Source organism: Erythrolamprus reginae, chromosome Z (genome assembly GCF_031021105.1).
Source record: "Erythrolamprus reginae isolate rEryReg1 chromosome Z, rEryReg1.hap1, whole genome shotgun sequence".
NCBI lineage: Eukaryota > Metazoa > Chordata > Lepidosauria > Squamata > Dipsadidae > Erythrolamprus > Erythrolamprus reginae.
Genome location: NC_091963.1, coordinates 122102916 through 122175004, shown reverse-complemented (window position 1 = coordinate 122175004; position 72089 = coordinate 122102916). Strand labels below are relative to the sequence as shown.

General features: G+C 38.9%; 7 protein-coding genes across 7 annotated transcripts; 1 reads left to right on the top strand and 6 right to left on the bottom strand.

Annotated features, from left to right (window-relative positions):
• Positions 1 to 14337: 14337 nt before the first annotated feature.
• Positions 14338 to 17903, bottom strand: LOC139153979 (olfactory receptor 5V1-like). The gene is given in 4 exon segments (XM_070728406.1): positions 14338 to 14869; positions 14871 to 15094; positions 15763 to 15813; positions 17703 to 17903. Coding segments are annotated over 4 exon segments (1008 nt in total).
• Positions 17904 to 18729: 826 nt separating this feature from the next.
• LOC139153978 (olfactory receptor 5V1-like) lies at positions 18730 to 19659 on the bottom strand. The gene has a single exon (XM_070728405.1). The coding sequence runs from the start codon at positions 19657 to 19659 to the stop codon at positions 18730 to 18732; it is 930 nt and encodes a 309-aa protein (XP_070584506.1).
• A 5706-nt stretch (positions 19660 to 25365) lies between these two features.
• On the bottom strand, positions 25366 to 25935 carry LOC139153977 (olfactory receptor 5B12-like). Its single transcript, XM_070728404.1, has one exon. The coding sequence runs from the start codon at positions 25933 to 25935 to the stop codon at positions 25366 to 25368; it is 570 nt and encodes a 189-aa protein (XP_070584505.1).
• Positions 25936 to 36559: 10624 nt separating this feature from the next.
• Positions 36560 to 37478, bottom strand: LOC139153595 (olfactory receptor 8H3-like). The gene is given in 2 exon segments (XM_070727733.1): positions 36560 to 37405; positions 37407 to 37478. Coding segments are annotated over 2 exon segments (918 nt in total).
• A 6995-nt stretch (positions 37479 to 44473) lies between these two features.
• Positions 44474 to 45387, bottom strand: LOC139153976 (olfactory receptor 8H3-like). The gene is given in 2 exon segments (XM_070728403.1): positions 44474 to 45057; positions 45060 to 45387. Coding segments are annotated over 2 exon segments (912 nt in total).
• A 7947-nt stretch (positions 45388 to 53334) lies between these two features.
• LOC139153975 (olfactory receptor 5A1-like) lies at positions 53335 to 54255 on the top strand. The gene has a single exon (XM_070728402.1). The coding sequence runs from the start codon at positions 53335 to 53337 to the stop codon at positions 54253 to 54255; it is 921 nt and encodes a 306-aa protein (XP_070584503.1).
• Positions 54256 to 70217: 15962 nt separating this feature from the next.
• LOC139153040 (olfactory receptor 5AR1-like) lies at positions 70218 to 71138 on the bottom strand. The gene has a single exon (XM_070726559.1). It carries the CDS (start codon positions 71136 to 71138, stop codon positions 70218 to 70220), a length of 921 nt encoding a protein of 306 aa, XP_070582660.1.
• Positions 71139 to 72089: the final 951 nt, after the last annotated feature.

The window sequence follows — 72089 nt, the reverse complement described above, 5'->3', positions numbered from 1 at the left end:
TGTTTATGTAAAGCTTTTTTAAAGAAATATGAACATATACTATCAGGTCCAATAGCTAGAGATGACTTTACATTGTATAATGCTTTTCTGACATTATCTTCTGTAAAATCTATTTGTATTAGATTGTTGCAGTTATTTGGAAATCTTGGGCCTGAGCCATTGCTGTATACAAAGATGGAGCCAAAGAATGTGTTAAAGAGATTGGATTTAATGGCATCATCAATATATTCTTTATCATTTGGTCCTTTTAGGGGTGGGATGGATCTTGTGTCTTTGAGTTGATTATTTACAAAGTTATAGGTGTGTGGATTTTGTGTGCAGAAGATTTACTTCTTGATTGATATGATAATTGGTGGCATAGATTTTTGAAGCAGTTTTTAAAGTTAGCAACATAGCCATTTTGTTTTTCTTCCAAAGAGATTTTTTTTTTAGGATTGGAGTTTCCTTATTTTTATGGGATTTTTTGTTTTGTTTTGATGATTATTAATGATATATGTAGTTTAATGTAATGTCATGATTCCTGTTATAAACAAATGCCAAAAACATACTACTAATAAACATCCCAAAAGTGCTTTTTTTCAAGGAGCTTCTTGGATGAGGAGTGAAATGTCTTCTAAAAAAACCAAGAAAGTCCAGTTGCTTCTTGCAAAAAGGATCTTTGGGACGACCATAAGCTGCATGACTGAGAATCTCCATAGTACATTGCATTTTTAATATCTGTATTAATTCCCTTATTGTAACAATGAGAATAACTTCTGATAACTTCCATTGAGGACCTGTATACTGCACTAGTCAAAAAGTGGACGGGGAAAATATTTACTGATCCCTCGAATCCTGGACACAAACTGTTTCAACTCCTACCCTCAAAACATCGCTACAGAGCACTGCACACCAAGACAACTAGACACAAAAACATTTTTTCCCAAACGCCATCACTCTACTAAACAAATAACTCCCTCAACACTGTCAGACTTTTTACTAAATCTACACTTCTATTTCTACTGGTTTTTCTCATCATTCCTATCATCCTTTTCCTCCCACTTAGGAATGTATGACTGTAACTTGTTGCTTGTATCGTAAGATTTTTTTATTAATACAGTATTGATTGTTTCTTCATTGCTTATTGGACCCCATGACAATCATTAAGTGTTGTACTCAGGGCCGCCATCAGGAATTTTGGGGCCCCACACAGCCTAAGTGTCTGCCCCCCCATCATTTTAAAACTACTTTATTTTGTGACATACCAATTATGTATTACCCCCCCCCCCCAATTTTTCAATTTGGCCGGGCCCCTGACACCAGTAGCAGTAATACTGGCCTATCGGCGGCCCTGGTTGTACTACATGATTCTTGACAAATGTATCTTTTTCTTTTATGTACGCTGAGAGCATAAGCACCAAGACAAATTCCTTGTGTGTCCAATCACACTTGGCCAATAAAATTCTATTCTATTCTATAAGCTCCTGGATTCCTGTTTTTATTTTTTATTTTAAATGGCAATATATATTGGTTTAATAGTTATTAGTTGCTTAGAGATAGAAGAAAAAAGATTAAATCAAACAAGGAAGAATGGAGGAAGGATGATAGTCTCCCTGAGGAATCTGTCTGAATAGGATGGATAAAAGGAAATATTAGCAATGTAGCCAGCCTTGAACCCCAACCCTCTTACAAGTTCACCAAATTCCAAAGACCTCTGTCAGAAAAAAGCACTTTATTATGTGGCGGTCTATTTTACTCATTGACAACAATCTATATAGACAAGAAGTTTGTCCTGATGTTCAGGGTGAATTTCCTATATTTAGATGGACACAAAAGATGTTTCAAAAATAAGTGGAAGATTTTCCTTTATTATTGTCTTTTTATCAATACTAAAAAGCTAAGAAAAAATGCTGGTGGTCAACATTGAAAGCAGGAATAGAAGAATCCATAATCAAGTTGTGGACTGTGTAAACATAAAAAAAAAGTTCAAATCCCTGACAGAAATTTAATCCAAACATTTAATAGATTTGTCTAAACACATTCATTTAGTTTGGATGGTGCTTATCATAGAGTTCACTTATTTTCTCTATAACCTATTTTTTCTTCTCACATTGTTATGTACTGTATTCCTTTCATTCTAATTGTAAAATAGGTTAGTAATCTAATATTATTCTCTGTTTTGAAAAAATGAGATAGAAATACCAAAATTAAATTGCATTTCAACTAAATTCCTACTTTGTAGAAGGGAATTTACTTCTGCTTATTTTGAAGTAGTTGTATATTTTATACAGCAAAGAATTTTCATTTATGTAATTAATGCTTGAAAAGATCTAATTTTACAGATTTTGATATTGCTTATAATAGTATTAATTTGATTTCTGCTTAAATCACTTTTTTCTTCCCTAATTCTCAGACTATGTACTGTATTTCTTTCAAATAAGTTAGAAATCTAATTAGTAATTAAATAGATTAGTTATTAATTAATTATTAATTAAAACATAAAATATAGATATAATAAATACATTTCATTTTCACTAAGCACTGACTTTGCACAAAAGCAGTTTGCGGTGACAAAGCAAAGCAAAAGATTTTCATTTATGCCAGTGGATGCTTGAGGAGATCTAATTAATAAGGGGTAATATTAACTCGGGATAATGGAGTAATACATTACTGAAGAAATATAATGAAAGAAAAAATAAATTCATACATGGCAAGCAGAATTAATTAGCAATGTCTATACATGGCAAGAGAATTAATTAGCAGGAAATGCTTTTATCATTTAGACTCAAGAGTGCTATTTATGAAAAAATCTTGAGAAGGAAAAATAATATCATGAGAAAGAATAAGAGCAAAGAAAATTGTATTTAATTTAATAGAACATAATATCAGAGAGGAATGGCATACAAATCTAATACATACATACATACATACGTATGTACATACATACTATCACCAAATATTGTAATGACTCTATCACATTTAAAATTGGGATTTCTCCCACAGATTTCAATCCCACAACCATCTCCAAGGTCTACTCCTCCGCAATGTGCTTTGTGTTTTTCTTAGTTCTCTCAGGAATACAGGTCTCCCCAAAACATGTTCTGAATACTTTGGCACTTAAAAATTGTGTGTTTGTGTTTGTTTGTTTGTTTGTTTGTTTGTTGGTGTGTGTGTGTGCACATGCACGTGTGTGTGTTCTTTTGTAAAAGCTTGTCTTGTCACTCAGCATCCAAAGACTATTCCTCACAAATCACAATTTCAATCTCTTGCATTCTTACTAAGTCTTGAACTCTTACTTAGCACCTTTTATTTGATCATGAAAACTATGAATGGGATGTATGGGGATCTTCCCATAGTTCTATTTATTCATTGGCAATACATTATGCTGGGATTATATTTTGTAAAGCAAACACACAAAACATGTAGGTTATCACCCAAAAAGCTTTTCTAAGCATGTTTTCAATATCTTGTGCATGTTTTAAACATGCTTAAAATGGCAGATGGCACATGGCACATGTGAAGACAATGGGGCAAAATTTGTATTCAAACCTTTTCTTCTACATTTGAATATAGAGTTCTTATATTTCCTACATAGGGAAATTCCTGTTCACTTGTCCTTCCTTTTTCTCCATTCTTTTTCTTTGTCAATCTTTCCTGCTGCCAAGAGCCCCTGTTCCTATTCTGTCAGACAAAATTTATTCTGCATTTGTCAAGCAGCAGAAGGAATGTTCCTAGAAAGTTTCTTGATGTTCAGAATTCCATCTTTTGTGTATGTAGTCCACAGTGCGTCATAGAAAATAATAAAAAACATCAAAATTATTAGAGAACATTTCACCAAGACTGCCCTCAGCATGACCATCTTAAGGTGAAAAAAATAAATATTATATCTGTGATTTGAAGATATAACAAATATCCCGTCCCTAAATATGGCATGGAATATATATTTACTACGTTTAATATTATATCTGTGATTTGAAGATATAACAAATATCCAGTCCCTAAATATGGTATGGAATATATATTCACTACGTTTAACTCTTTTTTAATTTGAATAATTATCTCTTAATTTCTTCCAGATTTTTAATTAGGTTCAGATTACTTTATTGTCATTGAATCTCATACAACCAACTTAAATGCCATTTTCAGTGCACATTATTACTATAAAAATAAAACACTATGTATGACTTCAGTTGTGTAAAATACATGATACAAAACTATGTTATGCAATCTGAGTCTACCAAGATGTTTGGTTACAAAAATCTAAACAATGGAATAGGATGGCATTTTTAATATATGTATTAAATATTTGGTTCTTATTTTCCCTTGTATAATATCTATGATTGTTTTTTATAGAGGATTCTAAAATGATAAAAACATTATTCTGATGTGCTAGATTTAAAAAATATTTTTAGGGCTTGCTGAAAAGATATGTTGTTCAGCATGTAGCACAACTCAAACATCTATATTACTGTCTTATTAAAATTATTAGTATATCTATCAAAATAAATTGTCTAGGAATGAACAGTGGAAAATGTATCCAGGTAAAATGACTTGAAACTCTCTAAATTATATCTTCAAATATAAACTTTTATCCCAAATCCATTGTTTTGAGCTGTAACATGTCTTCATAAATTTTCTTTGAACTAATTTTATGATGCAGTTGCAAGATTTTATTTATTTATTTATTATTCAGATTTGTATGCCGCCCCTCTCTGCAGACTCGGGGTGGCTCACAGCATGATATGAATATCACAAAAAATATTAAAATAGTTAGTATTAAATATTTCTATTTATTAGATTTTACAATTCATTTTCCCCAATGAAACGAAAATAAAATAGCTCATACCCTAAAGTTAATTAATGACAGTAATATCAAACAATATAATATGGGCATTTAAGAAGATGTATGCTATCAATTTTTTCCCTAAATTACAATTAAGGATAAACAAAGAGGACAAATATCAATAAAAATTAAAAGATTTATCATGTTTTTCAAGCAGTCAGTCTGGCATTCATATAACTTAGGAAACATTGAACAAACTTAATTAAATCTAACTTCCTTTAGGCAATTATCAGCAGTACATAATAAAGCAGAAAATTGTAGCTGAAAAACAGTTAAAGGCTTTGAATAATAAACAGAAGAAAGAAAAAAGAAAGCTAGAAAGAAGGGAGGGAAGGAAGGAAGGAAGGAAGGAAGGAAGACTTGCAGCATGACTTGTCTCATCCGCCACATTTTGGTTGATAACATATTTTATACAAGACTTTTTTTGTTCATCTTCTTCTCTATACCATATCAGTTGAATAAAGCTTATTTAAGACAATTGAATTGGATCCCAACTTCCATGGACTAGTTTCTTCAGACACATCAATTTCTTCAGGGCCACTTTCACTTCCTTGTTCCGTAAACTGTAGATTATGGGATTGAGTGTTGGGGTCAAAACATTATATAAAACCCCTACAAGCTGATATTTTTCAAATGAATGAGTAGATGTAGGTTTGAAATATGTGAAGATAGTAGAACCATAAAACAGAATCACAACTAGAATGTGAGATGCACAAGTAGAAATGGCTTTGTGATGCTGTCCTTTGTGATCATTGCTCATAATAGCATGAAGGATGAATGCATAAGAGACCAATGTAAAAAAGAAATGGCTTAGGCCTATAAATATGCCTATTGTGAAAATAGCAACTTTATTAAATAATATGTCAGAGCATGAGATACTCAATAGCGGAGGGATATCACAGAAAAAGTGACTAATCCTATTAGACTGGCAGAAAGACAAACGGAATGTGAGTGTTGTATGAAGAGAAGAATTTAGAAAACCACAAACCCAAGATATGGTAGCTAGCTGGAGACAGGTGTATTTAGTCATGAGTCTGGTATAGATCAAAGGGTGGCATATAGCAAAATAGCGGTCAAGAGCCATGAAGGCAAGTAAGAATCCTTCAGTGCCCATTAAGGCAACAAGGAAATAAAGCTGTGCTATACAATCTGCCAAAGAAATGATGGGACACTGCAACCAAAGACTTACTATCATTTTTGGTACAGTCACAGAGCTATAACAAATATCCAAGAAAGAAAGATTGCCAAGGAAAAAGTACATGGGTGTGTGGAGAGATCGATTTAACATAGTTACGGTAATTATGAATGAATTCCCTGAAATACATATAACATATATAGTGAGGAAAAGGATGGCTAAGAAGTTCCTTCCATGTGTAATATTCAAAAATCCCAATAGTATGAATTCTTTAACAGATGTTTGATTCCCTGTTTCTGATAAGAACATGATGTTTACTCTGGATATGGAAGGAGACAAAAAGTACAATTATTATCTTATCACATATGGCTCTGGTGAATATTTTATTATGTGTTCATGGTGAAAACTCTTTTTCCCAAGTATTATCATTGTATAGACCCTCAGTTTCTTAGAATAAATACTACATTGTTAGTATTTGCATTTCAACACTGTCTTCAAGTTTTATTCATTTCTCCATTCTATTTTCATGGCCAGAATTTTTCAAATGTTTTTCCCATTTTCCATTCGTAACAGGAGAGATTTGGCTACTGAAAATTAAATTAAATTAAAATTTTACTTAGGCATTATTAGATTCAGCACCACCATATTCTTTAGTATCTATTGTATCATGTGCATAATTTGGCCTAGAAGCCCACTTTTTTAGTTAAGAAATGCAGAAGAGATTATTGCTTTATTTAGAAATGCAGATGTTATAATCTAGGCAGCACTTAACTTATACAGTATAATGAAAAAGAACTCTGTTAAGGGAAATTTTGGACTATTCTTATCCGAAGATTAATTTTTTTATCATTAATGAATTTGCCTCTAGTGAAGGTCCAGTCTCCCTTATAAACATATACATTGTGATTTATGTGTTTTTCATCAGAATTTTTTTTAACCTAATTTACCATAAGACATCTTCCCATTACTAAAATGATGAGAAAGAAATACTGGAGAATTGAGCATGAAAGAGTATAGACAGCTTTAAAATACTAAATAAAAATATTAACTAAACTTAAAACAGATGTGCCCCAAGAGTCATTTAATTTTTTAAAAATAAGTTAGATATCTAATATTAATGTTTAAACATCAAATACAGATATTATAAATACATTTCACTTCCACTAACTGTTTATTTTGAACAAGAAATATTATTCTTGCTTTTTTTGGAAGCAGTGCTTTGATAAAGCAAAGCAAAAGATTTTCAACTATGCCAATGGATGTTTGAAGAGATCTAAATGATAAGGGGTAAAATCAATCAGGAATAAAACAATATAATGAAAGAAAAATACATTTTAGATGACAAGCAGAATTAATTTGTAGCAAGAACATCATTTACCATTTACACCAAGCCTACCAGAAGATGAGATGCTTGCTTGTCTCACAACATCTTAAGAAGGAAATATAACAAAATAACAGTGTAAAAAAGTTGTGTTTGATCTAATAGAAAATGACATTGGTAAAATAATATATCACCTATAGAAATGGCTCCATGGCATTTAAAACACAGATTTCTCCCAGAAGTTTCAATTCCAAAACCATCTCCAAGTCCTATTGCTCCCCAATGAGCTTTTTTGTTTTTCTCAGTTCTCTTAGGAATTCAGGTCTGTCTGATACACATTCTGAATACTTTTTGAAGATTGTGGAAGGGGGGAAAGGGAAGGAAAGAAAGGATGTGAAATGGGACCGCACTCTCTGTGCAGAAAACCAGCTAAGGCATGCTAGATGTGCTAGAACCGGGAACCAAGGAGTGACCCGAGGGATCCGAGGACACTGCCCCCCCCCAACGGACCCAGGAGGTTATCATTATCAATTTTTAATCTAACTCCTATTTTCTTAACTTTTTAATAATTAATTCTTAGATTTTTAGTACTAATTTTAGAATAATTGATATTTATTAGTAATTAATTAGTATTGATTTGTATTTTTAAGTCTATATTTTAATTCTATATTTCAATTAAATTATTGGGTTTTTTTAATTGATGGATAACTGGGGTCGGTGTAGTAATATGTATGGAATGAATTATTGGTATGGGTGGAATGGATGGGGTGGGTAGGATTTTATGGTATGGATGAGGTGAATGGGAATGGTATGAATGACATACTTGGCCCACCTGACATTAGAGACTTAGGAAGGGAGGGGGCACCTATCTCTGGGGTGGCAGAGGGTCAGAATATCCCGGTGCTGCTGCGGAGAGGCAGATATGGCAGGAGACATGGAGCTTGCCATTCCAGGGGAAGGAATGACAGCCATGGACCTGACTCAAGTAGCACAGGGTACGCTTCACAAGGGGGGGGGCATGCACCCAACATGGTATTCCTCTCTGAGCAACTGAGTAATGGTCTGAGACTAAGGGGCTTAGAAGTGTTGCCTTTGTCATGGTCAGACCATTTTCAACTGTGGCTTGACTTCCTGGCTCCAATCCTCTCCTGCAGGGAGGCAGAACTGAGTAGGTGGTTCCGCCCCAGATGCCTGATGGACCCAGAGGGCTTTCAAAGGGCACTTGGGGTTATACCAGATGCACTCATCCACAGTTCGGCAGAGTCTCTTGCTGTGGCCTAGAATAAGGCTGCAATGGAGAATCTTGACCAGATTGCGCCGTTGCAACCTCGCTGTGGCACTAGACCCCAGAGAGCTCCTTGGTTTACCGAGAAGCTCTGGGAGATGAAATGCCAGAAGGGATGTCTAGAGAAGTGATGGAGGAAGAGTAAGTCCAAATCCAACCGAACACTTGTAAGAGCTCACATTAAAACTTACAAAATGGTATCCTTCTGCACTGGCTGGGGGGGTTGGGAGTGACAGGCACTGTCATTCAGTGGTTCTCCTCCTACCTCTCCAGTCAGTCGCAGTTGTTGTTAGTGGGGGGTCAGAGGTTGACCTCTAGGTTTCTCCCTTGTGGGGTGACTCAGTGGTCGGTCCTCTCCTTCCTGCTATTTAATATCTACATGAAACTGCTGGGCAAGATCATCCAGGGGCATGGGGTGAGGTATCATCAGTACATTGATGATACCCACCTGTACATCTCCACGCCATGTCCTGTCAATGAAGCAGTGGAAGTGATTTGATGGTGCTTGGAGGCTGTTATGGTCTGGATGGGTGTCAACAGACTCAAATTCAACCCTGATAAGATGGAGTAGCTGTGGGTTTTGCCTCCCAAGGACAATTCCATCTGTCCATCCATTACTCTGGGGGGGATTACTGACCCCCTCAGAGAGGGTCCAGAACTTGGGCATCCTCCTCGATCCACAGCTTACATTAGAAAACCATCTTTCATCTGTGGTGACAGGAGTGTTTGCCCAGGTTTGCCTGGTGCACCAGTTGCAGCCCTACCTGGACCGGGACTCACTGCTCACAGTCACTCATGCCCTCATCACCTCGAGGCTCGACTACTGTAATGCTCTCTACATGGGCTACCTTTGCAGAATGTTCAGAAACTTGAGATTGTGCAGAATGCAGCTGCGAGAGCAATCATAGGCTTCCCCAGGTCTGCCCCTGGTACACCAACACTCTGCAGTCTGCATTGGTTGCCGATCTTTTTCCAGTCACAATTCAAATGTTGGTTATGACCTATAAAGCCCTACATTTCATCAGACCAGAATATCTCCGGGACCACCTTCTGCCACACGAATCCCAGTGACCAGTTAGGTCCCACAGAGCTGGCCTTTTCTGGGTCCCGTCAATGAAACAATGTCATCTGGAAAAACCCAGGGGAAGAGCCTTCTCTGTGGCAGCCCCGATCCTCTGGAATCAACTCCCCCCAGAGATTAGGACTGCCCCCATCCTCCCTGCCTTTCGCAAACTCCTCAAAACCCACCTCTGCCATCAGGCAAGGGATAATTGATTCCCCTGGGCCATTTCCGCTTTATGTATGATCTGTATGAGATGTATGATTATTTTTTATATTAATGGTTTTAAATTGTTTTAATGTATTGGATCTGTACTGTATCTTGTTGTGAGTCGCTTCGAGTCTCCAGAGAGGGACAGCATACAAACAAACAAACAAACAAACAAACAAACAAACAAACAAACAAACAAACAAACAAACAACAAATTCCACGGAAATTATCTGTCTATTTGGTTTACCAAGCGGTGGGGGAATCACATTGGCCTTATCTAAGCAAACATTATGGCTTTTAAGAAGCACTAGCTGTGGGATTTACAGGTTTGTGGATTTTTCTGCTCACTGCTGCTGCTACTTACTTACTTACTTACTTACTTACTTACTTTCTTACTTACTTACTTACTTACTTACTTACTTACTTACTTACTTACTTACTTACTTATTTGATTTGTGGGTGGCTTCCCCCTCCTACTCCTTTGTCCTTTGGCTTGATAAGTAGATGGTGCTCCACGGAATTTATATCTGATTTGATGCCTACAAATCTGTTATTTTTGGAGTGTACTTTTCTGGACAGGATGAGTTGTGGTTTTGTATTGATGTTTGAATAGACTGATGTGTGGATGTTTAAGCACTTGGATTTGAAGTGAGGGAGGCTGTTTGTATTGGGTTATAAGGAGGAATTGGAATCAGATTTTTTGTTTATTTTTAGAAGACAAAATCACAGGGGTTTAATGTTTGTTTGTTTATTTATTTATTTATTTATTAGATTTGTATGCCGCCTCTCTCCATAGATGTTGCAGAGTAGCACCCTCTAATTGTGTTAGACATTGACCCCGGAAGCCAGAGATCTAGGGATCTAGGGATCTATGGATCTATGGATCTATGGATCTATGGATCTATGGATCTATGGATCTATGGATCTATGGATCTATGGATCTATGGATCTATGGATCTATGGATCTATGGATCTATGGATCTATGGATCTATGGATCTATGGATCTATGGATCTATGGATCTATGGATCTATGGATCTATGGATCTATGGATCTATGGATCTATGGATCTATGGATCTATGGATCTATGGATCTATCTATCTATCTATCTATCTATCTATCTATCTATCTATCTATCTATCTATCTATCTATCTATCTTTCTATGCCACCCAATCCCAAAGGACTCAGGATGGCTTACAATAACATAAAAAGAAGTATAATAAGAAAGAAGTCTAATATAAAAGTCTAAAACAATAAAAAACCAATTAAAAATCCACCTCAACTATCCAATCAACACACATGCACACCATTCAACACTATTCAGCCATGATAGATGTCAATTTCATGGCCGCCAATTTCTGAATCTGGTCTTGAAACCAGACTGAAAGGGATCCAAATAATCGAATTCATCCAAGGGCCACTGGAGCTGGAGTACCACCACCTTCCCCATAATTTTACCCAAAAAGGGCAAGTTGGAGACTGGCCTAAAGTTCCTCAATTCAGATGGATCCAGGGATGGTCTCTTGAAGAGGGGTCACACAACCGCTTTCTTCAGTGGCTGCAGAAACAACCCCTCACTTAAGGAAGCATTAATCAATGCCTGGATCCAGCCAGGTGTCATCTCCTGGCTGGCCAAAACCAACCAGGAGGAGCACAGGTCCAGTAAACAGGTAAGAAACTTACAGCACCCATGGCTTGTCCATTTCCTCAGGAGTTACCAGATCAAACTCTTCCCAAAGAGCAGGACTAAGACATGACCCTGTCACTCTGGTCTGAATTGCCCAATTGGTAAAAGCACTTAAATAATAACAGAAAAAAATCCCAGCCCTCACCTGTTTTTGTTAATAGTTTTGCTGGTTGTTTTAGTTTTAATAGTAATGGATTTTGGTTTTGTTAAATTCTTAATTTCTTTTAATAAAAAAGAAGGGATTTATTTATTTATTTACTTACTTACTTACTTACTTGTTTTTTTTTAATTAATTTATTTTTTATTTACTTACTTACTTACTTACTTACTTACTTACTTACTTACTTACTTACTTACTTATTTATATGCTGCCGAGTCCCAAGTTTTTCCTTATTTCCAGATTGCATTTCCTCTTGGTGAGGTTCCACCCATTGCTTCTTGTACTACCTTCAGGTGGCATGGAGAATAAATAGATGGCATCTGCTCTGTGGCAGCCCTTTAAAGATTGGGAAACTACTATTATATTCCCCCTCAGTTTTCTATTTGTTGAGCTAAACATACTCGTTCTCTTAGCCCTTGTTCATAGGATTTAGCCTCTAGGCCAGGGGTGTCAAACTCAATTTCATCGAGGGCCACATCAGGGCTGTGTTTGATCTCAGAGGGCCGGGGGAGGGCTTGCCTACGGTGTGTGGCCATGATGGCACGGGATTTGGGGGCAGTAGTTTTAAAATGGCGGGGCGGGGGCAGACACTTAGGCTGTATGGGGTCCCAAAATTCCTGATGGCAGCCCTGTCCACACCCACCCAGTATGACCAATGCCACCATGTCATACAATGCCCATCAAGTCACTCAAAAGAACTGGTATTAAAAATTCAGAATCCCACCATTGAAATATGAATACCACCACTGAAATATGTATATGTATCATTCATTCATTCATTCATTCATTCATTCATTCATTCATTCATTCATTCATTCATTCAATTTCTATAGCTACCTACCTTAAAAAGAGATTCTGCAGGGCTTACAATTCTAAATTTCTAAAATAGTTAAAAATAACTTAAAAGTCTTTAAAACAATGAAAACACAAAAAATAACTAAGTACAAACAGTAGCCATGGTGAATCAACTAACAGTAGACCTAAGTAACAGGACCCAAGCACATTCTGAGGAAAGGTACATAGCCACATTTTTTAAAGGTTTGTCAAAATATAAATTGGGTTGAAACCATTCTAAAGCCATTCTAAATATTATATTAGGCAGGGACTGCAGCAGGAAACTACATTTTCTACTTCCCGTTGACACTCTTTGGCTAATGGGAATTGCAACAGTAGTGGACTCTGGTTCTGGTTCTCTGCCTTAATGACTGGCTGGATGTGCATGGCTGGGGGTTCATGTGACTCTATGTCACTTATGCCAGTGGTATTTGGATGGGACAGTCAGGTTCAGGGAAGGGAATCCAGGGGTCTCTGGAAAGAGGGCTGATGGGAGGAAAGAAACTTTCCAACCCCCCCTCCCCTTTCTCTCTGTCTCTCACCAAGTTACATTGGGAAAGCTGGCTGCAAGAGAAGGAGAAGATGGGTAAGATTTTTTATTTTTTTTTTGGCCATTTTTCATAACATTTTAAGACCAAATTTTGGGGAAACTTGGTCAAAAACAACCTGAAAATGATCACCCGAAAGCCTGTTTTTGGCCATTTTTTCACCTGAAAAACAACCAAAAATACCCTGTAAGTGTTCCAAAAATGGTGTGTTTTAGGGGCTTTTGCGGGCTGAATTTGGCAAGAAAAGTGACATTAAAACATCATGAAAAATGTATAATGTCTGTTTTCTGACCTAAAACAACTTGGAAATAGCCTGTTTTTTGTCATTTTCAGGCTGCCTTTTGGGCTAATTTTGGCTAGAAAAACAGCCTGAAAGCACCCCCCCCTCCCCAAGAAAAAAACCCAGCCTAAAGTGGCCGGAAAAATAGTGATCAGATCGCCAGTTGGTGATCTGATTTGCCAGGTCTCCGAACAATGCAGAATCAGGAAAACTGGTTTGGGCAAACCGGTCTGAAGCGGCAACAGCCCACCTCTGAATTGCAGCTTGCTCAATATGCTAAATCTGATCAGACAAGTAAAAGGCAATCCCTGAGCTAACTGAGTCCCAAACCAGGTGTAAGCCCCCTCTGCATGTGACCTCCTATGGACCAAGACATAAGACACAAGATGTGCTCAAACAGAGGCAGATCCTCAGAGTCAGGAAAAAGTGCAGCACCAAATTCAGTATATTGGACATTTGCTGATAAACATCCACATTTTTTCAGCTGTTGTTCAATAGGTATTACATAGGAGAAGCAAACAACTTCTGAACCCACACAAAAGTTTGGAACATCCTGCTTCCCATCTGCCTGCCACTTGAAAACATTTGATCATAGCAGGGTAAAGCAGGTGAAGCCTGACATAGTAAAAAAGCAGAATAACCCTTGTACTGTCATAAAAGGCCAGTAGGCCTCTCTAGGGGGTACTTTATGCTTTAGCAGCATAGTCCATCATCTCCACTAATTGAGGAGTTTCTGGAATACAAAAGAGAAAGAAAAAATGTTAGTGATTAAAATGAAGACTAACATAACTGTACTGTCAGATTGATGGAATGAAGAAGAGATGAACAAACAGAATATGAGTAAATAAATAATAGTTTCATTAAAATAGATATTCAATATTTATTAGGTTGCATACAAATTTCCAACACAAAAGTCTGCACACAAATGATAAAAGTTTTGTTCTCCTACCAGTTATCACGATCATCCTCATCAATATCATATTCTTGGAAATGGTCAAACAAATTCATTTATTATTTCCTTCACTTCTCTATTTTTCAGGCTGTAAATAAGGGGGTTCAGCATAGGTGTTGAAATCATGTACTGAATAGAGAAGAATTCATCCACAATAATTGAGGAGGTTGAGCTGGACCTCATGTTTCTAAAGCAGGCAGAGCCGTAAAACAAAACTACAACAATAAGGTGAGAACTACAGGTAGAGAATGTTTTCCTTTTTGCTTCTGCTGAATTCAACTTGAGGATAGTTGAGATGATATGAATATAAGAGACTAGGATGATAATAATAGAAGAACTTGCAATAAAACTACCAGATATCAGAAATATCATCCAATTAGAGGATGTTTCTGTGCAGGATAAGGCAAGTAGAGATGGAAATTCACAGCTGAAATCTTTGATAAAATTTGGTCCACAGAAATCTAGTTTCAAAGTAAGTAATATATTTACAAAAGCACATAAGAAACCAACTGCCCATGAACTACCCACAAGCCATTTACAGAATGATTTATTCATAATTTGTATATAATGCAATAAATCGGTCATAAGCCATTGCAGCAAGGACACAATCTTCAGTGCCTCCTGTAAGAAAGACAATGAATATCTGAATAAAGCAATCAGAATATGAAATAATCTTTTTTGCCCAAAATATCACCAATAGTTTGGGTACAGCCAAAAATGGCCCCCAAAACACCCTGAAACTGTGTTTTGGAGTCTTTTTAGGGTTTAATTTGGCAGGTCCAATGGTGTGAAAAAATGCCTAAAAATAGGACATTTGGGGGGCCATTTTCTGGCCTTAAATATATTTTTTTCAGGCTTATTTGGGGCTAATTTTGTCTGGGAAAACAGCCTGAAAATAACCCATAAAACCAGCCTAAAGCAGCCTGGACAATAGGTATGGGCAGCACCAGCTGGTGGTCTGATTTGCTGCTTCTCCAAACTATGCAAAATCAGAAAAACTGGTTTGGGCAAACCTGTCCGAACTGGCATCAGCCCATCTCTGAATTGCAGCTTGCTCAATCTTCTGAATCTCATCAGACATGTAAAAGACAACGTCAGCTAACTTAGTCCAAAGCAGTGAAGGGCTAATAAAATATTTGCTACGATACTGTGGGCATGGCTTATGCAGAATGCCCTGCATTTTCTTTCAATATCTTCCAGTGCAAATTGGGTGCTCTGAGGTGGAGCTCCATTTTCAGATGCCCACTGCGTGTCCCCCCGCCCCCCCCCATCCAGACAGTCACACACCCCTGGTCCCAAGCCACTTTTCACGTAATCTCCAATGGAACAAGAGATGAGACACAGGATCTCCTCAAATATAGGCAAGTGCTCAGAGTCAGGGGAAAAAATGAAGCACCAAATTCAGCATATTGGATATTTGCTGATAAACATCCTCATTTTTTTTAGCTGTTGTTCAATAGGTATTACATAGTAGAAGTAGACAGCTTCTGAACCCACACAGGGGAGAGCAGGTGAAGCCTGAAATAGTAAAAAAACAGAATAAGCCTCATAAAAGGCCATTGGGCCTCTCTAGGAGTTGCTATATGCTTTAGCATCATAATCCATCATCTCTACTAATTGAGGAGTTTCTAGAGTACAAAAGAAAAAAATATGTTAGTGATTAAAAATGAAGACTATCATAACTGTAGTTTCCAGATTGATGGAATGAAGAAGACATGAACAAACAGAATATGAGTAAATAAATAACAGTTTCATTAAAATAGATATTCACTATTTATTAGGTTGCATACAAATTTTTCATACAAAAGTCTGCACACAAAGGATAAAAGTTTTGCTCTTCTATCAGGTATCACGATGCTCCTCATCAATATCATATTCTTGGGAAGGGTCACACAAATTCATTTATTACTTTAGTACAGTGTTTTTCAACCTTTTTTCTTCAGGGGAACCCTTTGGTGCCATAAGATTTCTCGTGGAACCCTGGTTGAAAAACACTGCATTAAGCTATACATCCTGAAGCTGAAATAGAATTCTTTTATTAGCCAAGTGCGATTGGACACATAAGGAATTTGTCTTTTGTGCATATGCTCTCAGTGTACATAAAAAAGATGCATTTGTCAAGAATCATGAGTGCAACACTTAATGACTGTCATTAAGGTAGCGAGGTGGCGCACTGGGTAGAGTGCAGTACTGCAGGCCACTAAACCTGACTGCTAAATCTGCAGATCAGCTATTCAAATCTCATCACTGGCTCAAGGTTGACTCAGCCTTTCATCCTTCTGAGGTGGGTAAAATGAGGACCCAGATGGTGGGGGCAATATGCTTGGTCTGTTAAAAAGTGCTATTGCTAACATGTTGTAAGCCACCCTGAGTCTAAGGAGAAGGGCGGCATAATAAGTGTTCTGTCTGGGTCCCCCCAGACGCCAACACCAACTAACCAGAGTAGCCAGACACACTGGTAAAAAAGCAAAGGCAGTTTATATATTTGAAAGCAAACACAGGTAACAAAAACTGTTCTTACAAACTGGAATGCTATGAAGTTTCACAGAGGTTTCACGACGGCCAGGCAATACAACAGGATTCTTGCTGGCAAAAACACCACTGTAGATAATAAAACCCACGCCTCCCCCAAGTTTTCAGCCTTCTAGGCCACAAGCCAGGATCAGAGACGCCAAGACTCGAAGCAAGGTCACAGGACTCCCAATAGATAACTCTCTACAATACAGGAAGGGCGGGCCTGCCTTTTCAACCCTGCTGAGGAGAACCACACCCAAACCCAGCTGTTGCCTATTATGGATGGAAATACCTGGCTAATTGGCCCCTTCTTTGGGCTGCCCTTCTCTGCCTCATATCTATGATCGCCTGTGCATTTTCATCTAATGACTCCAGGCTACTCGCTGGGGAGAGCTCCCCCCCCCGTGGGTCTCAGGCTGCTCTCCCTCCTCCTCTTCCTGACATTCCTCTTCTCCGTCTGCCTGGTCCTCCCCCTCCTGCTCATCGTCCTCCCCCTCTGAGCATGGATCCGGCAGAGTTCCAGCCGTTCCCTGAGGAGCCTCAGGCTGAATCACAACAATAAGTAAGTAAGTAAGTAAGTAAGTAAGTAAGTAAGTAAGTAAGTAAGTAAATAAACAAACAAACAAACAAACAAACAAACAAACAAACAAACAAATAAATAAATGGGGGTCAAATAAGCAATCAAGAAACAATCAATATAAATCATAAGGATACAAGCAACAAGTTATAGTCATAGTCATAAGTGGGAGATCTGTGATATGAATGATGAGAAGACTAATAGTAATAGCAATGCAACCATAGAGGATGGAGGCAGAATCAGCAAGTGCTGCTACTGTTTGGGGGTCCGTGGCTGTGGAGTAGCAGAGAGAAGGAGAGAGAGAGAGAGGCTGCACCATGTACCCTCGCCAGGAGTGCCGGCCCTTAGTGGGGCAATAAGCAGAGGCCATTCGCTCTATTCCACTCGCTTTCCCTCCCCATTTTTTGGTGGCTGCGGGGGCTGGTGGGAGGGTCAGAGGGAAGGCAAAGCTGGGGTAGATGCCTTCCACTCCACCTTCCGGTTTGCCTTCCACTCTGCCTTCCACATCTCCTGCCATCTCAGGCCCCAAGAGTGAGGGGACTAGTAGGGCGTGCTCTCTTACAGTGCCCTGTGCAGGGAAAAGGGAGATAATGAGTTGGCCGCTTGGCCAAGCATGACAGTGTGTACGCAGGTGCAGGAAGGAACTGCATAGGTGTTGAGAGAGAACCTTGAGCCACCTGGTGCGCCTTGGCCTGGGCATCAGGGTACTGGAGAGGCAACCACTCCCACCTCCTCCTCTTCCTCCTCCTCCTCCTGCCGCTGCAGCCTATGCTTTGGCCCTGCTGCTGCAGCAAGGGGCTAGAGGGGCGCTGCTGCTGCTCTCAACACCAATGCTGCTGCCACTCCTCCTCCTGCTTGGTGGCCGGACACAAGATGGAGGAAGAGGCTGCCCCATTGCAGAAGTGGATAGGATTGAAGTGGGGACCTGCCTTGCCTTGCCTTGCCTTGCCTTCTTATTAAGTCATGGAAACCCTGGTTGGCCCTTGCGGAACTCTTGGGTTCCCCGGAACTCTGGTTGAAAAACATTGCTTTAGGATGTCACACAAACACAGATTTTGAGAATTCCTGTTGTATACAATAACCATCTGAATATGTTTCGTAAGTAGATATAGGGATAAATTTTTTAAGGGAAAATCCATCTTTAAATACATATTGTCTGACATAATATTTTTCACTAAATGTAAGCATATCAGACTTTATAAATTAAATTCACTTGTTTTGATTCCAACCAATACATTACACATATGCCAAAAATGTGTTTTAAATATATTTCCAAACAAAACCACATATGTTTCTCAATTAGATTCCCACGGAATGGTCAATTTATCCAACATTGAACCAATTTACACAGAAGGAATCAAGGGTTTGTAGCCCATTAGTTTTTTTATTATTTCCTTCACTTCTCTATTTTTCAGGCTGTAGATAAGGGGATTCAGCATAGGTGTTGAAAGCTTGTACTGAATAGAGAAGAATTCATCCACAATAATTGAGGAGGTTGAGCTGGACCTCATGTTTCTAAAGCAGGCAGAGCCATAATATAAAACTACAACAATAAGGTGAGAACTACAGGTAGAGAAAGTTTTCCTTTTTGCTTCTGCTGAATTCAACTTGAGGATAGTTGAGATGATATGGATATAGGAGACTAGGATGATAATCAATGAAAAACTTGCAACAAAACTACCAGATATCAGAAATGCCATCCAGTTGAAGGATGTTTCTGTGCAGGATAAGGCAAGTAGAGATGGAAATTCACAGCTGAAATCCTTGATAAAATTTGATCCACAGAAATCTAGTTTCAAAATAGGTAATATATTTACAAAAGCGCATAAGAAACCAACTGCCCATGAACTACCCACAAGCCATTTACAAAATGATTTATTCATAATTTGTATATAATGGAGGGGTTTACAAATGGCAACATATCTGTCATAAGCCATTGCAGCAAGGACACAATCTTCAGTGCCTCCTGTAAGAAAGACAATGAATATCTGAATAAAGCAATCAGAATATGAAATAATCTTTTTTGCCCAAAATATCACCAATACTTTGGGTACAGTAACAGAAGACAAACTTATGTCCAGAAAAGCCAGATGAGCCAGAAAAAAGTACATGGGACTGGGGAGATAACTTGTTACTATCATAATCATTGTATTTCCGAATAAAGTCAAAGCATACATCAGGAAAAATGCCAGGAAAAGGAAAGCATTGACTGGATAATTGTACGAAAATCCCAAAAGGACAAAAAAAGTCACTGTGGTGTTCTGATTTTTCATTTCCATTTCAGATACTTCAAAACTTCAAAACAAGAAGAAAAAATATTTTGTTACATAATACAATGCACTGCACAGTTAGATAGGAGGGGGTAGAATACCAGGGAAAGAGTATGAGAGAAGCTTTTATTAGGGCCAACACATTCTGTATTTTCAAACCCACAAAAATGGGAGGAAAAATACCCACTTCTTCCAGAGACTTTTTCTCTCTAAAATGGTGTTACTTTCAAAATGTGTATTGGGAGGGGGAAAAATAGAGAAGAATTCATACAAAATAATTGAGGAGGTTGATATACATAAACCAGGTAGTGTTATACACAAACCAGGTAATGAAAGACAAATTCAGAACTACTGTATAAGGTGAAAATTACAGATGGGAAATTTTTTACTCTTTGTGTCTATTGAGTTCAACTTCAGGATAGCTAATGTAGGACTCACATCAAAACTACCAGATATTAGGAATGAAATCCAATTAGGAAGGTTTCTGTGTAGGGTAAGGAAAATGGAGATGGGAATTCAAAGCCGAAAACATTAATAAAAGTTTATCAAAGCTAATGAATTATTTAAAATGATTTAAACAGTAATATGCTGCATGAAAGTTCAACATACACAGAAGTTGGATATATATATTTTCCAGGGTTGCAGTTTTAGAATATATTTATTTTGACCGCTAAAGTCCATAGCAATACAATGTTATGGTCATGTTCCTTATAATGATAATATGTATATTAAACATAATAGAGGGTTAACAAAAGAGGGGGGGAAGGAGGAGAAAGAGGAGGATGAGAAGGAGTAGTAGTAGTAGTAGTAGTAGTAGTAGTAGTAATAGAAGAAGAAGAAGAAGAAGAAGAAGAAGAAGAAGAAGAAGAAGAAGAAGAAGAAGAAGAGAGAAACTGAAATATATCAGTGATTTTAACAAATGTAGTCTTCAACCAGAATTTATTTGTGCATTTTTGCTCTCCACCATTAATGCAAAATGTAAGCCACAGTTAGGAATAAAAATGGATTGTATCATTAACTCTATTTGCATAAAATTCTGTATTTCATTCCCAAGGAATTTATGATAAGATAAACACTAAGAAAAGCTTAGCTAATTTCAATGTGTAACAAAATGAACTACAGAAGAAATCGTATTTCAATATTCCCTTCACTGTTTTCCCAACAAATGTCTTTCAGAAAAACTCCCACAATTTGATGAATAATTAAGACAATTTTCAATGAAGCCTATTTAAAAGAAGTTGTATTGGTGGTAATTTTGTGGGATATTTAACAATGTCTTATCTTTTGCTATCTGAACAATTCACTGAATATTACACAGAATGAATTAGATGGATTCTGCTTTGACCAATTGCAGAGGAGTAAAGCCAAACAGTAATCAATTTCATTTTAATATAACATTGTTGGATTTTCTTTCTTTTTAGGAAAGAACATGCTTCCTTTTGTTTAAAAACTTACCTATTCATGTCTTTCTTCCAGAAGTTCCTTTCAAGCAATCTATACTATGGTAAAATTGATTATCTGTAAAGATTTTGTAACTTTTAAAGTGCTGTTTCCTTTTTTGACTCATGAAGACCTGTGATTTCTCATTTGATATGCAGATATGTCTTTAGTGTCTGTAATATCAACAGTTTCCATTGGGACAAATGGTGCCACACAGGTCATAGGATTAATGTTTGTACAGGAATAACATTTGAATTTATTTCCTTTCCTTTTTATTTCCAATTGAATTGCATGTAGAGCATCCAGGCTGATGAATTACTAATACTCTCCAGGGCCTTTCTCCTTCCTGTGCACTGTTGATATAACAACTCTTGTTTTTTGTGGGGACATTATTGGAAAACCTTGTTTTGCCACCTCTTGTTTTTATTTCTTCACAACATTTACTACTGTGGCTCTCAAACAAATGTGGACAGGATTTCTCTCCACTCCTTTTATCAGCAATCATAAGAGTTTTGATTGATTCATTGATTGGTTTGGTCATTTTATTATATAGCTACCCCATTCAACCAAGGAACTTTAGGTAATTTACAATTCTAAAATTGTAAATTGATTAGCAAACTTCCCTTTTCAGTTAAATACAACCCAGTGGAATAAAGTCTTGATCAGAGGTTTCCAAACTTTTGGAGTTCAGGGACCATCAAATTCCTAATTTTAAATCCCACAGACCACTGGTGTGGGAGGTTCAGATGCATTTTGGCCTACCTGTCTGCTTCTGCAAGACCTCTAGGTGGGATGCTCAAAAGAAAGAGCCTGGTCCAGATATATAGCCTGGAAAGCTCTTTTGTATTCATTCTCTCAAGAAGCTTCATCAATCTAAGTGAAGGAAAACAAAGATGGGCAGACTGACAGTGACTTGCTGATATTGGTGGGAAAGTCAGTCCCATATTCCAGAACTGCAGTAGTCACAGGACTGGCCTTTTATTTATTTTTATTTATTTATTCATTTGTCCAATACACAATACATATGGAAGAGAATAGACATGAAGTAATATATATATATAAAGATAATATGTAAAAATGGAGGAGAAGATATATGAAAGGAAGAAAATATATATGATATATGAGATAAAGGAAAGACAATTGGACAGGGGACGAAAGCCACACTAGTGCACTTATGTACGCCCCTTACTGATCTCTTAGGAACCTGGAGAGGTCAATCGTGGATAGTCTAAGGGAGAAATGTTGGGGGTTAGGGGTTGACACTATTGAGTCTGGTAATGAGTTCCACGCTTCGACAACTCGATTGCAAAAGTCATATTTTTTACAGTCAAGTTTGGAGCGGTTAATATTAAGTTTGAATCTGTTGCGTGCTCTTGTGTTGTTGCGGTTGAAGCTGAAGTAGTCATTGACCAGTAGGACGTTGCAGCATATGATCTTGTGGGCAATACTTAAATCATGTTTGATCATGCCAGAGCAACTCCTCTGCATGCAAAAATGCAATGCCATCATGACCATACCAGGGAGGCAAGTATGGGAATATCAAGCCCACCTGTACCCCTAGGTCCAACTTCACAAAGAAGGACTCACTAGCCAGTATCTCAAGAGCAGCGAGCCTGTGTAGGCTGGTGGTCTTCTTGGCTATGATAGCCACTCCTCCTCCCTTCCCTGAGGTCACTGCTGGTACCACACTTGAAACCTGGCTGGGCAGATTTCCGAGAGAGGGACCCCTCCCTCTGGGCCCAGCCAGGTCCGCATCCTCCTCCAGGAGGAGATCCTGGATGTTGAGAGATTTACTTACAACTGACCTGGCATTAAATAGCAGCAGTCTGAGCCCAGGGTCCAGATTTTGCTTGTCACCAGTCCCCCAGGCTGAAATAATGAGGCCAGAACAAGGAATTACTTTCAAGCAGTGAGTTCTTCGCTTTTAGTTGGATTTTTAAAACTTTGTACTTTGCATTGAATTTACTATGTAAGGCACCCTGAGTCCCTTGGAGAAGAGCGGCCTGGAAATCCAAGTAAATAAAAATAAATACATAAAATAAATAAATATTATATCTCTATCCATCACCTCATATCCATCATTTAAAAAAATTCATCGTTTACTGATATTTTTTTGGTTATTCTTTTATATCTCTTTGTTGGAATCATATATGATTTTTCAGAATTTTTCATTGACTGATTGTTCCATCTGCTTCACCCTTTATCTCCTTTTGCTGCACCTTTTGAATATCCATCCATAACCCTTTCATTATTTTTGAAAGATCTTCTTTTCTTTGTTTTAGTATACATTCTTACAGGATTGTCTATTTGATTTTTAGTATTTATTATTGTTGTATTTTCAGTATTTTTATCTGCTTTTAATTTATTTTTATCTTTTTGTAATTTATTTTGTTTTGTCCCCTCCACCACTCCTTCTAATTTCTCAGCTATCTTCTGTGTGTTATATGCATCTTTTCCCACCATTTGTTGAGAGCCTTCTCTTTTCATATCTTTATCTTTTAATATCCCAATCAACTTCTTATAATTCTTTGCCGCTATGTCTAACATTTCTTCATAAAATTTTATTGTCCCCCGCTAGGTCATTTTGTAACAAGTTAATATACTTCTAATATCCCATTATCCCAATCTAAAAACTCAAGAATAAATCAATTGTTAATAAAATGTTGTTAGTCCCCAATTTATTCCTCCATGTCCCCTAAATTTTTAATCCTTAAACACTTTACATTTATTCTTTTCAGTCTTTAAAATTTCCAATTTACATCTTCCCAATTGTTCAGATTTTAAAGTCTTATTCAGATTTTCTTTTTCTCCCCCACCACATGATCTTGATAACCCAAATCCAATTTAGACTGCCGAGTTTCTTCAAATCTTTCAAATCCACTTTTCAGTGTACTGTTCCAATAAAATTTTAGTTTGATTTAATTTATCTTATGAATCTTCAAAAAGTTCAGTAAATATTTTCCAGCATCCAAATTGCCTACTAAGATAAAGTCAAGTTCAAATAGCTTTCTAGATATTGTTTACTTTCATCCTTTTCCTTTTAATTTTACACATTGCAGTAATCTTTTTCCTCCAGTAGCTGGCTACCCTGCTACCAATTCCAATGTTCCATAGACTTAAATGTCAAAAACAGCTGATTGTTATCTATCTATCTATCTATCTATCTATCTGTCTGTCTGTCTGTCTGTCTGTCTGTCCGTCCATCCATCCATCCATTTTCTTTTACTTCTAAATCTTTAATATTTAATCTTTCTTCATAAATCCAATCACCACTTTTGTTAATTTAATTTAATTTATTTGATTTCTATGCTGCCCAATCCCATGGGACTTAGGGCACTTTACAATAGTAAAATAATGCAAAAAGTTAAATATAAAACAATAAAAACAATAAAATCCCAATTAAACTAATCCATAAAAGCCCCAAATAAGTTAATCAATCATACACACATACATACTAAACAATCACAATTCGGCTATGACTTCATGTTAAGTGACATGAACCCCAGGCCTGCTGGCAAAATCAGGTCTTCAAGGCCTTTCAGAAGGCCAGTAGGATGGGAGCAGTATGGACATTGGGACAGGGGGGTAGTTGGTTCCAAAGGGCCGGGGCAGCCACAGAGAAGGCCCACCCCCACGGGCCTGCCAACCTGCACTGCTTAGTCGATGGGACTTGGAGAAGGACAACCTTTGGGATCTAATTAGCCTCTGGGTGGCATGTGGCAGGAAATTTGTCAAGCGAGATCCTTTTTTAATGTTTAACTTAGATTAAATCTCTAAGGTAGCAGTTGGAATTTTTTTTCACCCAGTTTCACTGCTCTGTCCATACAGTGCTCCAACACAAGGTCTTAGTATCCCAGTTGCTTAGCTTGTGACTGACCAAAAATGGACATCACCTTTACTGCCTTTCAGGAGAGTTTTCTTCAGATCAATAAAGAAATTGTGGCTTCCTTGCAATCAAAAGAGTGCCTCTCCTTTCTTCGCACCAGGACAGCTTAATGACATTAGGGTCTCCCAGCAAGCAGTTGCAGGCTACATTTCATGGAGCCTGGCAGAGCCCCACTATTTCCCAACTGTTCTCACCATGATGTCAATCATAAATCTAACACTTTTGGACCACCAGATCGTGTTAATTTATATGAAACAAAGAAACAAAAATCCCCTTGGAATATTTTTTCAATACAACATATTCATTTCTTAGGTCATTGTCTTAGCAATATTCAATTTACTTTATATCAAACTATTTTACACAGTACCAAAAATTATGTATGCCTAGCCCATTAGCTTTTTAATGGCTTCTTTCACTTCTCTGTTTTTCAGGCTGTAGATGAGGGGGTTCAGCATGGGTGTTGAAATACTATACTGAATTGAGAAAAGCCCATCCACAATAACTGAAGAGACTGAGTTGGGTCTCATATACCTAAAACATCCAGTAATATAGTACAAAGCCACAACAATAAGATGAGCACTACAGGTAGAAAAAGTTTTTCTTTTTGCTTCTGGGGAATTCAACTTCAAGATAGTAGATATGATGTGAATGTAGGAAAACAGAATCACAGTGAATGAAGATATAGCAAAGATACCACTAGTTATAAGTAATAGTGTCAAATTGGAGAATGTGTCTGTACAAGATAAGGCAAGTACAGATGTCAATTCACAACTGAAATGCCTGATAAAACGTTTTCCACAGAAATCCAACTTCAAAGCAGGAAATGTATTCAATGAAGCATATGAAAAAGCCACTGCCAAGGCACCAGTCACCAACCATCTACAACATGCTTTGTTCATAATTTGTACATAATGGAGTGGTTTGCAGATGGCAGCAAATCGGTCATAGGCCATTGCTGTAAGAATGCAAGTTTCATTGCTCCCTGTTAGAAGAATAAAGAACATTTGGAAAAAGCAAGCAGAATATGAAATTGTCTGCCTCTCATTAAAAATTTCCAAGAGCTTGGGCACAATGACAGAAGACAAACAGATATCAATAAAAGCCAGGTGAGTCAGGAAAAAGTACATGGGGCTTGAGAGATGACTTGTAACAACCATAATCATTATATTTGCTAGTAAAGTTAGCACATAAATAAAAAAGAATACAAAAAGGAGGAAAAGATTCACTGGCAAATTATTTGAGAATCCAGAAAGGACAAAGGAAGTTATTGTGGTACTTTGATTTTCTGTTTCCATTTTCAGACAATAAATAAAGTTCTAGGAAAAGGAGAGAAAATCAACACAAGTGAATTAGGATACAATGAATTAGGTATAAAGAATTGCCTAACCAGGGGTGGAGATGGTATAACAAAGGGAAAATTAGAGTAGAAAAAAATTGTGATTTCCATTTATGTGGCAACAACCTATTCTATACTTTCCACTCTATAAAAGGGATGGGGGGTTTCTTATGCCTTTTTGGAAAATTGTTTCTCAATTTAGGACTACCTTTTAACTTTGCCAGGCTTTGGATTTGAGATATAAACATTAAAAACAAATGAATAAAATTTAAAAATGCACTATTCCAGGAAACACATGGGCTACATGAGTATGCTCTGAAGGTCATTTTAGGGCTAAAATCTGAAGACCATATTGTCAAATATGAAGAAAAAAAAGTCTGCAGAATGAAATGGCAAAGATGCTTTTTTCAGGAGACAACTGGATTTTCTTGTTTTTTTCCCCTTTTGAAAATGCTTTCCTTCTCATTTACAGACTTCTGCAAAAATATTCACATATAGCAAAACAGTGAAATACTGAAGTTAAAGAAAGATAATCTTTCCTGTAAAAATACCCCTAGCATCACCCAGCCTCTAATACAAATTATACCTACACAGAATCCTATTCAAAGGCTTCCACGTAACTGCTTCAATTAATTTGACACTTACTTCTACAATTGAATAGTTTTTGGATAAATTCAGTTTTTTATTCTGCAGAATTTATGGGAAATAAATTTTATCTAGAGCTAAATTTTATCACTGAACTGTTTGGGGATAAATGTCATAAGATGTAGCAGATAAAACATATGCAAACATTGTATTGAAGAATTTATAAAAGATAAATGTTATCCATATTTGTATTTTCCTCAGACAAGGCAGAAAATCTTCAATTTGCAATGGATTAGGTGCATTTATAGGAGTGACTTACACCCAGGTCAACTCTTTAAAAAGAGCAATTCTCTGTATCAAGAAATGGGGGAAGGCAGGGAGGCAGGGAAGGAGGGAGGGAGGGAAGGAAGGAAAAGAAATTATTATTATTATTATTATTATTATTATTATTATTATTATTAATTGTTTTACTTAGCTTAAAATTTAAGGAAATACATTTTAAAAGGATGCTTTTAGTTTTACTAACCCCAAAAGTGGGTGAGTAGGTATGGTGAGATAATATACAGTTATAAGATTATTAAATAACCTTTATTATCATTTTCTGGGTATACAATGGCACACATGAAAATAAAATTTCTATGCCCACTCTCAAAAGAAAAAGAAAAAAACATCATCCACGAAACAGTGTCACCATCCCAAGGAAAATATAAGAGTCCCAGCATCCAAAAGGGCCACATTATGCAGAATAATGGCAATACATACATACATACATACATACATACATACATACATACATACATACATACATACACATTATAGTCCATCTTGCATACAGAAATATATGTTTAGTATTGCCTTAATTAATTTAAAACATGTTTTATTATTGAATTATTCAATATCAATCAAAATTTTATTAGAATATTAAAGAATGAAAAGTTGGGGTTTTTAAAAAAATTTAAACTTGTTTTTAAGAAACTTATTAATTCCTTTCTTAATTATAGGAAATCAGATTAAAAAACAGTGTAGAGTAAAGTTTACCTCATTCTCTTTATTGATTGCCTAGGGTGAAAAAATGCTGCATCTATATATTCACGTGAGCTGCTTTAGTAAATTGTTTCCCTTGGGACAAGCTTACAGACTTTGATAATAATTAGAAATATTATACCTGCAAGAATATTATACTTGACATTTTACATTATTTTTGTTCTGTTTTTTGTTCTGTGTTATTGAACTTGATTGTTCTTTGGAAGATCAATGTCAGCATTCCGAATAACATGTGAGAAATAAACCAAGTCTCGGACCAATTCTCTCAATCAGAGCTTGATTTATTAACAGAACCATGTTAGCTACGCCATTGTCATTCCGATTCTGAATACTTCCCAGAATCCCACCTAGGTTAAGGTTTATCTTACATCCCCCACACCCATAGGTTCATCACGAGAGCCAGTCTGTGGCTGATCAACTTCCTCTTCTCTTCAGTTGAGGCAGAACAAACGGTGGCTTTGGTTTGGAGAAAGGAATCTTTGGTTGTGTCTAACTTTGTGTCAGGCTGAACTCTCTTACTCCACATGAAGACTTCGGCCTGACAGGCAGCCTCCCTTCACAAAGAACCATCTCCTGGAAAATTAGAATATATACATAGGGATTAATATCAGTTAAATCAATTAAGACATTTTGGTTTAATTGGGTAAGTTTCATGAAACCGCCTAATTAATCTATCAGCTTTGATATCCCGTCTTGTTACCCAGGTTGCTTCCGACTGGGGGTACCCTTTCCAATGAATCAGGTACTGCAGTTTGCCTCGAAAAATGTGGGAATCTAATTTTTTTTTTTTACTTCATAGTGAGTCTCCCCCTGAATCACTGCGGGGGGGGAGGAGGCGGCTGTGCACATGCCTAATGTTGGACCCGATCACAGGCTTTAGCAGGCTGCAGTGAAATATGGGGTGAATCCTCTCTAGGATTCTAGGAAATGCGAGCTGCATCATGACCGGGTTGATTACTTTCACAATTGGGAAAGAGCCTAAAAATTTTGGATCTAGTTTTTTGCTAGGCAGCTTTAGCCGGATGTATTTTGTTGACAGAAAAACTTTATCTCCCACTTTAAAAGGGGGTTGAGGAGATCGGTGTTTGTCTGCTTGATTCTTGTAAGCTTTTGTGGCCTCTGTTAGCCCTTCTTGGTGTCCTCCCATCCTCTCTTCAGTTTCTCCATCCACTCTGCCAACATGATGGACGAAGGAGGTTCAATAGGTAGTTCCGGCATGGGAACGAAATCTTGTCCACTGGTGACCTGGTAAGGAGTTAGTCCCGTACTGCTGTGTACAGAGTTGTTGTACACTACTTCCGCAAAATGCAGTAGTTCAGCCCAATTGGTTTGTTGGTAACTCACATAACATCTAAGGTACTGTTCCACTAGGACATTAGCTCTTTCTGCTGCTCCATTTGTGCAAGGGTGGAATGCAGAACTGAGTCCTTGGGTGGAACCAATGGTATGAATGAATTCTCTCCAGAGCTTGGCAGTGAATTAGACCCCTCGATCTGATATAATCCTACGGGGAACTCCATGCAATCTGTAAATGTGTTTTAAGAATAACTTAGCCAGATGTCTGGCTGTGGGCAATCCTGAACAAGTGATGAAATTAGCTTGTTTGGAGAACAAATCGATAACAGTCCAAAATAACGGTGTTTCCCTTGCTCTCAGGGAGTTCCAAAATAAATCCATTGCTATCTCTTCCCAGGGCCTGTTAGGGTTGGTGACAGGGTTGCAACAACCTTGAGGGTTTACCAGGCCTATGTTTCTTGGTGGCGCAGGTCGCACAACCTTTCACATAATCTTCGACTCATGCTCTCATCCTAGGCCACCAGAATTGTCTCCGCACTAGGTGCAATGTTTTCAGGAACCTGAAGTGACCCCCAAGTCTGGAGTCATGACTCCATTGGAGAATTTCTATTCACAGGCTGACAATGGGCAGTTAAAAGCTGCCTTCCACTCATCCCCTTCCTTTATTCTGATGCAATAATAAGTCTCTCTTAAATCCAGCTTGGTAAATATTTTCCCCTTTGCTAGATGATTGAGTAAATCCTTCATAAGGGGGAAGGGATAAGTGTTCTGTACGCACACTGCATTTAGATTGTGAAAATCTGCTATCAGAAGAATGCTGCCATCTTTTTTCTCCTTAAAGAGCACTGGGGCTGCTATTTTGGAATTTGCAGACTGAATGATTCCTCTTCTCAGGTTGGTGTCTATGTACTTTCTCTGATCTGCCATCTCCCTTGGTGACATTGCATACATTCTAGGTCTTGGGAGAGCTGCCCTGGCTCAAGTTATATTGCACAGTCTGTGGGTCTGTGAGGTGGCAATTCATTGCAATCTTCCTCACTGAAAACTCTTTCCAAGTCTCTGTATTCAAGGGGTACCTTTTGGAGAGCTGGCAGTGTCCTTTCCTTCATCATTGCTGCTACTGAGGGCCCATCTGCTCTCTCTTGGGGGTGGTGATTACTTTAATCACCCCGTGGTGATTACTTTAAACTTCACCTTAACCCTGGTGTTCTGTTGGGTCTGTGAGACCTGAAATCAAAGTTTGAGACCCTGTAAAAAGTTTTCCCTGCATATTTGAAACTTGAAATTTCATGACTTTGCATCATTTTAGGGGTTCTCTATATGAGAATTTTTTGGGGGGTGGGGGTGCTTCTTTCTTGCTGAAAAAAAATAGGCCTAAATTTCTGTTCCTGGGTCGTTCTGCACACTGATATGAAAATTGAACTGAAAAATAATGCTTATTGGTTTATTTTGATCATAAAAGGCAGCCCCCCTTTTTTGTGAATTTTTGTTCAATTTATAGATAGTTTAGCCTGCAAAATGCATTCAATTTTACTAAAGTTGGTGTGGGATTGGTAGTTTGAACATTTCTTAACATAAGAAAAATATAAATGAACTGAAAAAAATGATGCTTATTGGGGTTTTAGAGAGGGTGAGGCATGCCCCACCTTGTTGCAGAGAAACAATGCTGTTCGTTGTGTAATCAGTTTGTCTTGTCTCTTGCTTTTCGGTTTTGCATTTAAACAGTTACTTTCTTGGCTTTGCTAATAGTTTTGGCTCTTACAGTTAATTTATTGAAGACTTCATCTACAGCTGGTAACTGTTACAGTGTTATCTTTGCTCTGGGATTTCAGCCAAAGGATATATTGTTGTTAGTTTGCTTCTCTTGCTGAAAAGACTCTAAAGGCCTCACCCCCCAAAACAAATTCTTGCAACCAATTTCACTTTAAATTTTTTTAGGCTCCAAATCAGAAATATTTTTTAATATCTTAGGCATTGATTTACTAAATTTAACATTGCTGATCATCATAAAAATATTTTTGGGGGTGGGGGCTAACTTTTTTCTGGGCAAAATTTTACCTACACTTGTACTGTTCCCGGGGTCTATTTGACCCGAAACAAAAAATTCTTTTAGGTACTTAAATTTGGTCTTTTTGAAAGCTTTTTTCACTGGGAAACTAGTTTGAACATTTCTGAACAAAACAATATGAAAATTGAACTGAAAAAATTGATGCTTATTGGTTTATTTTGATCAACCCCCCCCCCCCATTTTTGAGCATTTTGTGTCAGTTTATATTTTTTTTAGGTTACAAATCTCCAAGGGATTTCCCCGCAAAAGTTTTGATATACAAAATTGAACATTCCTGATCATAAGAAAAATATAAATGAACTGAAAAAATTGATGCTTATTGGTTTATTTTCGCATATAACATCATATGGTCTTATACTAGAGTATAAGCCTACTTGAGTATAAGCCTATTTGAGTATAAGCATGGGGGCCCTTTTATGAGCAAAATAAACCAATAAGCATAATTTTTTCAGTTCAATTTTCATATCATTATGTTCAGAAATTTTCAAGCTACCAATCCCACACCAACTTTAGTAAAATTGAACGCATTTTGGAGGCAAAACTATCTATAAATTGAAAAAAATTCACAAAAAAAGGGGGGCACAATTTTATGATCAAAATAAACCAATAATTTTTTCCTTTCAATTTTTATTTCATTGTGTGCAGAAATGTTCAAACTTGTTTCAAAGTGAAACAAGCTTTCAAAAAGACCAAATATAAGTACCTAAAATGAACAATTTGCGGTCCAGGTCAAATAGACCTGGGAACAAATAAAAAACAAAATGAGTTCTATAAGAAAATCCATGAAAAAATTATTGAAATAGATTGTAAGAATATATGTATAGTAGGAGACTACAATGGAATTGAAAATGTCAAAAAAGACTATGTGAGTGATAAAAAAGCAAAAGAAAATAAATACAGTATATTACAAAAAAACCTTTTTTGACAATGTTATCTAGTTTGGGTAATGAAACATTTGCAATAAAACAACCAAACTCAGAGAGCACCAAGGACCCTATCATAAATATTACTAAATATAAATCACTACTAAAAGGTTCTGTATATATTGCATGAAACTCAGAATTCATGAAGACATAGGTTGATGGACAAAATGTAATCTTTATCATAGTTAAACAATAACTGCACCTTTTCGGTCTCATGTGCATTTCTTGGAGGCCTGAAAGATTGAAAGTAAACAGATAGAAAATTAGAATCTGCAAAGCTCTTTCTCATGGGAAAGCAAAGAATATTCAAACATCTGAATGTAGGAGAGAAAAATGCTCTTATGCCATAAAGTATTCAATTACTTTTTTTCTTTTACATTTTTGGTTCTTTCCAAAATATTTAGCTTATGGGATTGCTGTCAGGCCAAAGTCTTCATGTGGAGTTAGAGAGTTCAGCCTGACACAACACAAGGGGGGGGATGGGAGGGGTAGTGAACAGTCAGGGGGGAAAGTTACTAGACACAACCAAAGATTCCTTTCTCCAAGCCAAGGCCATCGTTTGTTCTGCCTCAACTGAAGAGAAGAGGAAGTTGATAAGCCCCTGCACACAGACTGGCTCTCGTGATGAACCTTGTGGGTGTGGTGGATATAAGATAAACCTTAACCTAGGTGGGATTCTGGGAAGGACTCAGCATCGGAATTACAATAGTGTAGCTAACATGGTTCTGTTAATAAATCAAGCTCTGATTGAGAGAATTGGATATTGCACATGCACAGCAGCTGAATCTCGCTACAGCGCCTAGAGCAGCAGCTGGGCCCAGTCACAAAAGCGACCTGCCCTAGCTCTGGCCATGTGGCCTTTCTACTCTGCCACACTGCAGGCATCTCTCAGTGTGGTGATGGAGGTCCTAGCGAGTTGTAGCCTTTAGGAGCAGCAGCACTGTGCAGCCGAAGGCCATGACTTGCTTTGGGCACCATCACCGTGCCGAGAGATGCCTGCCAGAACAGGCCACATGGCTGGAGCTTGGGGCCGCCTGGCCTCCTCCCCATGCCACATACCATCTTCTCGGTGAGAGAGAAGCTGCCGTGCAAGGTAAGGTGGACAGCGGGGAGCAGAGCACTCAGGCTGCTTGCGGCAAAGCCGTTGCTCATAGCAGGGCAGGGGGGCAGGCAAACTGGAAGGACACGTGGTGGGGATAACTTATCTTTTTGCTTTCTGGCCTTTTTCCTTCTGTGCATTCGCAGAAACAAAAAAAGCAGAAATTGCATGTCCTCATGTCAGATTTGGCTTCTTTGCATACACAGAAGCTGAATCCCATGCTGTGCGTGCATGCACGTGCTCCCAGCCCCATTCCATGTCCAATAATACCTGTAAATACTATTTGTAAAGGCCCTTTTGTCTTAAATTCATTTAACCTGTAAGCAGGAATTACCTTGATCTTTTCTTCATCACATACATTACAATTTATACATTTTGAATAAGGCTTTAATTTGATACCACCAGCCAAATCCACAGGGGTTTTTTGCAAAACTTTACAATTCACATGACCCATTCTCCCATGGAGAAGATGTATATGGTTATCATGTGGCTTTTGGTTGCCAAAAACCTTGTTAGCCTTACTTAATGGATTGTCCCTTAGCACAAACAAACCATTTTCTAACCTTGCATTAACATTTTATTTGGTTTTTCTAGTTTACATTTATCTTTCTTAAATGTTATAATAAATCCTGCATTTACTAGATCCCTAACAGATAGCAGGTTATATTCTAGTTTAGGTATATGTAGCAGTAGCAAACTCTCATTTAAACATAAATACAGTATATATATATTTTACCCTCTCCAGATGCTTTCATTTTTTAACCATTAGTAAGTGCTACATGTTGGTTACTATTAGTCATGTCTATTATTAGATATACATTGTATTGCTCCAATATCAATAACCCAGAAATCAAAGTTTATAATTTTAACTGCTTTTTTAGAGCTAAACCAATGTCATTACATACTATCTGTATATCATAGTTTACAATTTTAACTGTTTTTCATAGCTAAACCAATGTCATTACATACTATCTGTATATTACCCACATTCTGTTTTCTAATCTTTCTACATAATTTTGCTATATGACCCTTAGCCCCACAAAAATAACATTTTCTTGTAAAATAAACATTTGAAGATGTTTTATTTCTTTTTTCTTGTGGCTTCTCTCTCATCTGTTGTCTCTCCTGCCTTCTTCTTGATTCCTCCAACAGTCTTCCAGTTATGCCAATCAGTGTCAGTTCATCTCAGAGCAAAACTTTCAGCAAGGACCCATAATCATGATTCTATCATCCAGCCAAAATTCTATCATCCAAAAACTATCATCCAACGAAGAAAGAATTGTGTAAACTTGATACAATTTGGAAAATGTCAGTTCCTTTTCATGTAGTTCTTGCAAAATCTTCTTCATCAATGCTAAATAAGCTAACATATCACCACCTTTCAGCAAATGGCTCTAAACAGTTTTCATGTAAGATGAATGTATGCTCCCACACTATCACAAATATAAATCATTTTTCAAAGTGTCCCAACACCTATCAGCAGATTCCCCGCCATGGATATGACCCAGCTGTTGGTCATTCAATGTCAGTCCAATTATGCTAAAAGCTTTTTCATTGTCTTGTTTAAAGTCAGCTATTTTCTTTGTACCTTCATCATTGTCAGGATTCAAGGCAGTTATATCTGGTTAATTATCACATTCCTTCAGAGCGCAACAGCATGCTACATTTTGTAGAAAGCATGGTTCATTCCATCCAACTGGGTTATCCTGGATAATTTACTTGACTGTATATGACCCATTATTTATACAATAATACCACTTCAACTGTCTGATTGAACAAACTGAATATTCACACTACTCCCTAGCAATTTCTCACTGGCAATACCACACTGACAATATCCACACTAGAAATACCACACTAAAAATATCACACTGGGAACCTCACACTGGGCCCATAGCCAGTGTTAGGGAGTGTGCACAGTGATTTTTGAGTTTTCAAAGATACACATACACAGAGAAAATGTGGAGTTTTAGCAGACATCCAGCTGATAGCCCAGTGATACAAGTAATGGTTCAGTAATATAAGCCAAATTCATTAAGTGTATAAAATATTTACTTTGGCAAATCTTAGTCAAGAACAGTCCTAGTCATACATAGTTAAATCAGTCAATGCATATATAATGCTATAGATCTTACTTGTTCGGCTTACAAATACATAAATCAATATTTAACACACAGTTTCTACTATAGAAGTCACAGAGAACATGATAGAAATAGCAGAGAGAGAACCATGCTTCTGGCTCCCTCTTATGGCAATCCGTAACACTAACTGTTAAAGCAATGGTGTTTCAATACATTTAAGCATACATTGTTGACTTATTTTATATATTGCCAAACCCAACCAGTAATGTACATAATACAAACATAGTCAATTACATATTCTCTTAATGCAGTGTTGAAGCCAGATATCATCCATTAACTAACCTATCAGAACACCTTAATTGGCTCATTAGTTGTTAAAAGAGTGATTGGTTGATTAATTGATTAACTTACTGACTTATGGTGTCTTTGCACTATTAAATACAAGGATTTAGACAGACAGACAGACTGACAGACAGACAGATATGGAAGGCAGTATAAAGAAATATAAACAAAAGATTTAAGACAATATATGGAAAATAAAAATATCACTATAGAAGTCTATATAAATTCATCAGATTAATGAATGAATGTCAGATATAAGAAAGCATCATAAACCAAAAAATAATTAGTGTCACATTAATGATGTAATAAATTTGATATGATGATAAAATCAAAATAAAACAAATCACACAAATTCTAAAATATGAAAATGGTTTTACAAATGCCAATTAAAGGATTTTTCAACCATCCAAGTCATGTTGTCCCAAAGATAGTTTTTCCCCCCAGAATGCAATTGAACTTTCTTCGGGGGTTTTATTTATCCAAGAAACATCTTCAATTCCAACATTGCTCAATGCAAAAGAGTCCAAGGGGAGAGAGAAGGCTTAATTTAATTATACTAGCTGTTATTATATTGAACAGCATCACCACCATCAATACTATGATGCTGTGATATGGGAAGAGTCACACAAGTTTGCATTCAAATATATTTACAAAACATTGAAAATTGATTAGTTTAAGATTATACAGCTGTACAAACACAGAGAGATAGAAAGAGAATGTGTACGTATCTGTATAAATAGAGACAGATGGAGATAAACACATGCATATGCACACATCTATATACCTAAGTGCATGGGTGTGAATTACAAGGGTTTGTAGCCCATTAATTTTTTGATGGCTTCCTTCACTTCCCTGTTTTTCAGGCTGTAGATTAGGGGGTTCAGCATGGGTGTTGAAATCTTATACTGAATAGAGAAAAGTTCATCGACAATAACTGAGGAAGCTGAGCTCGGCCTCATATTCCTGAAACAGGCAGTGCCATAATACAAAACCACAACAATAATGTGAGAACTACAGGTAGAGAATGTTTTCTGTTTTGCTTCCACTGAGTTTAACTTCAGGATGGTTGAAATGATATGGATGTAGGAGAGAAGAATGATGATCAATGAACAACCAGAAACAGCACCACCAGATATCAGAAATGCCATCCAATTGGAGGATGTTTCTGTGCAGGATAAGGCAAGCACAGATGGAAATTCACAGCTGAAATCCCTAATAAAATTTGACTCACAGAAGTCTAGTTTCAAAGCAGGTAATATATTTATCATGGCACATAAGAAACCAATTGCCCATGCTCCACCCACCAGCCACCTACAACATGCTTTGCTCACAATTTGAACATAATGGAGCGGCTTGCAAATGGCAGCATATCGGTCATAGGCCATTGCAGCAAGGACGTAATCTTCAGTGCTTCCTGTGACAAAAACAAAAAACATCTGAATAAAGCATCCATAATAAGATATAGTCTGTCTTGCCCAGAAAATCACCAGCAGCTTTGGCACAGTGATGGAAGAAAAACATATATCAATGAAAGCAAGATGCATTATAAAAAAGTACATGGGGCTTTGGAGATGATTGGTGACTTCCAAAATTATGATATTTCCCAATAAAGTTAAGGTATACATAAGCAAAAATACCAAGAAGAGGAAAAGTATTAATTGTAATGCTGTAGGAAAATCCCAGAAGGGCAAAAGATGTCATGGTGGCATTCTGATTTTCCATTTTTATTTTCAGATGATGAAAACACTTCAAATAAAGAAGAGAACATAGACATTTAGGATAGAATGCCTTGTACAGTTATATGTATGAATGAAGTGGCAAAATTATAATTTGATTTATATTAAAACAAATATATTCATTTTCCAACATGTAACCCAACATACAAACGGTTTGTCATCTTTTGAAATGTGCAATTTTGTTGAATTTCTAGCACCTTTAAAATGTGCAGATAAATATTCTCAGGATTTTAGAGTTGATATAAAAATGAATTTTGAATCATTGTGCAGTGGCACTGTGTACCTTAAGTCAAACGAATGCAGTTAAATGAATTTTCTTTTCATTCTCTACTGTGAATCTGTGAAAATTCCACAGTATAATTCAATAATTTATAATTTTCTGGGAAAACTCTGAAGACTGCAAACTAGGTGATTTGGTCAGAGGGCTTTTTGTTCATGAATTGTAAGAAACATAGCAATTCAAACCTCCCTCCATTCTTTCTTCATTCTCAAGATACATCTCCCTAGGATTTCATATAGGTAAAATATAAATTTGGGTAGTGGAAGAAATGGTAGTTTTAACAAGAAAATATAGATTGAGTGGGAAAGCGTGTATGTCTGTAACATTTCCCGCATCAGTATTCTCCAGACACAACTCCCATCAATTCCAACTAATAAGATGCCTGAGATGTTAAAATGCAACTTATCTAGTGAATTGAGGAAAATAGGATTGAATTATTGATAACATCTGTGTAGAATTTACATACTCCATCCTGATAGCTCGAATATTTGAAAGTTTAATTAAAGACAGAAGAGATTGAACAGAAAGCTTTTGATATCCATATGTATAAAGTAAACTCCCTCCCCCTAATGATGCAGGAATATTTAACTTTCAAGAAAGTTGCATAGGACCTTCAATCACAACCTTCAATCAGTTGAACATGCACTTACCTGAGTGAAAGATTTGTTGAGAGATTTCTTTTACTCTTGCTTTCAATTTCAATAGTTTCACACCCCAATGGAAAAATATAATGCATTTTGAAATCGAAGTAGGTTTTATATTAGGAGATCATAAAATTGCTAGAAATGGGGTAATGCTGGGAATAATGTTCTTCTGTTCCAGGAACAGAAATTAATTTATCAGCGTAAAATTCCTGCTTGAAAAGTGAATCAATCCTTTGCCCTACTTTAAAAAACACATGACTTTTAATTGGATTTTTTTTTTAAATCACCAAACATCAAAGTTGAAAAATCAATTCAAAATCAAAATATGGTTTGAGACCCTAATAAATTTGTTTGGAATACTTCACTCCTATATTCACTAAGAATAATACTTACATTTCTAATTTTGCATGTCCGTATATGGGAGTATGGGGAGAGAAAAGGAGGTAATGAATAAATTCATTTTCTCCATTAACTTACCATTTAATTTATAAGAAGAGTCTAGGTTGAAATTTATCTGCTGTATAGTATAGATTCTTGCTTGGTAAATTGCTTTTAATTCCTAAGATTTTAGTTCCTAAAAACTTGAAGAGACCTATTTTATATACTGCTTCACTGTATGTTTGGTATCTATGCTATCTAATTGTTTCCTTTGGGGCAAATGATGACAAACCCAATCATGCAAATCTGTTGAAGAGATACAAAGTACATTAAGAATCATATCTAAATTTATTTCCTTTAATTCTCATGCTTCCAAATATGTAAAATGGGGAGAATAAAAGTTGAGAATTTGCTAACAGTTCTGAGATTTTTCATTTCCCAACAGAAGTCAAAATACTATATTTATACTGTTGTGGGGATGATCTAGTCAAGCACCAGCAATAGGCCTTGCCTTGCTAATTCTTTTTTTTACTATTTATTCATAATATTTTCTATGTTGATTTCCTTGGAAGTTCAAGGCAAAGTATTGATGAAAATGTTCCCTCATTTTTTATCAAAAACCATAGGAATATATAAAGATGAAATCAATTTGTTCCCTGGAGTGTAGATTGATCCATATTTTATCACCTCTTTTAAATTGGAAATAACTCATCTCTAATATAAGCTTTTCATAAGCAAATTGTTTACACTGAAAGTTGATCATTAGTAGAACTGACCTTTCATGTGTAGTTCATCCAGTTCAGAATGCTTGGTGTTCCACATAGATGAAGTATTAAACCCTTGGGAAGATACAATAATAGTCTTCGGAGAGGGGCGGCATACAAATCCAAATAATAAATAAATAAATAAATAATTTTTTCTCCCTGTGTTTATCCCCAATTTATGAAAGAACCTCAGCTTTTAGGTCTATTTGAAATTTATCCTTTTAAGGCTACTAACATAAGATTTTTTAATTAACATTGATTGTTTCCTCATTGCTTATTTGACCCCTATGACAATCATTAAGTGTTGTACTACATGATTCTTGACAAATGTATCTTTTTCTTTTATTCATTCATTCATTCATTCATTCATTTATTCATTTATTCATTTATTTATTTATTTATTTGTTAGATTTGTATGCCACCCTTCTCTGTAGACTTTTATGTACGCTGAGAGCATATGCAACATGACAAATTTCTTGTGTGTCCAATCACAGTTGGCCAATAAAATTCTATTCTGTTCTGTTCATTCTATTTTTCCCCAATCTGGGCTTTCCAAAATTTGAATTGAACATATTCATTTACACTCATATATACATGTGCAGTGAAGGGCTACCAAAATTCTTACAAGCACACTGTGGGCATGGCTTATTTTGTGGGTATGTGTTGATGATCATGTGACCAGGTAGGAGTGGCTTGCCAGCCATGTGAACAGATGGGAGTAGCTTGACGATCATGTGACCTGACCTAGGATTTTCCAAGAACCTCAAAACAATACCCATATCAATGGACTCAAAACAAGCAGATCATTGAATTTTCCCACATCCTACAACTGAGCAGCTATAGAACAGTGAAATGACAGAAACATCTCACTTAGAATTTTGAAAGCACATCTTGAGCATTGTCATAAAGGTGCCTTCGTGATTAAAATGGCCACTCACAAATTAATCACTTTCTCAAAGGCAACAATCTAAAGTGTCGGTTGCTACTTTTACAGCCTAAGTGAATATCCCAAAATGCTCCACATAACAGTCTTAACCCTCCTTCCTTCAGACTACCAAACAAAATCAAGGTTTCTGGCAAAACATTAAGCTTCAAGCTTTATTCATTTTATTTTCTATAGAAGGGATCCCCAAATTTGGCAATTTTAAGATTTGTGAATTTCAACTCCCAGAATTTTCCAGCCACCCATGAAGACCTCTGTTCTAGAGAATACTATAGCCATTCGGGAAGGAGGAGAATGAAGAAATCCAGATCACATAGAATTAATTCCAAATCTAATCTTCTTGTACTTTTCCTAGACACTTTTGTTTGTAGCCTAATCACCAGCTTTGGGGTTTTTAAATGCTTTCGGGAAGAATGCAGAGGCTGCTCAAAGAGGATGCCCTGCATTTTCTTTCAACATCTTTCAGTGCAAATTGGGTGCCCTGGATGGAGCTCCATTTTTGTTACCCCACTGTGTTGCCCCCCGAGCAGGCAGAAGCCCACCCCTGCACCTGTGTACCATTTTATTATTATATGTATTGAAAAGCAATTTCATGTTATTTTTTATTTGTTTGTTTTATCCTATCTTTATTATTTTTATGAATAACTTAAGATGGCAAACATACAGAATACTTCTTCCTCTTCCTACTTAGTCTATATCCATGATGGCAAACTCATTGCACATGTAGCTATATCTTACAACATGTGTGCTGCTGTTCTGGCTCAGCTCCAGGGTGCATATGCATGCCAGCCAGCTGATTTTTGTCTTGTGTGGAGGCTCTAGACAGGGGTTTTTACCCTCTGGAGTCTCTGGAGCCTGGAGAAGGTGAAAAATGGGCCTACCGGGTCCACCAGAAGTCGGGAAATGGGGCAGCGAGGAAGGGGGAGTCATGCATGCATGCACATGAGACAGACAGAATGGGGGGTTGTGCATTATGAGTATGGGCATGCACACGTGTGTGATAGTGCACACTCGCACACCTTTGGCACCTGAGGAAAAAAAGGTTTGCCATCACTGGTCTATACTAATTCAAATATAAACTGCATAATAGCTTGCATTACATCTGGAAGCAAACTGGCACACAATGCAGCTCAAAGAGCAGTGTGTTATGGAATCATTCTTTTGGAAATCCCCAAAATGCCTGTCTTGCTGCACTGTGCACCAGCTGTAGCTTTCAAATGCTTTTCAAGGGTAATCCCCATATAGAGAGCATAACAGTAGTCCAATTGTGAGATGATGGACTGAATGATTAGTGCAGAGAGTCCTAATCCAGGAAAGGTCACAACTGGTCTTTCAAGGGTCTTTGCACAACTTTGCACAAGGGTATTAATAATTATTAATTAATAATTAAGGGTATTTAGGGCAAGGTATTAATACCACTCTATAATGCCCTAGTCCGACCACACCTAGAGTATTGCATTCAATTTTGTTCACCCCATTGCAAAAAGGACATTGAAACGCTAAAGAAAATACAGAAAAGAGGAACTAAAATGATAAAGGCCTGGAAGCCGAGATATACAAAGAGAGGTTGTTGGAACTGGGCCCATAACAGGGCAGGGAAAATATTTACTGACTCCTTGCATCCCGGATATAAACTGTTTCAACTCCTATCCTCAAAACGTCGCTACAGAGCACTGCACCCCAAGACAGCTAGACACAAGAACAGTTTTTTTCCCAAACGTCATCACTCTACTAAACAAATAATTCCTGTCAGACTTTTTACTAAATCTGCAATTCTATTCTACTAGTTTTTCTCATCATTCCTATCATCCTTTTCTTCCCATTTAGGACTGTATGACTGTAACTTGTTGCTTGTATCCTAAGATTTTTATTAATATTGATTGTTTCTTCATTGCTTATTTGACCCCTATGACAAGTGTTGTACCACATGATTCTTGACAAATGTATCTTTTTCTTTTATGTACACTGAGAGCATATGCACCAAGATAAATTCCTTGTGTGTCCAATCACACTTGGCCAATAAAATTCTATTCTATTCTATTCTATTCTATATAATACTTACTTTTGCAACTGTCAGCATTATATACAAATTTTCTTTTCAGATTCTAATAGATCATGAAGGGAAATCATAAATAGGAAGCTTGTACTTAATGTAGAATTTTTAGCACTGAATATTCTATCTCAGGATATGCAGATAATATGTAAATATATTAAATTTATTTATAATGAAACACTTTTTCTCATATAAATATTGTGCACATCTGTATATTGCGTGTTTTACTATTTAATGTGCAGATAATTTTAAAGATATCTAAGTTGTTATCTATGCAAAAGATTTGGAGGGATGTTTGCCAGTGCTATTCTATCACTAAAGTGTGTAACTTCATATTATTGTAGGGCATCCATCTCATAGCATGCAAACAAAATGTAAGGATGTTAAATTCATTTGTAATTAAGCACTTTTCCTATTGTGCAAATCTGTATATTTCAGGAGTATCAAACTTGCATCATTGTAGCATCTTCATGTAACCTATCATGACTTCCCCCATTTTACTAAACCAAGCAAGTCTTACCATTCTATATGAAGAAAAAAAATTAAGCAGTTATCTATGCAAAAGATTTGGAAGGATGTCTGCCACTGCAATTCTATCACTAAACTGTGTAATTTCCTATTACCGAAGGGCATTCTGAAATACAGTGGTACCTCTACTTAAGAACTTAATTTGTTCCGTGACCAGGTTCTTAAGTAGAAAAGTTTGTAAGTAGAAGCAATTTTTCCCATAGGAATCAATGTAAAAGCAAATGATGCGTGCAAAGGAAAGAAATAAAAGCTCGGAATTTGGGTGGGAGGAGGAGGAGGAAGAGGAGGAGGAGGACGGTCACTGCCCACAGCAAAGGGAGCGTTTCTTTTCTCTGGGCGCTGACAGAGGTTTATTCTCTCTCCAAGCGCCCAGAAAGGAAAATGCTTTGTTCGCTCTGGACTGCCAAAGCCTCCTTAAGCACCACCAAAAGGCTCGTCTGGCAGCCCAGAAAAGCCAGAGATGGCCATGATTAAAGGGAGAATGGCAGGAAACTGGCTGGGCCTTCGTGCCACTCTCAAATTTCCTGGGAATTTTTTCCAGGCTCAGGTTCTTAAGTAGAAAATGGTTCTTAAGAATCTTGGATACCCGGTTCTTATCTAGAAAATTTCTTAAGTAGAGGCGTTCTTAAGTAGAGGTACCACTGCATTGCTTTCCCAAGATTTGTTGAAGTGATTTACAATATTTAATCCACAAAAGCTAATATTGCATATGGGTAATATGTTTGTTCTAATATAAAGTACTCCAAAGTAATTTGGAGTACTATGTACTCGAGGTGCCAGTCATTTGTAAGAAAACTTTCAGTGTCTGTGGAATAAAGGGGAGTGTTTAAAATAAATATATATATATATACAAACAAGTCAAAGAAACTGCTTGCTTCCAAAGATCTTTAATTCTTTGTTTAATTTTGTCCTGAGTTCTATCTTGCCTCAGCATACCTAGAACTTAGTGGTTTAACTCTCCTTAAGCCTGGTCAGGTGAAATCTATTTCTTTCATGGACAAGTACAATGATTTAGGAAGAAGAACTGAACCAGAGTTACCTTTCCAAAGACGTGCTTGTAAATCATTAGAAAATCAGCAGACGCTGAATGAGGCAAAGACAGGCCACTGAGAAATTCTCTCTCTTTCTCCCTCCCTCCCTCCCCCCCTCTAATTATTTAAAATTTAAAAACCACCCAACTGTCTCACAGAGGAAGACAGACAACTTCTGGTAATAAGCCAGACATTGTGGTAGTAGACAAGGACCAGAAGAAACCAAGGTTCAATTTTATCTATTCACCTGCATCAAACAAGATTTGAGTTAAAATTCAAATATGTTTCATTTATTTTTCTGCTCAATAATAACAGATGGATCAACATGTTTAACAACAAAACAGTTTAGATTTTATATAATTAAGATTTGTAACTGATTAGCTTTTTGATAGCTACCTTCACTTCTCTGTTTTTCAGGCTGTAGATAAGGGGGTTTATCATGGGTGTTGAAATGCCATATTGAATGGAAAAGAGTTCATCCAAAATAATTGAAGAGGCTGAGTTAGGTCTCATATACCTAAAACATCCAGTGCTATAATACAAAGCCACAACAATAAGGTGAGCACTACAGGTAGAGAAAGTTTTTCTTTTTGCTTCTGTGGAGTTCAGCTTCAAGATAGTTGAGATGATATGGATGTATGAAAATACAATAATAATTAATGAACTACCTGCAAAGACACTTCCTGTCATGAAGAATGCCAGTTTATTGAAAAAAGTTTCTGAGCAGGAAAGTGCAAGAAGATTTGGAAATTCACAACTGAAATGCCTGATAATATTTGGTCCACAGAAATTTAACCTCAAAATGGGTAAAACGTTTATTGTGGAACATAAGAAACTAACTCCCCATGCACCACCCACCAGTAGCCTACAAAATGCTTTGTTCATAATTTGTACATAATGGAGAGGCTTGCAAATGGCAGCATATCGGTCATAAGCCATTGCTGCAAGATGTAATGTTCAGTGGTACCTGTTAGAAAGACAAAGAAAGTTTGACTAAAGCAAGCAGAATATGAAATTGTCTGGCCCGCATAGAACATGGCTAATAACTTTGGGACAGTAACAGAAGAAAAACAAATATCAAGGAAAGCCAGGTGTGCTAGGAAAAAATACATGGGGCTTTGAATGTAAGTTGTAACCAATACAATCAACGTATTTCCCACCAAAGTTATGACATATATAAGGAAAAATATCAGGAAGAGGAAAATATTTTCATATAGGTTGAACGAAAATCCTAAAAGAATAAAGGAAGTCACTGTGGTGCTCTGATTTTCCATTTCCAGACTGTGTAGAAACTTCAAAAGAGAGAAAAAGGAAGATCAAATAAACAAACTTATATTTTATTAGGATATAGAATTTGACCAATGGCCTTTTTTAAGAAAAAAGAATTAATGTAATAAAGCAAAAATGAAACTACATATAAGTTAAAGATAATACTACCAATTTGAAATAATGTTGTTAGAATTTAGGTGAACTTTTATTTAAATTAGTAAGAGCCAATATGGCTTATTGATTAATCCACAAAGCTAGAAACCAGAAGACTGTGCGTTCCAGTCCTACCTTAGGCATGAAACCTGGCCAGGTTATTTTAAGCCAGCCTCTCTCAGTCCACAAAATTAGGTATGACAATTCTGAGCTGTTTGGTCAATTCTTGCCACCACATATGGATCATCTGTAGGTTGATCTGAACATGCATAAAACACTAAGAATGGGAAAAAAAATAAAAATAATTTAAGGGCAAGTATACATATGTAGCAATAAAAATTAAATCGGCCGATTTCCAATTTTTCAATTTTAGATCTATTATAGGATAATCATTTAATAAAATTAAGCCTAACTTTAAAGTCATAAAAAGAATTTAGAGTCTTGAATGTTTGAATGTGAAGACTAAACTTCATTAATTATGCCAGAGATTTGGCATACCTATCACAGTATACATGTTTTAATTTTCTCAACCAGTTCCCCAATCTTCTAGAAAGAGTTTTTACCTTTCCAAGTAAATAAAATTAAGAAAAGTTTCACATTAAACAGATAATGCAATTTAAATTTGAATACATTTCAAAGACTCAATTTTCCCAGCACAATTTTACATATTTTGATTGGAATACCTCAATCTAGGATAAAAACTGAAAGGAATTATTTCAGAAGAGAGCAGAAGAAAATCTGTTTTGTTTTCTTATGAAATTTACTATTTACTCCCTTACTTTTCATTTTATTGAAAACAATGTAGAATAAATTCTAACTGATGCTTTCTACAGATTTCTTTTGAATTGTACATGTTTTTAGTTGTGAAAAATCTATAGATGAACAATTTATATATTGATGTGTATTTAGTACCTATGTTATTTTATGTCTTCCTTTGGGATATGACATTAAATCGAATCATACATATTTTCTCAGGAGACAAATATCATCCATGTGCAGGACTTAACATTTGACTTTTATCTTCTCCAATTTTCTGTTTCCTGTTGTCCAAGGTGTAGTGTTTTAAAGTTTAAAATTTCCTAATTAGTCTCTTGAGTTTATCAATTACCCCATGAGAAGTAAGAACATTTACTCTGTTTAAATAATAATGGTTTGTTGGTGTAGACTACATTGTAAAGTCAATTTTTTCTTTATTTATTGTTTTCCGCTGAGAATTTAAAGGAACTCTATCTCATTTGGGTATTTTCTTCCCTTTCAGTAACTTTATTAATAGGTTGAAGGAAAATTATTCCCATTATTTGTGGTCCACATTTGTGGTAACATGACTTAAGCTCTGTTAAAGCAAACCACCCACTTGTATTTTAGGTATTTGTTTATGCATCTAATTCCACATTAAGGTATGAATGCAGACACATTTCTTCAGAGAGTCCTCTGTTACTCTCTCAGTTAAAACACTACATCAATTTTCTTTGTGCGGAAGCGGAGTGAAAACGCAGACACAGAGCTGGATTTTAAATTGGGTCACTTTTATTAAATAAATATAACTTAATTTAATTAAACAACAAAACTGGGACCTGCAGAGGTCAGCTAAGAATTTTTGGGCGGAAATGATGTCAATAAACATTCCTGAGCAACTATGTGCATAGCTCCTTGCTGAGCCAGGTGAAGGGGACCATGCCCTCACCTGTATCTAAGCAATGCCATACATGTGGGAGGTCTCGCCATCCAATCCCAAACTGGCAAATGGGTGGGGCGAGACCCAGAGGCAACCTCTCCCCAATTGCTCAGGCTGGTTTATGACACCATGAGCTCTTGGAGAGAGTCTGCCAATCATCCCCAAAGATGCCCAAAGGAGAACACGAGTTGCTAACCACCTCCCAATTTCCGCCCCTAACCTGCGTACCCAGTGACCAAGGTAAGCCAAATTAACCAAATCAAACTATATGCGAAACACCCCCTAACCATCCATCCCAAACTGCAATGTGGAATAGGTGAAAAAACGGTTTCAACTAAAGTGTTGAGACCACTAAAAATTCCTATATGGCCCCCTAAGGGCGACCTACCAGGCACACTGAAAGATAGGGAGAGTGGGCGGGTGTTCGCCCTTTAGCTGCCGGGGTGAAAAGGAAGACCCCGGGGAGGCCCAGCCCCTTATAAAGGGCTGGTCTGCCCCACCCTGGCAGTGTCATCGACAGGTGACGCTGCCAGGCCCGGCTGAGATCTCATTAGAAATTGTGAGATCTCGGCCATCCAAGATGGCGGCCGCATCAAGGGGCCACATTTCCCGGCCCCGGCGCAAATCCAGCTGGTGGGTAAATCTGCCGGGTAGGCATTCTTTGGTAGTATCCCTGTTGCCATATTTTGCAGAACACTGTCACATCGATGGAGAAGACATGTGCTGCATGAGATTCAGATTATTATTTCATCTCAGAAAACAACTTCATCTCTTTCAGCTTAGAGAAATGAAACAACGGGACTTTTTATACTGATTTCAGCAGGATTTAACCAAAACACTTTTTTTTGTATGCAATGCATCTGAAAAAAACATTCTCTAATGATAATATTTTTTTAAAGATATTTTGTCCAATATAGAGTGGATTTATCTTCAACCTTCCACAAAGATATGGTCTTGCAACCTTCCATTTTAAAGTGAAAATTTCATATTTTAAAACATACTGAAATCACCGTCATAATTATCGTCACAATCACCATCACTACTTCAATCACCATCATCACCACAGAAGGAACAACATAATGAATACCCATTTTATTTTGAAAATATTTTATTTTTATTTGGGAAATCAATATTTTGTACTCTATTATTTTTTAACAGTTATATTCATTCCCTTGCTACTTCCATTTTTTAAACAATGTATTCAGCATAGAAGTTCAAATACTATATTGCATAGATAACATTCATCCATAGTAACTAAAAAATGCTGAGCTAGACATGAGTCCCAATAATAATAATAATAATAATAATAATAATAATAATAATAATAATAATAATAATAATTGCAGTGTTGCATAACAAAAACACATGGAAAAATAAGAAAATTTTCCTTATTTTCCTTTGAAGTTATTTTGATACTATAATGAGGCTTTGTACAAAGAGTTAACAAATAATGTAAAATAAAGATCATAGGAATGTTTAAGTATTGACGGTACTATAATTGGCAATCTGTTCAGGATACTTTTTATGCAAGATAAGGCAAAAATAAATGAAAATTCAGAAATATTTTATATTTAATTCACAGAAAATTAGATTCATAATGGGTAATACACTAACCAACTATAAGAAACCATATATGGCAGGATAATCATTTATAAGTCAATACTGCAAGAATGTTGTCTTAACTTATAAAAGCATTAAAAATAGCTTGACAAAACAGGTAGTACACCTCTGCAGAGCTGTAAATGTAGAAGCAAGAGGCAAGAAAAACTACCTATATGAAACATGCATAGAACTAACCTAAAGCAGTAAACAGGTGGTAGAACTCACAGCTCCAATGGCCTTGTCCACTTCATCAGGTGTCACCAGATCAAACTCTTCCCAGACAGGTGGACAAGTACGGGCCCCAGTCACCTTGACTGACTCGTTGTCAGTCAACTCTGCTATCCAATTGGAGTTGAGGTCCGCCCAGATCCGAGCGATTTTATCAGCAAAAAATGTATTAAAGTCCTCGGTAATACTCTGCAAGGGCTCCCCAACTCACCCCTTGTTAAGAAGGGAGTGGGTCACCCTAAACAGAGCAGCCAGGCGAGATTCCGCTGATGCAATCAAGGCGGCATGGTACGCGCATCTTGCCGCCTTGAGCGCCACTTTGTAAGTCTTAATATGAGCTCTTACAAGTGTTCGATCGGATTCAGACTTACTGTTCCCCATAATACATATTAAGTTAACAAATATCCCCTCTCTCCCGCACACCCTGCAAATTCCCCATATCCTGCAATGTACAATTGATAAAGCCATATTGATGAAGATAGAGGCAATTGATAAAGACAGACAGACTGTTTTTAAAAAATTAAGACAGTTAACAATCACAAGACCAGGATATAGAATATTCAATTTTCAATTCAATTCAATTTATTAGATTTGTATGCCCACCCTCTCCGAAGACTCGGGGTGGCTCACAACAATAATAAAAACAGTATAATAATGGAACAAATCTAATAATAAAATTATATTTTAAAAAACCCAACAATTTAAAAACCATACAACACATATATACCAAACATAAAATATAAGAAAGCCTGGGGGAGATGTCTTAATTCCCCCATGCCTGGCGATATAGGTGGGTCTTGAGTAACTTGCGAAAGACAAGGAGGGTGGGGGCCGTTCTAATCTCCGAGGGGAGTTGATTCCAGAGGGCCAGGGCCACCACAGAGAAGGCTCTTCCCCTGGAGCCTGCCAAATGACATTGTTTGGTCGACGGGACCCGGAGAAGGCCAACTCTGTGGGACCTTATCAGCCGCTGGGATTCGTGTGGTAGAAGGCAGTTCCGGAGGTATTCTGGTCCAGTGCCATGAAGGGCTTTAAAGGTCATTACCAACACTTTGAATTGTGACCGGAAACTGATCGGCAGCCAGTGCAGGCCACAGAGTGTTGTAGAAACGTGGGTGAATCTAGGAAGCCCCACGATAGCTCTCGCTGCTGCATTCTGCACGATCTGAAGTTTCCGAACACTTTTCAAAAGTAGCCCCATGTAGAGAACGTTGCAGTAGTTGAACCTCAAGGTTATAAGGGCATGAGTGACTGTGAGCAATGACTCCCTGTCCAAATAGGGCTGCAGCTGGTGCACCAGGCAAACCTGGGCAAACGCCCTCCTCGCCACAGCCGAAAGATGATGTTCCAATGTGAGCTGTGGATTGAGGAGGACGCCCAAGTTGTGAACCCTCTCTGAGGGGGTCAATAATTCCCCCCTCAGGGTGATGGACGGACAGATGGAATTGTCCTTGGGAGGCAAAACCCACATTTTGAGCTTGTTGACACCCATCCAGACCCCAACAGCCTCCAGGCACCGGCACATCACTTCCACTGCTTCATTCACTGGACATGGGGGGAAATGTACAACTGGGTATCATCCACATATTGATGATACCTCACCCCATGCCCTTGGATGATCTCACCCACTGGTTTCATGTAGATATTAAATAGCAGGGGGGAAAGGACCAACCCCTGAGGCACCCCACAAGGGAGAAACCTAGAGGTCAACCTCTGATCCCCCACTAACACCGACTGCGACCGACCAGAGAGGTAGGAGGAGAACCACTGAAGAACAGTGCCTCCCACTCCCAACCCCTCCAGCCAGCGCAGAAGGATACCATGGTCGATGGTATCAAAAGCCGCTGAGAGGTCAAGAAACACCAGGACAGAGGACAAGCCCCTGTCCCGGGCCCGCCAGAGATCATCCATCAATGTGACCAAAGCAGTTTCTGTACTGTACCCGGGCCTGAAGCCAGACTGCTGATACAGAAATAATCCTGCTTAAAGGTAAATGTCCTTCCTGAATTGGTTGGTGATGTGATGAGTCTAAAATAGACCATATGACTCTCATTGTTATGTCCATGGTAAGATGTAAAACCACTGTGATAATAAGAAACAACAGTCTAGCAAGGAGGATCATTATTGCCAATGGTCAGTAAACCACCAACTGGCACCGCTGTGAAAGCCAGAGACTGGGCTGCATTCTAAACTGGACTGCATTCTTTTTTTTTCTTTTTATGTACACTGTCATTTTTTTTACCAGAAAGTCACAGCCATTTCCACCTCTCTATATTGCAAGGCATTCAGAATTAGAAATTAATGGCTGCAATGACAATAGTGATGTTTGCTTCAATGAACAGACTGGGTCCAAGAGATGTGTCAGAAGAATTGGCAGAAGAGAAAAAAGTTTTATTGAACAAGACAGAAAAGTTGATTCTGATAATGGACCTACTAATGTCAGGCTATAAGAATGACATGAAAAAAGAAATGGTATTGGATTTTTTTTTTAAAAAAGGTCGATACTTTAAAAATTAAAAAAAGAGAATTGTAAATAAGCAATCAGAGTGATCTAGATTAGGCGTCTCCAACCTTGACGACTATAATATTTGGAGACATCAACTCCAATTCTGGGAGTTGAAGTCCACAAGTCTTAAAGTTGCCAAGGTTGGAGATCCCTGATCTAGAGAATTATTATATATTTGTTTTACAAAAACAGTTTTGTTAAAGCTTGGAGAGTCTTGTCTAAGGGATAAAAAAGAAATATAAAGAAATATAGTTCTATAACATTGTTTCAATGGGCTAACCATTAAACAGTTACAATAGAAGTAAAATGAATGAATATAAAATTGGTTTATTTGATCAAGGTTAAATAGATACATTGCTATTTCTGAAAATCGAAAGTAAAAACTTATCATTGACACTTTTAACTGCTTGATCAAGAGGCAAATCCTTCCTCAGTTTCTTTCTCTGACTAAGTCAGGGGTGGCTCCTTCCTCTTCTGTCTGATTGGATCCTACGCACCATCTTTTCTCCTTGTTTTCTGAGATCATCCATAAATTTCATTGTATCACACTCCTCTTCAGAATATTCATCTTCTTGCAAGTTCCCAAAGGAAATAGATTGTGGGTTTTGAGAATGAAATGTAGTGGTATTGTTCTCCTTTTCTCTTGACAACTCCCCGTGAGCACATAAGAAATATCTTAACTATTTATTCCTTTGGGAATCTATTGATCTTGTAAGTCTTGTATGCCTGATGTGAAAGGACCTGATTCATTTCTCCCAATTCAATGTCTTGATATACTCAAAGCTCCCCTCATCCCAAAGAAGTCCTCCTCCTGCTTGTGTTACACAGGTAGTTTCCTATGTAGGGTTTATTGGGGTATTACTAAAGAAGTAGCTGTATTACTAGCATGTGGTTATTATTGACAAGAAGTTTCAAGTGGGAGTATTTTCCCTTCTGGAATAATTCTTTTCTAGGTAGTAGAATATCGCCTTTATAGAAAACAGGTAACATTATGCTCAGAATACTTTCTGCCTGCATTGTGGTTTTAAACTATCCCTTTTCCATATTAACTCATTGGATCATTCTGATATAAACTGTTAAATTCTAGGCTCTATGTTCTAATTCATCATGCTTACTACAGTTTGAACATTTTGGAGATAATAGTAATCTATTTATCTGTATTGATCTTGAAAATAATGCCAATGGCTAAATAATGCATGGTTATTTTAATTTTAGGAATTCTAGTGAGCTTTCAAAAAAAAAAAAAGAACCCAACAAGATTTGTCCAACATGGCTCAGTAATTGTCCCAATAATATAATATACCAGGAGAATATTCATTTTCTTGCTTGAGTTAAAGGTTAACATTAATTTCTGTCCATAAGACAAAATTATCTGTGATATTATTTATTTATTTTTCTTTGTAAAGGAACAAAATTGTTCTACCCTAAATGTAAGTGAATGTAATTGTGAAGTGCAAGTGAGTTGTCATTACTTGCTTCCTAGGTCCGAAAGACAATGACTGGCTCAATGTCACCCAACTGTCTTTGTGCAAAAGACAAGATTAGAATTAGATAGATAGATAGATAGATAGATAGATAGATAGATAGATAGATAGATAGATAGATAGATAGATAGATAGACAGACAGACAGACAGACAGACAGACAGACAGACAGACAGACAGACAGACAGACAGACAGACAGACAGACAGACAGACAGACAGACAGACAGACATATATATATATATAACACTGGTTAGATATCTCTACTTGTATGTTTATTCTTATTTTATAGATGAATAAGCAGAAATGGAGAACCAAACTGATTTTATTTTGCTTGGCCTTTCCGGTGATCCTCAACTACAGAACTGGCTCTTCTTTATCTTTTCAACCATTTTTCTCATCACAATGTCAGGAAATATCACAATCATTTTGATAATCAAAATAGACCCTTCTCTCTCTGTACCCATGTACTATTTTTTATCTCATTTGTCCTTTGTTGATATGTGCTATTCAATTAACATTGTTCCTAAAATGTTAATGAATTTTCTTATGAAACAAAAGACTATTTCCTTCACTTTCTGCATTTTACAAATGTTTTGTACGCTTCTACTAGGCGTTACAGAAATTTTCCTGTTGTCAGCAATGGCATATGATAGATATGCTGCAGTATGTCAACCACTTCATTATATAATGATCATGAATAAAGCAATATGCACTTACTTAGTTTTAGGAGCATGGCTAATAGGCTTGTTATCTGCAACAATAAACACAGTGCCCATTTTTAACTTACACTTTTGTGGCCTCCGTGAAATTAATCACTTTAGCTGTGAGCTTCCTCCATTATTGAAAGCATCCTGTTCTGACACTTTTCTAAGTAATTTGATCATTTTGTCTTTTGCTGTTACATGTGGACTTGGTTCCTTCTTACCAACATTGGTCTCTTATATTCATATCATCTCCACCATCATGAACATCCATTCTGCAGAAGGTAGAAGTAAAGCTTTCTCTACGTGCAGTTCCCATCTCATTGTAATAGGTTTACAATATATGACAGGAATGTCCCAGTACATGAAACCCAGAAATGTTTCTTCTTTTATACTGGACGAGATTATCTCTGTTCAATATAACATTCTGACCCCAATGCTGAATCCAATTATCTATAGTCTGAAAAATAAGGAAATGAAGAGAGCACTTAAAGGAATGTGTACGCAAAAAATAAATATTTGATCTAACTTATATTCATTAGTTACATATGATACTTTAAAGATAAGTCTCTATTTACCTGTGTGTTATTTTTATGTTTGTATTTGTAAAGAGGTGGAAAGAGAGTAAGAAAAGAGAATTTGGCTTTTCCCACTTATAACATTTAGAAAGCTTCAATTTATATTCAGGAGATATAAATGTACAATGCAGATGGCTATAATCTGATAATTTGCAATTATTTTAGGACTTCATGTGTCCATTTTATTTAGCCAACTTGATACTTTTGCAAAATTCTTCTCTAAACTGAACTTAAGCTGGTGAAGTCTAGGGGATTCATTCACCATAAGCCATAATGCTAATGAAGGTAAATATACATGTCCCAGCACAATGTTGCAGAATCAGTCAGATTTTGATCCATGGTTTAATGTTTTTCACAGTTATAATTGCCTTTTTTTGGTAAAATTTCATCTGTTTGTTATTTCACTTTTAAGTATATTTTTCCAATATTTCTTTTTTCTTTTTTGCATGATTTTTTTGGTGACAAAATTAATACATTCATCAATATGGATTTATATATTTTCTTCCTTTTGAAAAAATCCTTTTATGAATACAGCATAATTTATTATCTGGTGCTTGAACAAGAGTCCAAAAAAAGTCCATCGCTGGAAAGATGAGGGTAGGGGAAAAGAGAAAGTCTGAAATCTAGCAAAATATTGCTGTTATTGCTAAATATATTTATGTGTCTAGATGCTAGAAAACTAGAATAACACAATGAAGTTTTTGTCACTAAAAGTAGGAAAGAATGCTTATGGATTCAATTAGTAGCAAATATGGATTTTTTTTAAACGGAAGTAAGTGCTGTCACACAATCATGCAATAAACTCCTTCCTTTTCCCTCCCCCCTCTTCCTACTTCTCTTCCTACTCCTCCCTAGTCTCTACCACAGGAGGTTTTAAAGAAGATATTAGACAATCATTTGTCTGAAGTAGTACAATATAGGATGTCCTGCTTGAGCAGGTGGTTGGACTAGAAGACCTCCAAGGCACCTTCCAATTCTGTTGTTCTGTTAATTTTATTTCCTTTCTCATCATTCATTTTCTTTCTTTTTTCCAAGTTCTTTAATAGGTAGTGCTTATTTTTTTCCCCTAGTTATGGCCTTGGTTCAAAAGATACAGTAAAAAAAAATATTTTTAGATATAAATGTTTTTGAACTTAATGTGAAATGGAATGCCAGATTTTATTTCAAGTTGGTTATAAAACTTCAGGGAAATAAAATAATTTATATCATGTCATTCATTCTCTAATACTTTAAAATGGAATATGGTTACTGCTTGACACCAGCAAGACTTTAAATGGCTCACAGAATTTATAATGTAAAACTGTAGATTTCAGAAAATGAAATAAAATATAAAAATTCCACAATCATTTTCACAGTTTAAGTATTAAAAATAATTATTAAAATTTAACACTTCGTATGATACCAAGGTTCTTAATGTTTTCACCTGTTTCCAGAATGAGTAGGGGCCATCCTTACTTTGCAGGTTAATTATTTTCAATAGTGGAGGTTCCATATGGAACATCCACTATCAGGGGCCCTCCCTCTAAGTACTCCATAATTGTTCAAGTAGGTTGTCCTTGAACAATTGGCAAAAAATAGTTTCTGTTCTGCTGGCGTGTCCCAGCCGCCCATAATTACAGGGTAATTAGTCCAGAAAGACACACACCACACGATAGAAGGAAAACCAAAAGTCTTTATCAACAGAAAAGCAGAAAAAAACTCTATTTTTAAATGTCAAAGGGATTTTCTGGTACACACAAGGCACAGGTTAAATGCAATCCAATTTCTCACCCAGTAACTGGGAAATTGAGTCCAAATTCCAAAGTCCAGAAAGTCCACACACAGTGTTGAACATGGAAACAGCAAAACCACGATCTTGATGAACTATGAATCAGATAAATTTCCACAAGGCTAAATTAGCATGCTGCTCTTTTTATATGTAGCACTAATTACAGCAGCCCCACACAACCACAGGTGGCCACACTTATCTCCTGTAATAATCCTTCAGTTGTTCTCTCCTATGCATCACTCTCCACATGCGTGGGTCTGTCATAAGTTCTTGTTCAGAATCCAGGGATGATAAGGAAGATTGATCTCCTCCTGGGCTGTCTGCCAAACTCCCTCTTCCCTGTCACTCACACTTCCTTGGTCAGAGGAGGCTTTGTCAGCAGATTCTATTGGGAGCAAAATAGGCCTGTGCATGTGGATGTTTTCCCCACATTCACCTCCACATTCCTTGGGGCAGGACCTGGGGCAAAGCTAACCACAACAGTTTCTAAGTTATTTAGGGTCTGGGATATAAACAGCTTTATGAATATGTCTATGGAGATGCTCACTCATCCAAGTCATGGTTGTCTGAAATGTACTTTTTTTCAAGAGGCAACTGGACTTCCTGGTTTTTCTTAGAAGATGTTTTGCTTCTTATCCAAGAAGTGTCTTAATTTCAGAACTGAAGAAGCTTCTTGGATGAGAAGTGAAACATCTTCTAAGAGAAACCAGAAAGTCTAATTGCCTTTTGGGGGTGGGAAGAAGCACCTTTGTACTTTATGAAGAAGAAACTAGTCCATTACTGATAGCTCAATATTTTAACAGATAAAACAGTATCACATGAAGCATGTATATGTGTGCTGCTAGGTCTCATGGCATCAGAATCCCTGTGGGGATTGAATTTTTTCCCCAAAATTTTGAATTGCACATAGCTTCAAAAAGAGTAGAGGGTCTGTATGGTTCTGTATGGTTTCTTGACAAAAGCTGTGTCTGCACTCTAGTTGAGAATACAAATGAAATATAGTGGTTCTTTTGAATAGGAAGAAGAAGAAAGTGATGAAGAAGAAAATCTGAAAATGTTTTTTGTTGTGTTGAATATAATAAATTCTTGGGTAAATCTTTCAGAAAATCTATAGCCATTATAGCAATAGCATTTAGTTTTATATACTGCTTCACAGTGCTTTTCAGTCCTCTCTAAGTGGTTTACAGAGAGTAAGCATATTGCCCCGAACAATCTGGGTCCTCATTTTACCAACCTTGGAAGAATGGAAGGCTGAGTTAACCTTGAGTCTACTGAGATTCAACCTGCCAAACTGCTGGTAGCTGGTGAAGAAGTAGTTTTCAGTATTTCACTCTAACTATTGCGCCAACAAGCCTCTCATCCCTCATTCTTTGATGGATGCATGCCTTTTAAAAGCATTTTATCATCAGGTAGCTATTACTATTACTACATCATCATCATCATCATTAACAGTATAATCACTGATAAGGAGTCATAGTGAAACTTCACTATGGAAACATCATCAAACCTTAGAACACCTAGTTGTGTGTGTGTGTGTGTGTGTGTGTTTGTTTGTTTGTGTATGTATGTGTGTGTTTCTTTGTTTGTTTGTGTATGTGTGTGTTTTCATAGATTTTCATGGATATAGGTATGTAGGTCTTGGTGTATTTGGGTCTTTTCCCATGTAAGATAGATAAAATCTTGACAATGTTTCGATGAGGTCTCACTTGTCATCTTCAGGGTGGTATTTTCAGCTTTGTGCTAGGGTGAGGAAAATGTGGTCAGGGCTGCCATTTTTCTATAAATATTGGTAGAGGTGTGTGGAGTTCTGGTCTAATTGTTACAAGTCGGGTGGTTGGCTGTATTGTAACATCTTGATTAATTAATGGGTAACGCCTTGAGTAGTTGATGCAGTTGATGTTTGCAGATTAGTTGATGTTTGCAGATTAGGGGTGACATTCTGAGTAGTTATTGCAGTTGATGTTTGTAGATTAGTCGGCTGTTTTGTAATGTATATTTGTGGTGTAACATCCTGAGTTTTGGGTTGGCTCCAAGTTTGTGGTCTGGCTGCGTTTATGGCATGTGTCAGTTTGCTTTGTGTGGGTGGTGGAGGAGGGTGCAGCAGTTGGAGGTGCCACCATGGTTTGACTTCTGGGTGGTGGTGGTATTTTGTCTGTGAGGGGGTCTGGTTTTGGGTCTGGTGAGGGTGATTGGTGGTGGTGTCCTGTGTTGTTCTAGATCTGGTGTCAGTTTTCATGTCTGGTCATTGCAATTGGTTGAGGTATGACTAGGAAATGAAGGGGAGATGCCATTGCTGTTGACAAAAACTGAACTGAAAGAAAAGTTGAAGAGATTAGCCTTAATTGATTTTACTGAAAATACTGTCAATTACACACTACACAAACTACACTGCTAAAAAAAATAAAGGGAACACTTAAACAACACAATATAACTGCAAGTAAATCAAACTTCTGTGAAATCAAACTGTCCACTTAAGAAGCAACACTGATTGACAATCAATTTCACATGCTGCTATGCACATTCAACTATGTACAGAACAAAGTATTCAATGAAAATAGTTCATTCATTCAGATCTAGTATGTGTTATTTGGGTGTTCCCTTTATTATTTTGAGCAGCATATATAACTTTCTCTATTTATTGGTCCTGACAGAATATGTGCCTATTTTCTAAAAAAGCTCTCCTCTGCCATAGATGAACTTCTAAGCATTATCTATGAAGTATCTTTTAGAATGAGTTCCTTGCCTGTCCTATGGTCATTAGCAATAGTCATACCTGTCTTCAAAAAAGGTGACCCCAGCCTTGTTGAGAATTATAGACCAATCTCCTTTTGCTGCATCAGTTGTAAAATCATCATAAACCAATCCATCATCCTCCACTTAGTGACAACCTACTCTATAATAAGCAATTTAATTTCAGGAAAAAAATTGTCATGTAATCTGCAACTCATACAATGCAAAAACATTTGGACCTCTCAGCTTGATCAGGGTAAAACAGTAGATTTAATCTACATAGACTTCTGCAAACCCTTTAATTCTGTGGTACATAATAAATTAAAACTAATTTCTTACAGCATTTCTGGATCCTTGCACAAGTACATAGCTGCATTCCTATCAAACAGTCAGCAAGTAGTTAAAATTGGAACTGCTGTATCAAACCAGCATCAGTTAATAGTGGTGTTCCCTAAGACAGCATTCTTGGACCAACACTCTTTCTGCTTTATATAAAAGACCTTTGTGACAATATTGTAAACAGCTATGTCCTCTTTGCTGACAATATTTGCGCCGGATGCGGAGACCAAGCTGGATTTAAAATGGATCACTTATTAATTTGCATAACACTTAATTAATGAATAAAACAAACAATTAACTTGGACCTGCAGAGGCCAACAAAACTTTTGGGGCACAAATGATACAAAGTAACATTCCTTGGCAACTATAGGTGTAGCTCCATGCTGATCCAGGCAAAGGGGACCATGCCCTCACCTGTATCTTAGCCATGCTATGCATGTGGGGAGGCTCGCCGTCCAATCCCCATCCAGTTATTGGATAGGGTGAGTCCCAAAGGCACCCCCTCTCCAATCTCTCAGGCCGGTCAGACACCATGAGCTCCTGGCGAGAGTCTGCCCATCATCTTTAAAGATGCCCAAAGGAGAACATGCAGTTGCCAATTTCCTCCCAATTTCCACCCCTAACCTGCCTACCCCAGTGATCAAAGATAAGCCAATTAACCAGATCAATTACTACCAGTGAAGCACCCCTAACCAATCCATCCTGTTCTGTAATGTGGAATAGGCGAAAGAACGATCAGAAGCTAAAATGCCTTGATTGCCAAAAATTTATTTTTGGCCCCTTTGGGCGACCCCTGTAAAGCACACTGAAAGATAGGGAGGGCGGGCAGGTGCTCACTTCTCCAAATGCCAGGGGAAAAGGAGGCCCAGCTATGGCACAGCACTATATATAGGGCTTGCCCGGGCCCTCCCCATGCGACATCATAGGCCTGTCCTGCTGTACAAGGCCTGGGCCAAAATCTCACAAATTCTCATTAGATTTCAGCCCCCAAGATGGCGGCTATGATGGTATTGCATTTCCTGGGTCTGGTGCAAAATCCTGGGTCTGGCGCAAAATCCTAGCCAGCAGGTAAGTTGGCCGGCCAGGTATTAACATCACAAATAATTCTACTACCCTAAAAAATGACCTAGATTATATATCTGAATGGTCAAACAATTGGCAGCACCAAATCTCTGCTAACAAATGCTCAGTCCTGCATATTGGCAATAAAAATCAGAACATCAAATACAAGCTGGATGGGAATGATCTAAAATATCACGCATACTCTGTGAAAGACATTAGTGTACTAATTTCAAAAGATCTAAGCACCAGAGTTCACTGTAACAACATTGCTAAAAGGGCATTAAGAGTTGTCAACCTTATATTACAAATTTTTCTCTTTGGTAACATTATATTTCTAACTAAGACACACAAAATCTTTGCCACATCTATCCTTGAATACTGTGCACCTGCCTGGAACCCACACTGTGTTTCAGACATTAATACATTAGAGTGGGTCAACTCCTCTCCTCACAAAAAAAAAATCCTTGAAATTTTAGGCCTGGATAACTTGAACTATGCTGTCTATGCTCTGACCTAAGCTTAGTGCACAAGATCATCTACCTTTGCATCCTACCTATTGATGACTACTTTAATCTCAACCTCAATAACACTAGGCCAGAGGTGGGCAGCAGGCAGAATGGGGTGAAGCTGAATGCGCAGTTCCAGCTGACCGGCAGCACTTATTTACTGGATTACTGGTCTTGGACGGGCTCTCTTTTTCCCCCTGCTGCTGCTGTGTCTGCTTACCTCTCTCCTGTCCAAATCCCCTCCAGCCTCATGCAGATACCTCCCGAGGCCAGGAAGGAGGAAAGAGGAAAAAAGCAAGGAGCACGCAGCAGCAGCAGCAGGGAAAATAAGGGAGAGCCATGCCGTGCCAAAGCAGTCTGGGCTGCGGTCTTTTTCCCCTTGCAAAGCCCTCAATCCATCCATAGCTGAGATGAAAAGGCATAGTGCGACAATTATAACCATATAATTCTCCCTCGGCTTTCTGATATTTTAAAATCCCCCCTCCCATCCTTCTCCTCCTCCTCCTCCAACTCCTACTGGCAGGGAGACCAGCACAGTAGGAGTTGGAGGGGGCCCTTTTCCTCCCCTCTCTTTTTTCAATAGCTGATCAGCAGCCATTCACCTAACTACCCAGCCTGAGTCAGGGGGTGACCCAGGAAGGAGAGCACAGGAAACGTAAAGCAAATTGTCACCCCAGCGAGCGACACTGGTGAGGTTGTAAGTTGAGGACTTAACAGTTCATTTGAACGATGATGATCATTCAAGCCACTCCCACATGTCACATGTCCAGCAATCCACTCCTACCCAGTCACATGACTATCAAGGCACACCCACAAAATAAGCCACACCCACAATGTGGCAGTAAAAAATTTAGCTGCCCATTACTACACTAGGGCTATCAATACCTACAAATTAAATGTAATCTGCTCTAATCTTGATTGCAGAAAATACTTCTTCAATAAAGTAGTAAATGTATGCAACACTTCACCTGATTATTTTGTTAATTTCTCTAACCACCATACCTTTTATCTTAAACTGTCTACCATAGATCTTACATATTTTTTAAAGATGTCCCTAAGGGACATGCATAAGCACACCAGTATGTCTATCATCCCTGTCTTATTGTACCCATTTGTATATACTCATTTAGGACTATGTTTTGCTTCTTTATATCCATTTATCTGTACCATTTTTCATGCATCCTGTTATCTTGCACTTGTTGACAAAATAAATAAAATATATATATAAAATCATCTTAAAAACTGGGGGGGAAATTCCATATTTTATTCTGAATTCAGGAAAAAGAAATGTTATACTACTAGCTGTTTTGTTTTTAGTTTGAACATTTGAAAGTCTGTCACTAAATGTGACTAAATATATGCTAACGAATCAAAAGCAATGGCATATCTTTGGTTCAAAATAAGCAGTTAATTAAGAAATATAGGGAAGATGGCAAGGATGTAGCCCCGAGTTGGGCAGCATATAAATCCAATAAATCAATCAATCAAGTAGTAAATATATAGTGTAGTAGTTGAAAAAAATGTTTAGGGCAAAACAATATAATAGTTCTTTTGAAAGTCTTAATATATCTAAATGGAAATATTTTTATTCTATAATTTCTTCAATCTAGTGAATTCTGATAAAACTGTTTTATGATATATAAAGCTATTGCAGAAGAGACGGAGTAACGACTCGGACACAAGAGCTGGATTTAAACTTGGGTCATTTTTATTATAATAAATTTGCATAATTTATTAATTAAATTAGCATGGATTAGCATAAATTTGCATAAATCAACATACTCAACTATGACCCGGAAACAGTGGACCTGCAGGGTCAAACAAATACTTCCGGGGCGGAAATGACGTAAAAGGTCAACATTCCTGGGCAACTATGGGCGTAGTCGATGCTGGTCCAGGTGAGGGACCTCTCCCTCACCTGAGACCCTGCCATGCCCTCGCATGAGGGGGGTCCCACCGGCTCACCCCTACCCTGGGACTTCAATAGCGGGACCCAAAGACAGGTTCCCCCCAAGTGCGCAGGTAGCACCCACCATGGGCTTGGAGAGAACCTGTCAATCATCCCCAAAGATGCCCAAGGGAGAACGCGCAGTTGCTGAAACCACCCAGATTTCCACCCCTAACCTGCCTACCCAATGACCAGAGGTAAGCCAATTAACCTAATTAAACACAAACACCCCTTAACCGCACATCCATCTCCCCAGTGTGGAATGGGCGAAAAAACAGCCTGACCTAATGGGCGAGGCTGCAAAAAATTCCCATTCGGCCCCCGAAGGCGACCCACTAGGCACACTGCAAAATAGGGAAGGGCGGGTGGGTGTCTGCTCTTAGCTTCAGGTCCGGGCGAACAGGCTTTCTTCCCGGCCTGCTGTCCCTTAAATAGGGCCAGCAGGCCCCGCCCGGACCCGACGTCATGCCCGGCCACGTGGGAAGGGCATTCTCGGCCGAAATCTCGCCTCGCGAGATTTCGGCTGAAAACAAGATGGCGGCCGCCATCGGAAGGGTCCGAGTCTGCCCGGCCCTTCCGCAACAGCGCCGTGGGGCCGGTAAGTCAGCCGGCGATATTGCAGAAGAGACGGAGTAACGACTCGGACACAAGAGCTGGATTTAAACTTGGGTCATTTTTATTATAATAAATTTGCATAATTTATTAATTAAATTAGCATGGATTAGCATAAATTTGCATAAATCAACATACTCAACTATGACCCGGAAACAGTGGACCTGCAGGGTCAAACAAATACTTCCGGGGCGGAAATGACGTAAAAGGTCAACATTCCTGGGCAACTATGGGCGTAGTCGATGCTGGTCCAGGTGAGGGACCTCTCCCTCACCTGAGACCCTGCCATGCCCTCGCATGAGGGGGGTCCCGCCGGCTCACCCCTACCCTGGGACTTCAATAGCGGGACCCAAAGACAGGTTCCCCCCAAGTGCGCAGGTAGCACCCACCATGGGCTTGGAGAGAACCTGTCAATCATCCCCAAAGATGCCCAAGGGAGAACGCGCAGTTGCTGAAACCACCCAGATTTCCGCCCCTAACCTGCCACGGAGCGGGGGTCAGATCTCTATCTTGGCCCCCCGACTCCCCCCTCTATCCGCGCCAGCTCACGCAGAGACACTGCAGGTCCAAAAGGGAAAATGGCGTTCCTCAGTTCTGACAGAGGAAGACCAGCAGCCAGGTAAAGCCACAGCTGATCTATGGTGATGCGGGGATGGGCCACACCACCCCGCTTAACTTTCTGACTACCGTACCCTGGCCTTAACTCCCGTCTAACCCGGTGAAGGGCCCTAAGGGAAAATGGCGACCCACCAGCGATCCCCCAAGAGGATCTCGACCACACCACCTGCGTGGAGGGCCGCACAGTGCGAAGCCACCGCAGGCTTCGCGAACCTGGCAGATCGAAAACGACCCCCAGGCCCACACCGGTCCTTGCCACCACGGTGCAAGGCCCACTACCTGGGCGCCGCAATGGGATGCAGCCCTCCCAGTACCATCTGGGCACAGCAATGGGATGCCGCCCTCCCAGCACCAACTGGGCGCAGCAATGGGATGCCGCCCTCCCAGCACACATCCAGGCACAGCAATGGGACGCCGCCCCCGGCACTAACTGGGCGCAGCAATGAGATGCCGCCCTCCCAGCACTAACTGGGCGCAGCAATGGAATGCCGCCCTCCCAGCACATATCCAGGCGCAGCAATGGGATGCCGACCCCCGGCACCGGCTGGGCGCAGCAATGGGATGCCGCCCTCCCAGTCCCAACTGGGCGCAGCAATGGGATGCCGCCCTCCCAGCACCAACTGGGCGCAGCAATGGGATGCCGCCCTCCCAGCACACCTCTGAGCGCAACGATGGGATGCCGCCCCTGGCCACCGACTGGGCGCAGCAATGGGATGCCGCCCTCCCAGCCCCACTGGGCGCAGCAATGGGATGCCGCCCCCCCGACACCACCTGGGTGCAGCAATGGGATGCTGTCCGCCCAGGACAAACTGGGTGCAGCAACGTGATGTCACCCTCCCAGCACCTCCTGGGCGCAGCAATGGGATGCCGCCCTCCCAGGACCACCTGGGCGCAGCAATGGGATGCCGCCCTCCCAGCAATAGCGGTGGAAACGCCCGTCCCACCGCACACCCCATCTCCCCAGCCAGACAGCCAGGACCCAGCCGCCACGACGGCAGGGTCCCCACCCCGATGGCAACTTGTTGCTGAGTGGTCTCGGAGCGCTCTGACCCCAAGCAACACCGTCGGTCGCGTCCTGGCGGGGTTGAAGAGAAGGGGACCAAAGGAGGAATCTGGCCTAAGATCTTACCCGGACCCTCAACAGGCCGTTCGTACCCTAAAACAGGCCGTTGACCGCCGGCGGGCGACTTCCCGAATCCTCCGTATCGAGAGGCCGTTACCGCACTAGTGGCAGCGCCTCTCGAGAACGAGCATTCCCGAATGGCGGGATCCATACGTGGCCTGGCCAAACCCTACATACTAGCACCCACCTACTGAAATAATGAGATGGAAGGCACCAAATTGACCCGGCGGCCCGCGATGCGGCCCCGGCCCAACTTTCCCGCACAGTCACACTGCGGAAGACGCCATAAAACCAATGACCCCGCCCCCGCCTTAAACAAGGCGAAGCCGGTCAACCTGGACCTAATAGTCCCAACCGAAAGGCCACGCTGCCTAAGCTGGACACCAATATGGCCAGGTACACAACTGGGGCAGGCCAGCTATAGGGGTAGCCCGTATACTGCCTGCCATCCCAAACAGTTCACCTGCCCGCTGCGAAGCCCTCCCCCCTGGGTGCCAGACACTCCCAAGAGTGCCGCAGCCCAGGAAGCCTCGCCTCTTTACTGCACAGTAGCCCCCCGGCCCCTAGGTGGACAGGAAAAGCCGCTGGCGACAACCGTGCCCGCAGGGCCAGGGTCCGAAACCAGGACAACTGACCATGGGCCGAGGCGTCACAACCCCGTTATCTAACCCGGGGACATGCCTAGCTAAAAACAGTGTGGTCAGGGACAAGGACCTGTGCCCAAAAAATAATTGGCGGACAAGCCGCATGACCCTGTCCCTTTTGGAGGACAGGGCGTTCACAACACGGACAACCACTAGGCTGTCACACCAAAATGCACAGTCCTGCCCCCAAACCGCTCACCCCAAAGCTCTAGAGCCACTATCAAGGGGGAGAGCTACCAAAAGGGTCAAATCCCTAACCGAAGGAGAGGCCCCCATTAGGAGGCCACGCAGACCAGCCCACTGGTCACCCAACACAACCCAAAGCGCGAGTACATGCCGTACCAGAGCACAACTGCAAATCAGCTTCCAAAAGAAGCTCTTGCTTCCCAAAAAGACAACCCATTAAAACGTTTTAAGAACTCCGCCACACGCAGAGGTCAGCCCTGACCCCTGCACATAAGCGGGTACGATAATGGGGCAAACAGAGCCCCTTCATCGCAATACATAACCACCTAGAAAAAACCCTGCCCGGCACCACGACCCGGCGGGCAAAATGAAGAATCCCAGATAGGTCCCGGAGCTGCCGAAGAGTGACCTTCCCGCAGCCCCAGAACCATACCAAGGTGATCCCTGATTTGAGCCAACTTGACCAGGGGCAAACTAGAAGATTGCACCTCTGAGTCCAATTCAATACCGAGGAAGGTAATCCCGGTGGCGGGGCCCTCGGTCCCCGTGGAGGCTAAAGGCACCCCCAACAGAGCGCAAAGGGCTTCGAAGACCCGCATTGGAGCAAAGCAGTGCTCTGCACGCGCAGTCCCCGCCATCAAGAAACCCTCAAGGTAGTGAACGCCGAGCCCGGGCCGCTGCGCCCCTTGAGCGCCCACTCCAAGAAGGTGCTCGAGCTCTCCCAAAAGAGAGCATGAGAGGGAGCCACCCGTGGGTAAAACCCCCGATCACTTAAAAACACCCATGAAATGGAAGCCCAACAGCGCGAAGCCGTCCGGGTGCATAGGGAAGAGCCGGGATGCTGACTTAATGTCGCATTTATCCATAAGGGCTCCATCCCCACACTGCATTACCATGGCCTCGACCGCCTCCAAGGAGGCGAAGCCGGCCAAACAAAGTTCGTCAGGAAAGAAAACCTTCACTGACTCCCTTTTAAGAAAAAACGAGTGGTGAATCAACCTAGATTCATCACCCACCTATCAGGGGACCCCCCTGAATGGGGAGACCACAAGATTCATGAAGGGCGGCTCCGGGAAGGGCCCAAGGCCCCTCCCCATGGCCACCTCTTATGCTGTCCCGGACCGAACAAGCCGTTATGTCCCACAACCAACCGGAGGTTGTTGAACCGAAAGGCCTGCTCGAACCCCCCATGTAAGGGATCCCGAATCCCTTAGAGAAACCTAGCAAGAGAGCGGCCGCTCTCGAGCAGGGGTGGTCGTCCATCAACCAACCCCATTGTTGTTGTTGTAGTTGTTGTTATAATTAAATGGGCTGGGCCCAGTTTCCCCCCCCCCACCCGTAGGTGGGGCTTGCCCTTTCAGGGCAGGGGTACATTGCAGCGGCACGGGAGCCCCGCCTTCCCGTACGCATGGCTATACATACAAAAAGGGGGGAAACAAGTCCCTCTGCCGCAAGCCCAGGACAATGCAGCGAAAGGGTCCCACCCTGTGGTGGCCCCCTTTCCCAATCTCCCTGGCCCCGACGGGTAAGCCGTCAAAAGGGGCGGAGGCCCTCTGGCCAGGGTTGGCGGTCAAACCCCCTGCCCCCAAAGCACCAGGCCCCGGCAAAAGCTGCCCCAGGGGCCTGTGCTCTCGCACTAGGAGCCAGGGGGGGGGGAAGGGGGCAAACCTGGTTAGGAGTCCCCCACCCCCCCGAAAAAACGCCATAGAACAGAATTTTCTTGGCCAAGTGTGATTGGACACACAAGGAATTTGTCTTGGTGCATATGCTCTCAAGGTACATAAATGAAATATACATTTGTCAAGAATCATGTGGTACAACACTTAATGATTGTCATAGGGGCCAAATAAGCAATGAAGAAGCAATATTAATAAAAATCTTAGGATATATTCAGAGTAGTTCCTGTTTGCTGCTCTGATCTCCCTTGTTAATATTTTTCTGGCCTGATTAAGTTAAATAATAGCTGTAATGAAGTTTGTCCATGATTTACTGAAATAGTAAAGGCCTGGAACAAACTTCCCGCAGACCCAGTAGCTGAATCCACAGCAACAGCGTTCAAACATGCCTGGGACAAACATACAGCCATCCCAAGACAAATACAGAAACAGAACAAGGGCAGACTAGAGGGACCAATAGGTCTTTTCCTGCCTATGTCCATGCTTGCCTACAAATATATGACATCGTTCCAACCATCATCAGTCTCATTAGGAGTATGATTAATATGTGCCATGGTTCTTAATTTACACCTGAGGGAACTGGGGCCCCCAGGCCCCAAGAGGGCAGCAAAAGGCCTCTGCCCAAACAGGCAGCGCAGCAGCATGAAGCTGCCACCGAGGGCCCAACCGTCCTCCTTTTTTATTTTATGTTGTGTTTTATTTCTTATTGTTTTTTTGGGGGGGGGCCACGAACCGGGAGGGGCCGCACACGCAAGCCCCCACCCTAGCCCCCCACGTCCCCAAGGGGGCTACCATAAGGATCCCCCCCCCAACATAGGGGGGGGGGCAACAGCCAAACGGCCTTCACCGGACCCGAAGCCCCCAAACCGTTCCCCGAGCCTCCGATGAGGCTCTCAAAATGGCGACCGCAACACGCGGCCGCCTGTTACGTGGGGTGGGGGTGGGGGCCTCACGCGGGACTCCTGCCGCAAGCCCGTTGCTGCCCAAGACTCCTTGCAAATGTGCAGACCGGCAGCCTCGGATGGGCGAAGCGAGCGACGAGCAGTGCCCCAAGCCTCTAACGAGGCCCGAAATGACGGCCGCCTCACGCGGCCGCCGAAAGGCTCCAAGAGCAGACAGCCGAGTGTCTGCTCTTAGCTTCAGGTCCGGGCGAACAGGCTTTCTTCCCGGCCTGCTGTCCCTTAAATAGGGCCAGCAGGCCCCGCCCGGACCCGACGTCATGCCCGGCCACGTGGGAAGGGCATTCTCGGCCGAAATCTCGCCTCGCGAGATTTCGGCTGAAAACAAGATGGCGGCCGCCATCGGAAGGGTCCGAGTCTGCCCGGCCCTTCCGCAACAGCGCCGTGGGGCCGGTAAGTCAGCCGGCGATATTCTTTTAGGGATAAATGTTTATATATTTAATATTAATATCTCTCAGAATATACCTAAAAGGCAAAAATACAAACTACAATACAAAAGTTCCCCTCACATGTGCTCGTTATTCCCAATTCTAAGGGGCGGTGGTCATCTCTGTTTCAAAGCCGAAAAGCCAGTGCTATCCAAAAACATCTCTGTGGTCATGTGGCCAGCATGACAGTAAGAAAAATAATAAAGTCCCTTTGCCTCATATTACCTCCTGTCCTGGTAGAAGGGTAAATGGACGAGTTATGGTGAAATGATTACTAAGAAATGTAGTTTGTCATACTTATTTAAAATTAACCAGTCAGAAGGAGTCAGAAGGACAGTAAGAGGGCATGTTAACTTGATGAGACATAAGTTTAAACAATAAGTGATTAACTAAAATGGTTATCTGACGTTGTTGAAAAAATACAAAACAAAATTCTAGTGGATAAAGCCACATGGAATGCTGTTACCTTACCACTATAGGTGGTCCCCATTTTTTTTACTTACATTTTTACATGATTTTGAACTGCTAGGTTGACAGAAGAAAATAGCAGGAATTGTCCCCAAAAGACAGAATTTTCACTGTGGAGATATTTGTATCACACTCAGATGCAATCACTAATCTTTACCATCTTAAGGGGCGTGCATAAGTGCACCAGTGTGCCTTCCGTCCCCTGTCCAATTGTCTCTCCTTATCTCATTTATCTTTTCTTCCTTTCATATATGATCTCCTATACTTTTATATCTTTTCTTCTTTCCTTTTCCTAATTTATATTACTACATATCTATTCTCTTCAATGTGTATTATGTATTGGACAAAATAAATAAATCTTAAATACATAGTGGGGGAGTGGTAGAATTGATTAAAATACCAAGGCAAGTTCATAAAGTATAGGAATTTTCTAAAAAAAATATTGGTCATAAATTAAAGATTGATCAATTTCCCCATTCACTTTATATATTTGTGATATAAATTGAGCCTTTTCAAATTTTAATTGAGATAAAAGCATGCATGGAATGGTAGCATGACATCCTTCAAATCATAGATGGCTATAAAACCACAATGGCCCAATGGGCACTTAAACGTATACAGACACATAGAGTGAAAGCTTCCAAATGCAATAATAGTAAGTTTAATATGTAAGCACCAAACTCACTAAAGTAGAATAACAATTCTTAGATTTCTCATGAGTAACTCAGGTCATTTTTGAAATAATGACCCAATACATATTATTTACAGCAATTTGAACATAAACTCAATAAAAATTTCTACAAAATAAAGCAACACTGACATAAAAATAATTCTAGCATTTTACTTTTTTGTAAATATTCTTTTAAGTGCTCTCTTCACTTCTTCATTTTTCAGACTATAGATAATTGGGTTCAACATGGGAGTCAAAATACTGTACTGAATAGAGAAAAGCTCATCTTCTATAACTGAAGAAACATTTCTAGGTTTCATGTACTGAGACATTCCTGTCATATATAGCAAACCCACCACAATGAGATGAGAGCTGCAGGTGGAGAAAGTTTTTCTTCTGCCTTCTGACGTATGGATCTTCATGATGCTGATGATGATGTGGATATAGGAGACCAAAGTTGGTAAGAAGGAACCAAGTCCAAAAATCAATACAGAAAATAGAAGAATACAATTATTAAGAAAAGTGTCAGAACAAGATGCTTTCAAAAGCAGTGGAAGTTCACAGCTGAAGTGCTTAATTTCAGGAAGGCCACAAAACTGTATGCTGAATATGGGAACTGTGTTTATGGTTGCAAACAATAAACCCATTAGCCATGCTCCTATAACCAGGTAAGTACATAGTGCTTTATTCATGACCATTATGTAATGAAGCGGGTGACAAACAGCACTATATCTATCATATGCCATTGCTGAAAGTATAAAAACTTCTGTAACACTTAATAGAAGACTGAAAAACATTTGTGTAACACAGCTGGTGAAGTATATTTTCTTATGTTTTATAAGAAAGTTGGTTAACATCTTAGGGACAATATCAGCAGAGTAACAGATATCAACAAAAGACAAATGAGAGAGGAAATAATACATGGGTGCAGAGAGAGAAGGATCCATTCTTATTATCAAAATTATTGTAATGTTTCCTGACAGTGTGAGTAGAAAAATGATTGAAAAGATCAAGAAAAGGAAAATCTGGAGTTGAGGATCACTGTAAAGTCCAAGAAAAAGGAAGACCAATGAATCAGTTTGGTTCTCCATTTTTGTTTACTCATCTATAATATAAAAATAAATATGTAAATAAAGATATCAGGTAAAATATATATAGATGATATTTAATTTTTTGCTTTCAGTTCTTTCCCACATTCTCTCAAGTTTATGGATTGTGATATATACTGTATTTTTTGGAATATAAGACACACCAAAGTATAAGATGCACCTAGATTTTAGAGGTGGAAAACAAGGGGAAAGTGTTCTGAACCAAATGGTGTAGTAATATATTATTTAATAAAATAACAGAATACTTTTTACAACCATGAACACTTTTTACAAACTTCACAGTTTTAAGACTTGTGGACTTCAACTCCCAGAATTCCTCCTCCACTCATGTTAGCTCAGGAATGGGAATTGAAGTCCACAAGTCTCAAACTTGCCAAGTTTGAATACTCTTGCACCCCTAATTCCTAACCCAGGGGTCTTCAAACTTGACAGCTTTAGGTCTAGTGGATTTCAACTCGCAGAATTTCTCCTCCAGTGATGCTAGATGGGGTAGTTAGAAGGAAAAAAACAGCTCTGTTTTTGCAAAATATGGACCATTTCTGCCCTTCTTTTTACCAAATATGGTGTGGGCAAAGGATCTGGAAAGGCTGCAGAGAACTCCTGGGTGCTGGGGGATGGCAAAAATACCCCAATTGTTGTGAAAAATGGGCCATTTTTTGTCTGTTTCTTCATAAAAATGGAAGCATTTTTGCCACCTTCCAGTACCAAGGAGCTCTCTGCAGGCTTCTCAGACCCTCTGTCCAAAAATGGGATGTGAAGTTGGTGCAGGATAGCAAAAGATGGCTGCATTTGGTGTATAAGACACACCAACATTTCCACCCTCTTTTAGGGGAGATAAAGATGGATCTTATACTCCAAAAATATGGTATGTTCTAGGAATTCCTACTTATTTCGGAAAAAAATAATCCACAAAAAAGGAAATCTAATGAGTCA

Bases quoted from the DNA above. Each gene is read 5' to 3' on its own strand.
- LOC139153978 (XM_070728405.1), bottom strand. From the start codon at position 19,659: ATGAAAAATCAGAACACCACAGTGACTTTTTTTGTCCTTTTGGGATTT.
- LOC139153977 (XM_070728404.1), bottom strand. From the start codon at position 25,935: ATGGCCTATGACCGATTTGCTGCCATCTGCAAACCACTCCATTATGTA.
- LOC139153975 (XM_070728402.1), top strand. From the start codon at position 53,335: ATGGAGAACCAAACTGATTTTATTTTGCTTGGCCTTTCCGGTGATCCT.
- LOC139153040 (XM_070726559.1), bottom strand. From the start codon at position 71,138: ATGGAGAACCAAACTGATTCATTGGTCTTCCTTTTTCTTGGACTTTAC.